We start from the raw sequence: 72089 nt of genomic DNA on the forward strand, positions 1-72089 counted from the left end.
CGATGCCGAGAAGGCATTCGACCGTGTTTCCTGGCAATTTTTGTGGAACATATTGGAGCTGAATAATATTGGGTATAAATTTATCAATGCTATAAAAGCCCTATATGTAGGTCCAAAGGCTAAACTTAACATCTCTGGTTCTGAGTCGGAGTTTATTTAGATACAAGGAGGCACAAGACAGGGCTGTCCCTGTTCCCCGATATTATTTGCCCTTTATATAAATCCCCTTCTTTTAAAATTTCTTTCCTCACCTCTTATTCAACCTGTTACGGTAGATCGGTTTTCGACAAACATTTTGGCTTATGCCGATGACGTGGCTGTAATAACAACAAACCCAACTGAGGCAATTAGCAAAATTGAATTAATTACTCATACTTTTGGTATCTACTCAGGCTACTCCCTTAACAGGGATAAAACAATGGTCCTATGTACAAATAACACCATATTCGAAAGCCCCTATAAAGTTAAACAGGCAACATATTTAGGGGTCTGTACATCCCCCAATGTGAATGAAATTAATCATCTTAACTATTCCCTCTTGATTAAGAAGATAAAAGAAGATCTTAGAAGAGTGGACAATATACATCTGTCTATCATTGGAAGGGCCAACTACTTAAAAAATGAATATCTTCCCAAAAATACTCTATTTATTTCGAACAATACCGTTGTTGGCCGGGGGGAGTTATATAAAGACTCTTGACTCCTCCATGTCTAAGTTTATCTGGAGTTTTGGGAAGATTAGAATAGCCCTACCATATCTAACTCTACCGTTAGGAAGGGGGGGTTTAGCTGTCCCTAACTTAACCTTATATTTATGGGCAACACTTATCCAATACATGGGCCCTTTGTTAAATTCATCTACTTTACTTAATAGTGAACACTATATCCCTTCCATCTATGAGCCTAGCCTGGGGACCAAATGTCAAGGGCTATTCCTGAGGCAGGTTGAACCATCCTACTTTAAAAAAATTAAGTTCAAAGTCATTACTGATGCCTGGAAGATTTGGAAATCTATATCTAAACAACTAAAGATTCCTAAATTCACAAAATACACTCCCTTGTGGAATAGCTCAACCCTTTCGGTTTGCCTTAATGATAGCACCTCTCGGAGATGGGAAAATATAGGTATTAAGACAGTAGCAGATTTTTTAAACCCAGGAGGCACCACCACCTTTGAATGGTTTCAACAGAAATATACTATTCCTGCTACTGATTTTCTTAAATACTTTCAAATATCTACATATATTGGTAATTGTGTTACCAGAATCAAATTAAACCACATTCATTTTTTTTCTATCATTGAGAAATGATCTACCAGTATAGGTAGCTTATATCAATTGTTGATGGAAAATGTCAAGGATGATCTGGAGCGGGTAGAGCAAGCTTGGGCCCTAAGGTTGACTAATCCAAATGTAGATATTGATCTCTCGTTAGCTCTATCATCCAAATTGTTTATTGCTTCTAACCTTAAAGCTCAAAATATAGAGCAATATATGACCTGTATTATACACCAGCAAAATTGTTCTCATGGGGCTTGCAGGCTGATGACAACTGCCCAAGATGTAAACAACCTCAAGCAAACTTAATCGATATGTTCGCTGAATGCCCCAAATTAGATTTATTAAAAACAATGATAAGGAGATTCTGTGCCCAGGTTTTTGGTCGGAATATAAAAGACTCTGTAACCCTTTATGTGATGGGACATGACGATTCTTTGGGTCATAGCATTGAGGAGCAAAGGACTATGTTTTTAGTAACCACAATTTTACGTATCATTCTTGCTGCTCGGTGGAAAGACCTGGAACCACCTACATTTCAGATGTGGCTTGGTCGCTTCCTGGCCACATATAAACAGGAGATTTCAATCTATGGCACTAGGGGTAAAAAAAACAGACTTGTTGGAAACCAGATTTGGGCCCCAATTTCTAATTGGTATTCTAATGTGAAGTCGCCTGCCCTGACTGCTATATCCTGATCTGATAAGATCATATTGTCTAAATTACTACATGGAAGTATATAATATTGGATATTTTGATTTTTTTCACTTCGTCTTTCTTTCCTCTTCTATCTTTTTTTTTTTTAATATCCTTTTATCCTTTATTCTTCTTATCCCCGCTATACAGTTGATTTAGGTATTAATATGTGTAATTATTCTTTTTTGAATTTTAATATTTCTGATATATGTTAAATATATCTGATAATTATGTATTATTATATTGTGTGACTGAATGTTGCTTAATAAAAAATAAAAAATAAATTAAAAAAAAGGAATGCTTGTAGGAAGGTCACAACACAGCTGTAGCCCCTAAACATGAAGTGTACATTGTGGTGAGATCCTAAATATGAGCTGCCACTTGCTATTTGCCCCAAAAGCTTTAGAGTATTTAACATTTCATGTGTGGTTCCTCTATGAGACACTGGAACCTTGTATTTGCAAATGATAAGATTTCTGGTTTTTATATGTTTAGACAATGCATTGCTGCTTGGTTCTGTTTCTTTGAGGTTTTGTAAGTCTTTCTTTAATGTTCATTTTGCCTTCTCTGTGGCCGCTGTGATCTGCTGGGGGTGACCCTTTATTTGGTGGCCAGTTGAGATGGCCTCTACTGTATACATTTTTTCATCAGAATCTTGGTCTTAACATTGTGTAGAAATGTCAGCATCTTCTTCTCCAAGAAGGGTACATGTTTTAAAAGGTCTATGATTTTTGGCTGCCCTAATCTTCCTATTGAAGTTAATTTGCACATCACTGGTGTACATTTGGAATTATAGCTGCTTCTTCATGATCATTGTCTTCCAGACACTCACTGTGAGAAAACAGGAAGTACTAGGTCCATTTAAGAGTTTTAACTATGACCCCGGGTCTCTTTTTCCAAGTGGTTCAAAATAATATTGCCACTGAGTGAGTGACCCTCAGTGATCGGTCAAGCACAAGTAAGGTTTCTGGCTTGTGTGTCTATTTTGTCAATTATATTTGTACAGCTTCTTGTTGTGTTTTTGTGGGTGTGTTTTACTATTCACAGAATTCACCAATACATTTTAGGTCCTTGTTCATATGTTTTGAAAAAAAAAAATAGAACAATTATGTGTCATGTGTTAATCATGCCATTAATGATGATTCAGAAAAAAATACCTATAATAATAAAAGACAGCAAATATTGCATTGGATCATCATCTATAATCCTTCAATTTTCCAGAGGTGAGATGATAACAAAGATATACAATTTGGTGAGGATAACTCGTCAGTGGTAAAACATTACGTTACTTCCTATTTTGCAAAGTTCTACACGTACCATATTAAACTAGCAGAAGATACCAAAGTGGGGAATGTTTCAATTCAAGGGACAAATGGATGTTGTAATACATCATTCAAAACCTACATTCATTAATCATCACAAACTCGGATGTGAGACAGGAGGGAAAAAATCTACTACTTAGCACTTCTACAACTATTTAAACCATGGATCAAGGAGGAGAACATTATAGGACCTTTTCAACCCTATGGAAAGGCTTTCCATATATGAAAGAATTAGTTTGGAGTACCTCAATTTCACAAAAATCCTGAAATGTTGGAACAAGAAATATCAGAAGGGAGTAAAATGTATGCAGAAACAGAAAAAAGTACTAACAGTTCCACTTCTAAGATGGCTGACCCACATGGACAACCAATAGTTGATAATGAAGCTATAGTTACCATGGATTAGGTTGAACTTGCAACGGACAAAGTTCAAAAGGAAATGGAAAATGCTGATTAATTAGTATCCAAATTAAATTCTGACCAACTTATGATATACAAAAAAATTAGAAGTCTGTAGATCATGGACTTCAACATGAAAATATATTGTGTCAATATAGTACGTTTAAACCTACATTACAATACGCAAGCGGCCAAGCTGGAAACGGAACAAGAAATGATGCTCTTGCCAACAGTGATTGCGCTGCTGCTCTTCTTTTAGTGTACTCCTCCATATTGGTGTGAAAACATCACAGTTGATATATTCCTCTGAACTTAGTTGTGAGTAAAATACCTGAAAGTGTGTTCACCCAATGAGATATTGGGTTCCTTTTGCCACTGTGATGACAATAAAGGTGCAAGAGAACCAGGGATCAATGTCAAAACACCAGTTGTTATCAGTAAAGATAGAATTAATGAGGAAAAAATTAAGAAATTGGAGAAACTACGCGAATCTGAAGTCTCAAAATGGTGGGAAGCCATATCCTTGCAAGATTATATTGACAAGGGTATGGTTCCCAGAGGACGATGGATTAATACTATTCCATCTTATGATAAACCTAACTCAAAAATGCTTGAGGAAATGGCAGAAAATTCGGCGACAAGCTCCCAGAAGGATGCTAGAAATTCTAGTTAAATACGCTTGGCTAGACAGAGAGGCACTCTTGCTGGATATCAAGAAGATGAGATCAAAGAGCGTAAACAATGGAAGCTTCACAGGGATTGTGAGCATTACGAACATGGCCGTATATTTACATTGAGCAGAAAGTATGTCCATATATACAAAAATTAAATGCCGGGTGCGGGACTCTCTTCAAGAACATCAGAGTTCAATATCAGAGGACCCACTGATCAGTGGCAATGAAACTGACAATTCTGCCACATCAAGCAATATTTTGCCTGAAAGAGAACAAGGCAATGAACCTGGGACTTTTTTAGACGAGTACAGGCTCCCAAGACGGGGTCACCAAACACCAAGATGGATACCAACGACGAAGCCCAAGGGACAAAGAGGTTGAAGAAGAGGCGGAACATGGAAAGACAAAAAAGAATCAGGCAGATGTGGAAAAAGAGGCAGAGGCCGGGGCTCATGGACAACAGTCGAAAGCTCTAAGGCAGCAGAATGATGGACACTGAAATGGTGAATAAAGTGATAATGAACTTATCAGAGAGACATATCAATGATGTAGAGAAAAAAAGCCTTTGCTTAGGACTCTCATTTTCCCTTCACTACCTTTTAACTATCCAGAAACCCGCATTGACCTTTTCAAATTTGTTCGTAAGTTCAAATAAAAAAACGGGCATTAACTCAGGCCCAGAGGGACTCGAGACCAACAGGATGGTGATAATAGGGATAGGAACCTGGATCTCAATATAAGTGATATTGATACCCTAGTGACTCTCCATCAAGTAGAGACAGATATTGAAGGAGCGACTAATGATACTATTATTGAAAATATACTTGATGGCTTGAATATATATTTTGAACACACAGCCAAAACACAGTTTATACCACATTCTACATTTGTTCCACCCCTTGGACATGATAACATAGACATCTTCCATGATGTCGTCAATACCAGCCTGATTTAGTTTAGACACAAGAAATGGTTTAGCGAACATCAAGCCCACAACCTTACCTTACCACAATGACATGCATTCATATCCCTGGCAGAGGACAAAAGTATAGTGATTCGTCCAGCAGATAAGGGAGAGAATGTTGTGATTCTCAGTGGAGAAAAATACGTTGCAGAGACTATACACCAACTGCCAAATGTAGGGACAGGGAGCTCTATTCCCAAAGTGGGTAAGAAACTGAAAGACATGGGGATATTAGAATAGGAGGAGTATTGTTATCTGAAAGAGGACTATCCTGTTCTCCCTGTTCTTTACCTGTTACCGCAGGTACCTAAAGACAAGAGCAATCCCCCTGGGAAGCCCATTTCTTCCTCGAAGGGAAGTGCCAAGGAGAATATCTCCAAGTACATTGACTATTTCCCACGGGATTTCGTGAGTAACCTCCCATCCCATGTTAAATACACCAAAGACTTTCTCAGTAAAGTAGAAGGTCTGCCCTGGGAAAAGGACTTCCTACTAGTCACCCTGGATGTAAATTCACTTTTCAACATTGTCAAACATGATCAGGGTATAGAGGCGTGTAGACAATTCTTGCAGACCAGACATATCACATTCAAAGCCCATACTTCTATGGTTTTGGAGGTGATCTAATTTTGTCTCACCAATAACACCTTTATTTTTGACAGGACCCTATATAAACAGATCACAGGGACCGCATCCGGGACATGCTTTGCCCCTAGTTTTGGGCCAATGGGAGAAAGAAATTTACATGGATAATCCCAACTATCCAAAGGTAGAGCAGGTCATGCTCTGGCTCCGTTACATTGACAACATCTTCATGGTGTGGAAGGGAAAGGAAGATGAGGCTAATTATTTTATAGACAATCTCAATGTTAGCAACCATAACATCTTTCTCACCAGAACATTCAATAAAAACTCAGTGGAGTTTTTAGATATCAAAGTAGAAATTATTGGTGATACTGTACAGATCAAACTGTTCCGCAAGGACACAGCTGGTAACACCTTGATTCATGCGCTCAGTAGCCACCCTGACCCTCTAAAGTGGAGTATACCGTATGGTGAACTGCTGAGGGCAAAATGCAACTGCAGTACCGACACACCCTATAAAGAAGAAATTACTACCATGACCGAAAGGTTTAAGGCGGGAGGGTACCCTCAGTAGGTACTTAACAAAGCTAATAAAAAGGTAGAACAGGTACAGAGACAAGACACACTCTTCACTAGAACAGATAGTGAAACAGACAAGAATGACCAGGAAAATAACACAAGGATCATCCTCACATACAACAGAAGTGCCAAAAACATCAGACAGATTCTCACTGAACACTCGGATATTCTCAAAAGTGACCCCAATATCGGCCACCTAGTTAACGAGAGACCCAGCATTACCTATACAAAGGGTTACAGCTTGAGAGACAAATTTGTACATAGCGACATAACACTCTATAACATCAAAAGAGATCAAGGTTTAAGTGCTTCTACACCTTTGGACACTGCAAGGTCTGTGAAAAACAGCTACATGAGAAAAGAACTCACCCCAGAGGGAGGAACCATGAAAAAGATCACTCAATTCCTTACATATGGCACACCCTTTGTTGTTTACGTATTGGAATGCCCATGCAAACTGAAATATATTGGCAGTACCATCTACCCAGCTAAGAAGCGTGTAGTAGAACACATGAGGGCGATCAATACTAGAGACCAACAATACCCAGAAGCACGTCAGTTTCAACAACACCATTACTCAAATAGTGCCCTTTTGAGTTACTTTGTGCTAGAGCATATCCTGAGTCCACCTAGGGGAGGAGATAGGAAACTCAAACTGAGACAACGTAAATCCAGCTACATCATTGTTCTCCAGACCAAAATCCCAGGTGTCTTAACTCTTGATGAAGAGTTACAAATACATTTGCATGTAGCTTGAGTTGCTCTTTGCTCCTCTCTAAACTCCTTCGCTTCTAGGGAATGTTATAATGTTTAATACATTTGTTTTACTCACCTGTTTATAATGGTACTTTCACATATATGTGCTTTTAAACCATTTTTCTTTCCCTTTTTTCACTGCAGGAGGAAAGGAAGGTACCTGCACTACTCTGGTAGTTCATCCTCACGGGTACCCTACCCTTTTCTTCAGAGGCACATGGCAACGTCAAGTCACTTCAGTCAAGAACATGTACCTTGTGGTTTGATTCAGTTTGTCTATTTTTTCCAGTCTCATATACTTTTGACCAATGTTTCCAATGGGGCACTGTCCCGATATATGACAATATTTGTGGCAATGGATACAACTTTACATTGTGTTTAGGCGTGTATACTCATAGTGATTGCTGGGAACTGGCCTCTTACTTACCTGCTACACTATGCACAGGGGTATACTTCACCTACATGTTCCCCCTGGCTTGCTGCTGAAGTTACTGTCCTTAGATACCAATATCTAGACACATAGGCACCGATAGACTTCGACAGCCTATTTTCGTGGCCAGGGTGAGAGATTGTCTCTGTTGTAACCTATCCCCATGGCCAATTTCCAGTATAGATTGGCAAGTGGGTGGTGAGATGGGGGGCAATCTAATAAAGATAGATACCCCTTGACTAGTATTTGGGATGGAGATGTTGAGCGTTTTAATTTTATTTGATATTATGGTTTCATTATTTCCTATCACTTTCGTAACAAGGTTTGCTTATACACATACCTAGACTCCTCATCATGCACTGACACATTGGAATTTTGTATCTTAGTATACCCAGTGCAATAACCATTAGTCTCAGAAATGCACAGAGATCTTGATTGACTGGGTTTTGTTGTCTATTAGGTTCTTGTACCCTGCACTGCCTAGGACAGTTTTATTCCAAAATGGCTGCTATATTCTCTCATGCGTAGTTCGGGTTCATAGATGCATGAGTATTTGACACATGTCAGAATCGTGAACAACCAACATGTAATAGAACCTTTTGAATATACATATTTAATGGTGATAATATTTCCCTGAGTTGTAAAAAACAGCATTGATTGAATTTTATTTTGCATGCATGGACTATATGCACACTACAAAATGGCAGCTGTATTTTACAATTACTTTTCATGCACAATGAGTCCTTTGTTAATTTTTGTGGTTTCTATGTGTATATCAATGGCTTCTTACGAGTGAGAAAGACTTCATTCCCAAAACTAGTAACGTACAAGCGGCTTAAACAATTCTGAGAGTGCGTTATTTTCGCTACGCGTAGCAAGTTCATGGTATATATACAGATACTTTCTGTTTCTCCAGGCCGGCAACACAGAAATAACGGACCACCAGGCAATGTAGAGCTTCTCAGGTAGGTTTATTATCCCTCCTCTCACTCGGCATATATATATATATATGTATATATCCTCCAAAATCCTGAAGACGACGATGGTGTCACAAAGAACAGGTACGGACCACTTCGAAGGTTCTTTTTAAATGCAGTGCTTTATTGAACAAGACAGCAGCATGACGCGTTTCAACCGGGGAACCCCGGTCCTAATCACATAACATGCCCAAGACCTTAAGGGTTTAAACACTGTTGAGGTTAGACACATGCTCCTCCCACTGCTACAATGACAAGTGACAAAATACTAAAGGGAACCATAGACTCAAAACTGTACGTATCATGTGGCCAGCAAAATGTATAGCTGGAAGTTAATACCGAAAATTAGGGTTAATATAATTCTACATAATAAATGTATTGAAATTATATAAATATAAATAATTAGGATTAATTATAAATCAATTCATGAAGACTAAAAAAAAAAAATGTCACTGAAAAAACCATAGGTTTCAGGTACGTTATAGTTGGAAATTAGCATTAAAAAATCTTTGAAATTCACTGAAAAAACATAGGCTTCTGGGTTGTTATAGTTAGCTGGACATGTCACTCGCACAAAACCATAGAAATACCTCTGTTATAGTTAGTTTTGGTAACTATAACTCACGCGTCCGCAATGCACTGCTGATGATATCACATATTACATCATTCATGACATGGCCAGTGACATCACTGATGGGGGGTTGTTGAAGCATACTTCCTTGATTCTCCTCTTCCGATTCAACACTGCTTAGTATTGAGCTGAGGTCAGCATCAGATGAATCTGTGTTTATAGTTGCAGAGGCTTGAGCAGCAGGTGTTTTAGGTACTTTGGATGTTAGTGCCTGGCGTTTCACATTTTCGAATTTCTTACAAAAAGTAAAAAAAAATGTCCATTTCATTAGTCAGCTTTGTCACGCGCAAATTTAAAAACTTTGCGCGTTTTAATGACTTCTTCATGCTTATCCAGGCGTTTTTTATGTCCTCTCTCGCTTTGCATATTGATTCCTGCTGCTCCATAGAATCAAGTTCCTGATTTAATGCATCTATCTGATGGACAATTTCAATCCTGTCAATTTCCGCATATTTAATCAGGATACAGACCATATTCATTGATGCCTCTAAGTTGTTAGAGGCCCATTCCTTCAACATCAGAGGGTTGGGGTTTTCAAAAGATGGCGCAATGAAAACCCTCAAGCCACGAGGCACCCTTCCAGCTTCTTTGTATTTCTCAAGGGATTTCTTCTCCCACCTTTTAGTCAGCTCTGTTCGGAGCAGTTTCTCCAAATCCTTAAGCTTTGATTTCACATTGTTTTTGTCAGTAGTGTTGCCGCTTTGCTTGCTCACTTCTTTGGCATCAGGCAAGTTTAAAAACAGGGCATCCGCCACTGCTTCACGGTCTTTCAGCATGTCTGCCGCTGTCGCCATAACGGCAATTATTTTTAGAATATGCACAAATATGTCAGATCCAGCCAACCTCATTAAAGTCTTAACGGCTCCAGATATAAATAACCTTACAATCTCCTCACCCGCTATAATCCTCAGAGTAACAGCAGCACTCACGGCTCACCTCGGTCAATGCTCAATTGGTCGCTGGGGTCCTCCGACTCTATACAATCCTTCAAGCCCTGACACTTCGATCCGCCGAGAATACAGTGCAACTGCCGACTTCTCCTTCTACCGGTTGTAGGGGGCTGGTCAATAAACCCCTTCCGGGTCAAGCACAGATCGCAGCAACGCGATATCGACTGAATTTCAACCACCCACTTGTGAAGAGAGGGTCCGTGTATACAGTGGAACAGCCAAATCGCCAAATGAATATCCTCCAAAATCCTGAAGACGACGATGGTGCCTCAAAGAACAGGTACGGACCACTTTGTTGGTTCCTTTTAAATGAAGTGCTTTATTCAACAAGACAGCAGCATGACGCATTTTGACCGGGGAACCCTGGTCTTGATCACATGACATGCCCAAGACCTTAAGTGTTTAAATACTGTTGAGGTTAGACACATGCTCCTCCCACTGCTACAATAAAAAGTGACCAAATACTATAGGGAACCATAGACTCAAAGCTATACATATCATGTGGCCAGCAAAATGTATAGCTGGAAGTTAAAACCAAAAATTAGGGTTAATATAATTCCACATAATAAATGTATTGAAATTATATGAATATACATAATTAGGATTAATTATAAATCAATTCATGAAAACTAATATATATAATTTTTCACTGAAAAAACTATAGGTTTTCAGGCTCGTACAAAACCATATAAATACCTCTGTTATAGTTAGTTTTGGTAACTATAACTCACGCATCCGCAATGCACTGCTATGATATCACATATTACATCATTCATGACATGGCCAGTGACATCACTGATGACATCACTGATGACATCTCAAATGCCATCATTGATGACATCACTGATGACATCATCCAGTAAATGTGGCTTTGTTTGAAATTTAAATATGTATTATATATATATATATATATATATTCACTGAAAAAACCATAGGTTATAGACCATATATAGTTAGGAATTCGCATTTACAAAACCTTATTTTACTCACACAAAACCATTGAAATTCCATATATAGTTAGTTGCACTAACTATATATCGCGCACCCGCAATCCACTGCTGATGATGTCACATATTACATCATTCATGACATGGTCAGTGACATCACTGATGACATCACTGATGACATCTCAAATGACATCACTGATGACATCACTGATGACAACATCCAGTGACTGTATGTTTCTGTAAAGTTAAAATATGTCTTACATATTGAAGAATGAGTGGATGTATAAGTGTCTGTATGAAGGATTTAGTAGGTGCATGACTGACTGTATGAGTGAGTGATTAAATGTGTCTCACTGAGTGCATGGGTTAGTGACTAAACTGTCTTAATTTGTGCATCATTATGTCTGTTGTTCTGTAAACTGTTGCATGTGTTGATAAGTAGCTATATGAGTAACTATATGGGTTATTGATTGGGTTATTGATTGGTTGCCCAAGTATTTGTATGGGAGACTGAGTGTGTGTGTGGGTGGCTGGGAGGTGTATGACTCTGTGCATAGATGTGTGAGCAGTTGATTCACTAGATGTATGGTTTCAAAAGTGCATGTGGAAACAGCTGTATGGTCGGTTGACTGTGTGCATGAGTGTATTGGTGAGTGAATGGATATCTCGGTGCTACATGTCAAAGTAAGTACATATGTAAAACACAGTACATGTGAGAGTTGACATATATAAATAACTGTGCATAAGAGCCAGTGAATGTGTGAGTGGCTGTATGGATCATTGTGAACTTGTATCAGGGATTGTATAAGAGAGTAAATATGTGTTAGTATATGTTTGAATAAGTAAAGTTTGTATAACTGTATAGTTGAGGAAATGGAGGTGTGATTGATTCTTTGCATGACTGACTAGGTGTGTGAGTAACTCCATGGATGAGTGACAGTCTGTGAGTGTCTGTTTACACTGATTGTATCTAAGGTTATATTAGAGTCTGAAGAGGTTCATCGTATTATCACATGAATGATATCATCAGTGATGTGATCAGTAATGTCAAATGAGATGTCATCAGTGATGTCATCAGTGATGTCATTTGAGATGTCATCAGTGATGTCATTTGAGATGTCATCAGTGATGTCATCAGTGATGTCACTGACCATGTCATGAATGATGTAATATGTGACATCATCAGCAGTGGATTGCGGGTGCGCGATATATAGTTAGTTCAACTAACTATATATGGAATTTCAATGGTTTTGTGTGAGTAAAATAAGGTTTTGTAAATGCGAATTCCTAACTATATATGGTCTATAACCTATGGTTTTTTCAGTGAATTTTCAAGGTTTTGTAAATGCTAATTCCTAACTATATATGGTCTATAACCTATGGTTTTTTCAGTGAATTTTCAAGGTTTTGTAAATGCTAATTCCTAACTATATATGGTCTATAGCCTATGGTTTTTTCAGTGAATATATATATATACATACATATATAAACATATATCATCTGTATATCTATATAAATACAAACATAAATGCATGCATACATATACTTATATGCATACAGATGCATGTTATTTACATGAAAGTTGAAAAAACACTAATAAAAGCAAAGCTAAAAAGCCACCTCATTACAAACAGAATGGCTTTAACTTAAACGAGGGCGAGATCTATTGCATTTTCAATGCTTGTTTACTTTGGTTCCATCAAGAAGGCATTCAGATGTGTCACACATTTGCCATAAATTCTGAATGTTAGCACTCTAGTTGCACATTAGATCACTGTAGTAAAGCTACTGCTCACCAGGGACGTCTGCTGCTGGTATTCAAAGTGCATGTTTCAGTCTGCATGTCAGAATTTTTTTAATGAAATAGAAGAGGATTTGAGAAGTCACTCAAAATGATCCCTAATTTTTCTTTCTGAAGCACTAATCATACTTTCTATGGCAAAATTAACCCCCTCATGTTGTTCCTTTTTAAATTGAGTGTTTTCAGACTTACCACTTCATTCCAATCAAGATGGCTTCTGGTGTGCCATACTTTTGTCATAAGTAAGACTGTTAGCGCTCTAGTCGTTCTTTAGAACACTCTGGGACATTCTGTCATTGGGCTATACTTGGGGTACATCTGGGTGATATTTGTGCTACATTTAGGCTCTTTTGTCTCTGGTGGCCATCTTGGGAGACTGTATGTCAGAATTTTTTAATGAAATTGAAGAGGGTTTGAGAAGTCACTCAAAATGTGCCCTAATTTTTCTTTCTGCAGCACTAATCATAATTCATATGGCAAAATATACCCCCTCATTTTGTTCCTTTTTAATTTAAATGTTTCAAGAGTTACCACTTTATTCCAATCAAGATGGCTTCAGGTGTGCCATACCTTTGTAATAAGTAGGACTGTTAGCGCTCTAGTTGTTCTTTAGAACACTCTGGGACATTCTGTCATTGGGCTATACTTGGGCTACATCTGGGTGATATTTGGGCTACATTTGGGCTCTTTTGTTTCTGGTGGCCATTTTGGGAGACTGCATGTCAGAATTTTTTAATGAAATAGAAGAGGATTTGAAAAGTCACTCAAAATGTGCCCTAACATTTCTTTCTGCAGCACTAATAATACCTTCTATTGCATAATATACCCCCTCATTTTGTTCCTTTTTAAATTAAATGTTTTAAGAGTTACCACTTTATTCCCATCACGATGGCTCCAGGTGTGCTATACCTTTGTAATAAGTAGGACTGTTAGCGCTCTAGTTGTTCTTTAGAACACTCTGGGACATTCTGTCATTGGGCTATACTTGGGCTACATCTGGGTGATATTTGGGCTACATTTGGGCTCTTTTGTCTCTGGTGGCCATTTTGGGAGACTGCATGTCAGAATGTTTTAATGAAATTGAAAAGGATTTGAGAAGTCACTCAAAATGTGCCCTAATTTTTCATTCTGCAGCACTAATCATACTTTCTATTGCAAAATATACCCCCTCATGTTGTTTCTTTTTAAATTAAATGTTTTAAGAGTTACCACTTTATTCCAATCAAGATGGCTTCAGGTGTGCCATACCTTTGTAATAAGTAGGACTGTTGGCGCTCTAGTTGTTCTTTAGAACACTCTGGGACATTCTGTCATTGGGCTATACTTGGGCTACATCTGGGTGATATTTGGGCTACATTTGGGCTCTTTTGTCTCTGGTGGCCATTTTGGGAGACTGCATGTCAGAATATTTTAATGAAATAGAAAAGGATTTGAGAAGTCACTCAAAATGTGCCCTAATTTTTCATTCTGCAGCACTAATCATACTTTCTATGGCAAAATATACCCCCTCATGTTGTTTCTTTTTAAATTAAATGTTTTAAGAGTTACCACTTTATTCCAATCAAGATGGCTTCAGGTGTGCCATACCTTTGTAATAAGTAGGACTGTTAGCGCTCTAGTTGTTCTTTAGAACACTCTAGGAGGCTGCAGTAGAACACAAAGGAATCAACTGACAGTCTCTGTCCTTGTTGGATGTACATGTTTTACTGAGAATGTCAGACTTCATTTTCACATGACTGAGAAAGATAATGTGAATTTACAGAAAATATGCTTTCAGTTTAGCTTATAGATCCCCTTCCAAATCACTGTGGGAAAATCATGAGATATTAGTTTTCTTTCAAACAATATTCATGATATCACAGCAGAAGGTTTTTTCACATGGTAAAATCACCTTAGAACCCACCACAATTCCTAAAACGAGTATGGTACCATCAACAAATGATTTATAATGTAACTAAAGTCCTAAAACCCTCTATTAACTACAATGCTTTTTAATGAGGTGCTATCATGTATATTGGTCCCAAGATGGCTGCCAACACTTCTTGGATGAAGTGCTGACAGCCAATCAGATCAGATGTGTGGTTAGGCTCCGCCCAGATATATACCTTTTTTTTAACCTAAATTACTCAAAATCCACTGGAGCACATATATTGAGACCTAGCAAAGGCACATCGGGCTAACAGTCCCTACAATTTTGCCAAGTTTCGTGCAAATCCATTCAGCCGTTCGAGCTAAAAGTGAGGCCAACCGCCCTATGGAAATTAACATGGGAAAAACGCGTTTTGGGACCCCCCTTTTTTCTCGGCCCCCCCTTGATGAAACCCCCCCAAATTGTCAGGGGCTGCTCAGAAACAAAATGTTCCATTTTCCTGAAATTTTCAGCCAATTCCGTCCACAAACGCCAAAGTTATTAGACATAGAATTTTCAAAAATCCCATAGAGAAAAAATCCTAACTATATATACCTACTGGCGACCGCCAGTAGGTAATATACCAATCTATATTGAAGACTGAGTGGATATATAACTGTTTGGATGGAGGATTTAGTAGCTGTCTGACTGTCTGTTTAAGTGAGTAATTAAACGTGTCACTAAATACATAGGTTAGTAACTAAACTATGTGAATGTGTGCATCACTGTCTCTGTTGTTGCATCAGTTGGTCACTAACTACATGAGTGTCAATATTAGTTATTGATCAAATCAACAATGAACAAATGGTGGATTTGCTTTGTATGATCAGCACATCATAAAGAGATGTTTCCCTTGTTAAAAGTTCATATAGTATAGGTTTGATACACTTTGTGGGAGTGCTCATCCGGTATCGTGCTCATCCACCTTGTAGCACCAATCCACGATATCACTCAAGGTGAGGCAGAGTATCATAAGCAAATTATAACAAAAATACCAGTGCACATCCCTTCTAGTTGATATTATCCAATTGGCATTCAGCCACGACAATCCAATATTTTCACTCTCCTTGCCGTCCACAAATAAACATGTACAATGTTCGTTAATGGTCAATGTTCATTTATTATTGATTTCTTTCTTTTGCCACACCGTCACAGCCGACACGCGTTTCGCCCTCCGCGGGCTTTTTCGAGGCAAGAATATAGTGTGGGAGCAGAATTTCTTCACAAGAGTCAATACTAGTCGTAGAGCCTGTTGAACATTAGTCCTTTAAGCCTTTTGCTTTGTACACCATAAAGTTGTCAGTGGTGGACGGAATTGCAGTGGATATCAGGTCAGATTTGTCCCCTGCTACAGCCAATAGACAGTGGGAATTAGAAAAACGATTGATACCCTTAAGAGAAATAGGGGCTACAGCCCAGTTGAAATTCCCTGCTTTCCTGAAAGTTATGTGGCAAAATAAGATGTATACCTTCCGCACAGTGGAAGAGGTAGACGCCTTTCTGGATAGTTCTCAGGATGGTTAAGAGTAGATTACTGACTATATATAGATAAACAGATAGAAAGAGGCACCGCCACTGCGACATCCACCGGCCTAGGCCATGGGAGTTTTGGTTGGGTTTTCCAGGGAGGGAAGGGGGGGGGATAGGGAAAGTAGGCTGTGGGGGAAGGGGAGCGGTAGGGGTGGGGGGGTAGGGAGGGGGTGGGTAAAGGGAGAAAATAAGAAAAATATTCCTCAGGAGCTACCTCACTGTCAAACAAGCAGAAGGGAAACATGGGCAAACTATTATGAGTGGGATTACTAATAAGGAGCTAAGGTTCCTTACATGGAATGTGAATGGTCTTCGGGTTAAAATGAGGAGATTATCAATATTGAAATACTTAGAAGACTCTCCTGCTCATGTGATTATTATACAAGAGACGCACTTAACTGAGAATGAAAGTAAGGAGATTTGCAGTACTCAAAAGTGGATTGCTAATGCCATTTTTACATCTCAAGATTTAGTAACAAAAGGGGTGGCTATTTTGATTAGGAAAGGAGTTGATATTGTAGTTGAAAATAAATCAGTAGATAGAAGAGGAAGATGGGTGATCGTCAAGTTAAGATTGGCAGGGGAAGCTTTCGTAATAGTTGGATATTATGGCCCGAACGTTGATGATCCAACAATATTAGACAAAATTGAGGTGGAATTAATGGAATTTTCAGGCAAAATAATTATGGCTGGAGACTTCAATACAGTTTTAGACTGTAAGTTGGATAGAACTGGGAATGACAGGGCAATAGTAAACAGCAAAATGACAGCTAAGTTAAGGATGATTATGGCACAGCAAGGTCTGTGCGATATATGGAGATTGAAAGCTGCACAACAGACAGGATTTACCTTCCACAATAAAAAATATAAGCATAGTTCACGGATAGATTTTTTCTTGGTAGATACTAGGTTGAAAGAACGGGTCACGAAAGTGGAACATATAGGGGCACATCTATCAGACCATTCAGCTGTGAGTTTAAATTTAGGATTAGTAACAGATGAAATGAGCTCTGTCTGGAGATTAGACCGAACTATTTTAGCGGATGAAGAATATCTAGAAGCCTTAAAAGATGAGTTACGAGTCTTCCTAGATGTGAATGTTGGATCAGCTAAGGAGGACACAGTTTGAGAAACTTGCAAAGCTTTATGAGAGGGAGACTGGGAGCTCAGGGGGCTAAGAAGCGGAGGCTGTATCATAGCTTGATCACTAATTTGGAGAAAGAAATTCGAGAATGCGAGAGAAGTCAAACCGCACAGGGAGGAAATATCTCGGAAGAGGGAGTTAAAAATAAACTTTTAGATCTAAAAATAGAACTTACGGCAGTACTCGCCCGAAGAGTTAAAGAAAGATGGGAAGCTAGTCAGTTGGCACATTTTTCATATGGAGAGGGATGTGGCAAGTTACTAGCGTGGAAAGCCAAGAAAGACTTCATACGTAATCAAATAAAAGAGATTAAGAAGGCGGATTCAGGAGAAGTCATAACAGAGAGGAAACAAATTGTAGAAGCATTTTATGATCATTTTGTGAATGTTTATACAGAGGACCTCTGCCCGAGTAAAGTAGAGATAGAAAGATGGCTACTCTTGGTGAAACCACTTTCAGATGATTATATGGGGGAGTTAAATAAGGAAATTACCCAAGATGAAGTGTTGAAAGTGATCAAGGAGAGTAAAAGAGGGAAAGCTCCTGGATCGGATGGCCTCCCAGGGGAGGTATATAAGGTGTTAGGAGATATAATTGCTCCCACGTTATGTCAACTATATAATAAAATCTTCAGAGGGGAGGTAACAATACCAAGTTCATGGAATGAGGCAACAATCACCCTAATACTTAAACCAGGGAAATCACCTAGGAGTTTAGATGCCTACAGACCTATCTCACTTTTAAATTGTGACTATAAATTCTTCTCAAAAATTTTAGCTGACAGACTCGGTAAAGTTATCCATAAATTGATTCACGAAGACCAAAGGGGTTTCATCAAGGCGAGGTATCTAAAAGAATTAACATATTCGTTGATAGGTATGATAGATATGGCCTCTAATTTCGAGTACCCCTTGGCAGTGATCGCATTAGACGCTGCCAAGGCTTTTGATCGAGTCAACTTTACATATTTAAAAACAATGTTGCAATACCTTACCTTAGGAGATAAATTCACGCAATCTCTCTTTGCTTTGTACTGTTCACCAACATCGCGCGTTTTGGTTAATGGAACTCTCACACATCCTATTAAAGTAATGCGGTGCACCAGACAAGGGTGTCTTTTATCACCCTTGCTTTTCAATTTGTACATAGAGCCTCTTGCCTGCAAAATTAGAGCCACAGAAGAGATACCCCCTTTTGCGGTCATGGATTGGTCAAAGAAACTTGGATTATATGCAGACGATATTATTATCTATTCTTCTAATTTGTTGCTTTCTTTGGAGAATCTAGTTAAAATAACGAAGGAATTTAGAAAGATCTCTGGCTATCAGATAAATCAAGATAAGACCGAAATAATGGCCTGGAATCTCAATACGGGGGGGGGGGGGTAAAAACTACAGCAGAAATGAGATATCTGGGGGTCAGGATTACACAAAAGATCGAAGATTTAGCAAAAACTAACTTTGATAGGGTTGAAAAAGAAGTAGCTGCTACATTAAAAGGATGGATGAATCTACCACTTTCTATATATGGACGTTCTAATCTTGTAAAAATGGTGATAGTACCGAAAATTACTTTTTTGTTTGAGACTATCCCACTTGGTTTCAAAAAGGAATGGCTGGTCAAATTACAGAGCGTGATAACATCTTTTATTTGGGCGTCAAAGGGCTCTCGGATTTCATGGAAGAAACTAAGGAGGAGAATTAATAAAGGAGGGTTGGCGGCCCCAGATATTCAAATTTATGCATGGGCTTTCTGCTTGAAAAACTGTAGGATGTTGTTGGGTACCCTACTCAAATCTCCAATTGGAGAAATGTTTGGAATTTTGCTGAAAAGGTCTGGATATCATGATTTTAGTTTTTTATATAAGTTCGCAGATCCTAAATTTTTTAAAAAGGTGAGACTTAAGATTTTGCGGGACTTGGCTGAGATATGGCATAAAATTAGAAAGGTATTAAAATTGCCTTATTTTAGTTATATGGCTCCAATATGGGAGTCTCCTGGCGCTCCATCCTGGACAAAAGATGCGTTAGCACTACACCTGAAAAAGGAACCTGCTTTGCAAAGGTGGAAAGATTTGTTTCAAGATGGCAAACTTATACCATGGGGCTTTTGCCAACAAATGTGGGGACCGGTTTTTTCAAAATATAAATATTTACAGGGCTAATGACCTGGAAACAGAGATTGGAATTGAAAATAGCCTTAGAGCTGAAGCTGGAGACAGGGATCTTTAAGAAGGAAGTGGCCTTTTGGTATTGGGCGATATTAGAAATGGAGGATGGACCATTTGTCTTGCCAGAGACCCTGTGGATGGATAGCTTGCCAAGGATCGTGACAGAAAACCCATGGCAAGTAACTATGTCTATGCTCTATAGCATCGTTAAACCTACAAACCTAAGGCAAAATCTTTTGTTTACCATCCACAGGGCATATTGGTCTCCTTATAGACTTTCCAAATTCAAAGCCGGCGGAATTGTTGGGTTTCCAAAATGTAAAGCCCCAAATGTGGATGATTTGCATATGTTTGTGTCCTGTCCAAAAATAATGCAATTCTGGATAGATGTAAGTAATTCTCTCTCCAAATCTCTGAACCAATGCATTGAGGTAAGCCCTGAATTAATTATTACGGGGAGATATGATTTAGAAAACAGATTCATGAATAACAATGTTAGACTTATTTTTTATGCTATGTTGCTAGCGCGCATAGAGATATGCAAGTTATGGGTCTCACCACTTAGTCCTAGTTTAATCGATTGGATTTTAGCTATGAGGTATATGGCTAAGCTTGATATTTTAGACCATTCTAAGAGAAATCGAGGATTTTGGATACCCTTCCTTTTATGTTTTGGTTGAACAATTTTGTTTTGAATTCCGATGATTAAGCCCGTGCCTATCTCGCTGGTATATGGTACTCCAGGACGAAAAATAGAGTTGGAGGAAGACACACTTGTTGAGTCAGGTGGCCAAGAGGGGCAGTCCAGAGAAAGGCCAGATTCAAGAATAGGTGATGTCTACGCCCCATTGCTCTTAACCAGCCTATGAGATAAAAAGCCCAGTGGTGGACTAAGATAGAAGTTATGGGTGGCGAGGTGGCAAATGAGGAAAAAGAAATATTTTAGTAAAAAAAGATGACCCATGGGATGGGCTAATCCTTGCCGTGTGCTCTAAATATATGTGAAGGATGTTAGAATTATTTGGTGATGAGCGGAAATGACAGGAGAAAACCAGTGGAATGCTTTGTAAATGTGTACTCTTGTAGTGCAGACCATGCATGGATGGGCATTGAACTAAAATTGGTGGCAAAATTCAAAAATCAAAATAACCTGTTATTGAGGTCAGGTGAGCAATATAGGTCATCAGGTCCACTCTTTGAGAAAAAGCGCCAGGCCCTGAAAGGATCCCGAAAGATCCTTTTTAAATCCAACTTGAACATCTGGGGTCTCTACATGAATTATCGCTCAAATTCAATATTAAACGTATGACAATAACTCCTACCAGGCTCACCGCTGAGATTATCTTGATTTATAAGAAGGGCCAGCAAAGCGTCCAAAAGTAACTATTGGCCGATCTGTCTACTTGACGTCTTGCAGAAGATTTTCTGCAGGCAAGTGCTAGTGCATAATTAGGAATGAACCAAGGAGAAAAACATAATTTCTGAGGTCCAGGCACAGTTCAGATGTGCCATTAGCATGGTTGATCAGATCCTCCATTTTAATTGTATCTTTTGGAAGGTAGCAACAAACAGCAGGGGTGCCATATGTTGCTCTCATTGATCTCCCTGACCCCTGTGATCTAGCACAGCTGTAGGGAGTTGTGATTCCCTATAATCTATTGGAAATTCTTGTGAGGTTACCCAAAGAAAATGATGCAAGGGTTAGGTGGGGGGAGCAGGGTCAACTCACCGACCCCATAAGGATATTGCTGGGGTAAGGCAGGGATGCATCCTGGCCCCAACCTTTTTTCATTGTATTTAAATAACATAGTGAATCGGCAGGTTAAGTAAGGTTGTGACTCCCCCAAAGACTCAGATCGGCGTGTACCTGCCCTAGTTTTTGCAAATGATACACTGCTGATTTCGAAATCAATTAACACTTTAGCCGCAGCTGTTATTTCGCGGCAGTGCAGCGGTTCAGTGGAGTGGGCGGGCCGCGTCGACCGTTGGACGTTCGAAGCACCAGCAATGTAGTGCTTGCGATGGCCAACGGCCGATGGCAGCAGTTAAAGGGTTAAAGGCTACAGTAGCTCCTGGTTGATTTGAACAATTTCTGTAGTGAGCGTGGGTTGGACCTTAATAGCGCAAAAAAACTAATTTAGGGTATTTAATCCTGCAAGAAGTAAGAACATTAAGGGCCTCATTGTGATGTCAGGTGGTCCTCATCTTGGACAGGCCATCGGTGGCAGTCCTCCCGACGGACAGCCCTTCTGTCTGATCGCCTTAATTTGATGCATGCCGTTGGACCATTAGACCGCTGCCTCCACTAGGATCTCAGATGCTGAGAGGGTGGCTATTTGAATCGTATTCCCGACAAGAGGCAGTAGTGAGGCAGGCACTGACTTTGGGATTGTGATTTCCCTTTCCAACGGTAGGAAGACCGCCATGAAAAGGTTGTCGGAAAGGGACTTTGGGGGCCCAAACAGGGCCATCGTCCTTCATAGACCACATGTAGTGCCCCCCGCACACTCATGCACAGTGTTCCATGCAGTACATGTTGCATGGCACATAGTGCATGGATGTGCACAAAGTGCTCTTTAATACTGTGGCTTGTGCTGCTGCACTTTTATTGTAGTCTCCTGACCACCGCAATAGCAGTCGGCGGTCTGACCGCCCAATATTGTAATCAGGGCCAAAGTGTACGTTGGCTGTTAACTAAAATCCTTAGAAATGGTTCACAACTTCCACTACCTGGGTCAAAGATTAATCTCAGTCTTGGATTGAATCATGCAGGTTCAAAAATACCATTGCTCTCAACTGCTCCACACCTCTAGACTATTGAATGTCTTTAAAGAAACCCACTCAAAAAGGGTCGTTCCCACCAAAGAGATTTATAATGTTAAAGCCCTGGGAGCTGTTTTATACGTCTTGAGGTCTGTCTGTAATTTATGTATTTACTGTAGCTGAAAACACATTTATTAGGTCCCTTTTTACATACAGAGCACCCCTTTGATCCCAATGTATCTTGACACAGCCTTTAGGCAGTTCTCTAGGAAAGGTGAGCTCAGCCCATTGCAATACTGGCACAGGCTTTGGACTTCCTCTGCCCTAGTTGTTTACAGGGAACCCATAAGGGTGCTTATTTCCTCCCCAGCTGTTCAAACAATTCTTTATTATTGTCTGTTAGGTCGGCACTACGGAAACTGAGGCTTGAGAGGTGATGGGCCAGCCCTGAGGAACTTAGCTGTTTGTTAGAAACTAATCTTAAGGTAATGTACTGGGAGTCCATTTCAATTGATATTATTTGAGGAAACAGAGATATTTTGACTACATAATTTAAAGCTATTCCCTGCATATAACAAGCCAGTCGATTAAATTTGGCTGCCCAAGTTTGCAAACTGTATCTGCAGATTAGGTATCAGGCTCCTCCTACTCAAGTATTTTGTGCTAAATGGGCACTAGCTCATTCCAAAAAGGGCAAATTGACCAGCCAGCAAAGTCCCCCAAAAATACATTCCCACCTCCTTTTTTTCTTCCCAGTCTATGGCCTCCAGAGGAAGAATTGGCTGTTGTCACTGTGCAGTGAATTGGGTGTCAGGTGATACTTGGTTGCAGCTAGATTCTAAGAACAAATTGCTCTAGGCTGGTGACTTTTTCAGTGGCAATTTATCTTATGTTCGCCTTTGTATGGCAATCAAGGCGAATCCTTGTAGAAAAGGAGGAGCCACAATAATTCAATAATACCACACATAAGCAATAGGTGGGCCTGGAAATGGTTGTTTTCATATGGTAGAATTATGTTGGGTACTCTTTTAATGTGTATTCCCTGTTTGCGTGATTATATTTTAAAAGCTAGGATATTTGTGCTCACTAGAATAAAATTGCAATTTATTGCTAAACTTTGCCCTGAGGGAATAAATAGGCCCAATGGTCTTGTTTAATGGAGCCGGAGTGTTGTAGTACGCAGAGACGCAGACTAAACTTCCAAGTTTCTAAGCCCACCATTCGTATTCTGTAGGGCCTTTTATGACATCATGAGGCATATGTACAAGCCCCTAGCGCCATAGGAATGACACTTTTTCTAATGTTCTTATGGGGGTAGGGGCCTTGCCATATTTACAAAGCAGAGTTAAGCCACTTAATGTGGCTTAACGCTCCCTTGCAAATAATGCACCCTTTCACGCTATATTTAGCATGAAAGAGGTGGGCATTAGGTGTTGTGGTAGGCGTTCTTCCACAATACCCATTGATTTTGATTGTGCCCCATATTAAAAGGGTAGCGTAAATATAGGGGAGCTCCAACATTAAAACCAAAAAAACCTGGTCTTAACATGGTGCAATGAGGAGAAATGCTTTATTTCTCCTCGTCTTTGCTGTTTCTGTATGTGCCTCATTGTGCAGCACACATGAAAACAGCAAAACACCATGCATGATTGTTTATGTGCAGAAAGGTGTTCCTTCTGGCACATAGACAATCATTTTAAAAATGACGAGTTGCAATTTCTATGTGTGCAGCACAAACCAGCACATATAGAAGGTACTAATTTCCATTTAAGATTGTGTATGTTTAGGAAGGGACACCTTCATGCACATAAACATTCATTCCCACAACACAAGCATACTTGCACTAAAGTGCAATGTTGCCTGCATTGGTGCTAGGCAGCTGTAATTAATGCCAGCACAGGGGAAAATGCAGGGCTGGCCGTATTGTTGCAAATAAGGTGCAGTCCTGAGATTTTCAAAGCAGCAGAGCACGACATTAAGTCAAGAAGGCCAACAATGCTCATTCACTATCATTGTAAATATATCAACATGATTCATGTTGTTATGTCATTTTAATATACTTTTATGATCTTGATGATCAAAACAAGTTACATTGACAGTTAGATGTGATAAAAAGATCTGTTTGTGTTAAAAAAAAAACAACTACAAATTCACTGAGGAAACCATGCTTTTATTTCTAAATATGTCAGTGACAGCATAAACAATTTGAACTAAAAAAACTTTAGAAATTCACAAGTTATTGTTAGCAGAGCTAACTAGAACGTGCACCCCCACCATGCTCATGACCTCACCTATGGCGTTTCTCATGACATGTTCTATGACATAATTTATGACATCAATGATGACATTTCAAATTACATCATTGATGATATCACTGATGACATCATCCAATGACTGTGTTAGTTTGATTCATAGTTACATACAGTCAGGTAACTACCATATTACAATTTTTACCTAATTTTGTAGAGCCTGTGTCCAGCTATTGGGTGTAAGTGTTTACAAAAAGCATGTGCTCCTAATACTTCATAGGTGTTAAAAGAATAGTGCACGTTATACATATTTGTATTGAAGAGCAACTCCGTGTGCAGATGACAGTTGATGACTTGTGTCTTGTATGTTCCATACACATTTTGTGGTTCCGCAGAAAAACTTTCCAAAAAGAGCAAAGATTTTATTTTAATAGATACTAAGTATTTTAAGCAATCTTGAGTTAAATGACAGAACCGACTAATCATGACAATTTCTACATAACATACTAACCTATGTATATATACTTGTTTTGCTGTAGAAGATGGACTATCTTTAACATGTGTACCACAGTATGAAGGCTACAGGTAGTATGGTCTTTATCATCTTTAGACTCTGGTTATTTTAAGCAAATAGTACCTTTTTTGACAAGATAAAAGTCATTTATACATATCATAAATAAGTAGATACATAGGTATTCAGCTTAAAAGAAATTCCATAAAGTGTTAGGATGCCATATAAATGGAAGAAAAGGAAGCATACAGCTGAAAAAGTTCAACAGACCTATTTCACCCTGGTCAGAGTCCTTATACCCCATCTGTACATCATTTCCTCACCCAAAATCTCCAAATAGTACCAAAAGCCTTATATCACCATACTTCTTGCAGACATCTTTTCCTGTTCGCTGACCTTGTTCATTTTTGCCACTAAGCGAAACAGGGTACGAGGTCGGAACTCCATCTCTGAAGAATCAGGGAGCGAGCCACCATCATGGGAATGTACAGCAACTTTTGTGATCTTATTGGTGTACCTGACATTGGACATATTTTGTGTTTGTTCGATCCTCAGAAGATTTTCTAAAAACCTAACTAAGTGGGACCCCCATCCTCCCACCACCATTCCACACCGAAAACAAAGGTTTAAGTAGTTCTGATTTAATTCATACAAAAATTGGGGGTCCTATATGCCAGCCATTTTGCAAAATATTACTTGCGAAAATTGTCCTTCGTCAAGGTTGAGGAGTTAAGGCACGCAGTTCTACTTTTTCACAGGGCTACAGCTATTGATTCCACTGACCTATCTTCCTAATATTTGAGTTTTCCACTAAATTCAGTATAAACTCCTTCTTGGTGAACATATCTTTAGGATCAATCTTACTTAACACATTGAGTACAGTAGTATGCGAGCAATGTAGCCATCCTTTCTTGTAAGTCACCAACAGCTCTATCTCACCTGTCATTCTCTAAAATGTACATATTATACTTTCCTATCAATTGGAAAGCTGAGAGAATATCAAGAACGCTTCTCTGCCCTTCTTTCAAAAGAGCGAGCAATAGCAGGATATCATCGGCATACAATTAATTTTGGCTGTAAAAGCAACCAGCATTTGAATAGTTATAGGATTCTGAAGTGCAATCTCCAAGGGCTCAATGAAAAAATCAAAGAGAAGTAGTGAGAGCAGACAGCCACACCTAGTTCCATGCTGAACCATAATGAAGCTTATCTCTGTAGAATTTAAAATTAGCTTGGCTGCTGCTGTCTAATACATCCTCCTAATACAGTCTGTAATCTGGGGAGAAAATACATTTTATTCTAATACAACAAAATTATTCTCCCAGAGCACCAGCTCATCGGCCTTTCCTGTAAAATATCACCACGGGGTGTACTAGTAAGAAACGTTTACAAGGCCACTCTTTGGTAATTTTTATTAGTGATCAATTGACTATCAGCCATTAAACCATTCTGGCCCTTATATATTAGAAAATATGCTACTTTATTAATCCAATTCGCTAATAGTTTCATTATGATTTTATAATCTGTGTTTTAAAAGGTAATCAGATGGTAAGAGCTGGGATCAGTTGGATCCTTGCCCTATGTAAGCAAATTGGCGACATTCCATTGCTTAAAAGATGAGTATAGAGGACAAGGGAGACTATATGTTGAGGGAGGAACTGTAGGATGGGAGGGATTGTGATGGCAATACATGTAGTCAGAATTTGATTGTTCATAAAGGCACTTTTCCTGTAAAATTTGGCACTACATATTGGCCTTCTGAACTATCAAGGCTCACTGTGTATGTATTGCAAATTAACCCCTTTGTCATCACACGATGTGCAAAGCTTATGTTTGTATTTTCAATAAAAATAATTTTAGCCACATCCGTGCTGCCCAGATTTATACCCGGTGCTGAGCCCCAATGTTAATGAGTGTGGTCATGACGGAACGGTTCCGTCATGAGCATCAAAGGGGTTAAGATAAAAGATGAGGGAGACAAACCACCCTTGAAAGTAAAGTTAGCAACTTTCAATAAATAAGAGAAGAAATGATCTCATAAAATTCTGCAGTGAATCCGTTGGGCCAAAAATCTTACACCTGGGGAGGCTACGTTTTACCTCTTCTAATTCGATTAGTGAAAAGGGGCTATGTATCAATCTACTATCTACATCTGGAGGAGCTGTTATGAGAAGAGAGTTTAAAAAGGAGTTCAACTCAAACAGGTTAACCTCCAGCTGAGCATTATAAATATAAACAAAATGTTCTAAAAAATGAACTTAATGTTCTTCTCCAACATGCAGTCTCACGTTCTGGGACACTTTTAATGGCATTGCATGTATCCCGTTCTCACATCTGCCAAGTCAAAAGCGTTCCTGCAAAATTACTTTCTTTGTAAACCTTTTAGCCATTGTTGGAATCTTTCACATAGTTTCTCACATAGTAGTAATCTTGAAAGAGCCCTCTTCCCTCTCTCCAGCACCTTCCAGTTAATTTCTGTGCTATCGCGCACAACCCTCTGTTCACATGATTGCCCTGATTCTCTAATCCTATCTCCTCATCTATCAAGGTTTTGTGCCATGCTATGTCCCTGGAGATAATGAAGGCATGTAGGGAAGCTTTAATGGCCTCCCAAACTATGCCAGCATAGTATACACCTTGTTTTGTTCAAAGAAGCACCCATTCTCAATTTTACAGGACCTGCCCCAGTTTTCATCCTCTAGATAACATTTATTAAACCCCTATCTCTGCTTTTCTGGACCTGACTTCTTAGTGATTGTTTCTAACGCTAGAGCTGAATGGTCAGGAAAACCATTAAGAGCATATCCAAGCTTTTAACCCCCACAGTTAATGAAATTAAAAATTACTCTAAGCAAGCTATAGTTTAATACCTAGCTGGAAAACAGGTATATTTTCTCTTAAAAAGAGTGGCCAATCTCCATGGATATATCAACCCCTAAGTTCTCTGGAGTTTTCCCAAGCTTTTTACAATTTTGAGCTTCGCTAGAGAAAGAATCACGTTCTAGCTGTTGCAGATAATTAAAATCTCCCAAAAATAAATTCTCCCTCAGCACCCACTAATGACAAAAGCAATTTAATAAATGGGCCAGGATCATCTACGATCCTGTTGTATACATTGACTCGTGTAAGTCGTGTATGATTGTGCAGTCCACCCAGCACCACTTCCAATCTGTATCCGATTGCCAACTGTGGATCCGCAGCTGAACATGTTTACATATAAAAATATTTATCCCTCTATGGGCTGCTTCTACAGAGGAGAAGCATATAAAGCTGGCCCAAGTATTAAACATATCAAACTTGGATATCCTGTTATGAGGGATATGAGTCTCCGTCAAAAAAAGCACAGTAGGTTCATAACTTTTCATTCAAATATATGCTGATTACTTCTTTCTAAAATTGTTCAGCCCATTCGCATTAAGAGAAACACCTTTATCATTCTTTCTTATTACTTACTAGCAATATGACAATAAATGTTTCCTGATTCACCTATCCCAAACAGCAAGACAACATTTCAGCACTCCTAAAAGTGCAAAAAAAGCTAAATGACATCAATGATGACATCTCAGATGACAATATTGATGTCATCCCTGATGCCATCACTGATGAACTCATACAAACTTCACTTTCCCACATATTGAGCTATGAATTACTATGGCATTGGAGACCTGATAATAAGTACAAAAGAGGTCAGGCCATCAGCCATCATTACAGCCATCACAGATTCAACTTCCTCGGGTGTTGAAAACAAGCATAATATGCAATATTGATCATATAGCGCACACTATACAGGTAGCATAGTTCACATTAACAATCAACCTCGGATATATGGCAAACCCTCATTGAGTATAGTGTTCAATCTGTACACAACTTTTAAAAGGAAACCAAAAATGTGACTGCCAGTTTCAAAACAAATGACCTACTATGGACAGCTTTTATCTGTATCAAACCCCTGGCACTCACCAAACCAACGTTGAGAAATGAAGTTGATATCAGTAAAAGAACATGGTACTGTTAACACTGTTAACTCTATGAACAGCATTTACTCTGTAACACACTGTTTTCACAATGTGAATCAGGACACTGTTCGTGGAGAGGAAATTAGTAGAAATACAATATAAAGTCTCTGGATAGAGGTATCTTTACTCCATGGGACTGAATAAGAGGTCTGTGAGGCAACTCTCATGGGAAAGACATTGTGGAAAGGCATTTGTTTGCATTGGGTAGGATCTGGAGATTCATATGGTGCTCACCACAGCCCCCATGTGAATGCTCATCAGATCTGCTGATCACGACCCCAATAAAAGAAACACACACCTACTCACAGACCCACTCACATACACTCTCACCCACCCACACAACCACTCACTTATCCACTCACATAGCCATTCACCCGTACAGTCACTCACACACCACTCATAGACCTATACTACAAAACCACTGACACACCCACTGACCCACCCATACTGCATCTCATATACCACTCAGACTAACAGCTACTTGCATACCCACTCACAAGCACGCCCATAACACACACACATCCTCTTACATACCCAGAAAACCACTCACACACCCTTACAGCCAATCAAACACCTACTCAGAAACCCAGAAAACCACTCACCTACCCCTACAGATACTCATGCACTAAGGCGCACATCCATATAGCCACTCACACACCTCCTCACACATCCATACAACTCAGAGAATTACTCACAAACCCAATCACAGAGTCACATAGGCATTCACACACCCAGTCAGAGGTGCAGAAAATCATTCACACCAATTTACATACTTATATAGTTGCTCACACACTGAGTCACACATCCATACAACCACTCATATTCCCACACAGTCACTGATACATCCACTGAAAGACACAAAGAGTGACTTGCACATCTACTCACAGATCCACACAGGCACTCACAAACCCACTGACATACCCAGTTACATACCCACACAACCACTCACACACACACCCACTTACACACCCATACAGCCAAACACACACCCATTCAGAGACCCACACACCACTCACACACCCACTTGCACCCATAAAGCCACTCTGACACTCACACATCAATATTCACACCCATACAGCCAGTCGCACACCCATTCAGACAACTGGAAAACAACTTGCACACCGATTCACATACCCATGCAGCCACTTACAAACCCAGAGTACCAGTCTCACATCTACTCACATTCCCACACAGGTATTCACACACCCATGTGCATATGTCTACAGCACACACCTATATTCACAGAACCCCAAAGCCACTTACACACCCATTCACACATACCACACACTCTCACATAACCACTCACACACCTATACAACCAGTCACACACCAAATCAGAATCCCATAAAACACACACATATCAACACAACCAGACACAAACCCATTTACAGACCCAGAGAACCACCTATGTATCCATTCATAGACCTACACATGCACTAACACACCCACTCATATACCCACCACACACTCACACAACCAATTACACATCCACACAACTGCTTACACACCCACTCACACACCCATACAGACACTTATACAGCCACAAACAGAATAGGCATGGGCGGAAAATCCGTTACGCTCGAGGATTTTGCGGATTTTCGGTAAATCCGCAATCCGCGAACTCTCGCGGATTTACCGAAAATCCGCAAATCCGCGTGCTGCAGATTTTTTGCTTGTGTTCGCACTGCTCGCGGCCCGCGTCGCGGGCAGCAACAATCTTGCACTCGCTAAATTATAAAAATTACAATTATGGAGGGGTGAAGGAAGTGGCCCAGTCTCCATCTTCCTGTTCCTGTCCAGCAAGCTCCTCCCATTGGGGTGGGGTGAAGGAAGTGCCCCAGTCTCCAACTTCCTGTTCCTGTCCAGCAAGCTCCTCCCATTGCTTAGTCTATTTCCTGGCCACTTTGAATTCGATCTTGACTGGGAAGGATTACTTTTTGTGGATGCTGCTGGATATTTGGATTTGAGGCCTTTTGGATTACTTTTGGATTCGAAATTTGATTTCACAAGTAAGTTGATAAGTTGATGTTGTTCGTTTGTGGTGATTTTTGTGTGTGTTTTTCGACTTTTTGGGGGGGTGTTGGGGGCTGGCTATGTTGGTGGGGGGCCATTTTGAGGCATGGTCCTGCAGGTCCTGGCCATGTGGATGGGGTCAAGCGGCCATTTTGAAGTCAGGCAGTGTGCTTTGTGCCATAGGCCCACCCAGTCTGCTCTGATTTCATTCATTATGCCCAGGGGGCTTAGAACTCCCGCGGATTTACCGAAAATCTGCAAGTTCGCGAGCTGCGGATTTTTTTGCTTGTGTTCGCACTGCTCGCGTCCCGCGCAGCAACAATCTCGCACTCGCGAAATTGCAAAAATTACAATTCTGGACATGAATTGAAAACCACCAGCAGGCACCATAATTAATTGCAAGGAGTCCATTTTGTGGGGGGGGGGTGGGGGGGTGAAGAAAGTGCCCCAGTCACCAAGTTCTTCCTGTTCCTGTCCAGCAAGCTCCCCCCATTGCTTTGTCCATTTTGAATTTGATCTTGACTGGGAAGGATTACTTATTGTGGATGCTGCTGGATATTTGGATTTGAGGCCTTTTTGACTTTCTTTGGATTACTTTTGGATTAGAAATTTGATTTCACATAGCAAAAGCAATGAGCAGGTGCAAAAGGTCAACCTCATGATTTGTAACGATTCCCTATAGTGCTTCCTGAGGGGGCCCTCCAGAATTCGGTTGCCTACTTGCAACTATTGTGTGACCCTGCTCTGACAGTCACAGAATAGTTACAAGTATGCCATTGCCAACAAAGAAAAAAATTTACATTGCAACACAAAGTAAAGGGAGCAGACAAGCAGGTGCCAGCCTTCAATAATGTCAGTTGGGGCAGGGCAGGTGTTGTTGTAATTTAATTTTGCAAAACTTAAAGCACTTAGCAGGTGTGCTTTGCTTTGCCACAATAATGTACGCTCACTGGTCAACCAGAGGGTGCTGTGATGACACCGAGGGTGGCATGGGTGTGCCAGCCAGAGGGTGGCATGGGTGAACCAGAGTGCCAGTGTTGACAGAGGATGGCAGTGCTTTGCTTTCCCCCAATAATGTACACTGGTGAACCAGAGGGTGCTGTGATGACACAGAGGGTGACATGGGTGAGCCAGAGGGTGGCATGGGTGAACAAAGAGAGTGCCAGTGGTGACAGAGGGTGGCAGTGATGAAGAAAGGCTTGCAAACAGGCTGGGCACGTAGAAACAACAAGTTCGCAAAACTGGCGACCCGACAAGTAAGTTCGCAATTTGCGAAATTGTACAAAACCCTCGCGAACTTGCAGAAACCCGTGCGAACACTGAAAAAAAAATCCGCAAAATCCGCGAGAATCCACGGATTTTGCGGATATTCGCAAATCCTCAAATTCGCGGATTGCGAATACGCAAAATCCGCCCATGCCTAAAACAGAACCACACAGCAAGTCACACACCCACTCACAGAACCACTTACACACCCACACAATCAATCACACGTCCATATAGCCACTTACACACACAATCACAGATACAAAAACCACTCACACACCCATGCAGGCACTAGACACCACCAACAGAGCCACTTGCACGCACAGATACACACTCAAACACCCACTAACACAGACAGTAACCTATCCATGCAGCCACTTACATACCCATATAGACACTCATACAGCCACTAACACACCCAGTCACATACCCACACAGCTACCGAAACAAACAGTGACACACCCACAAAGGCACTGATACATTCATTCACATATGCACTCATACACCCAGTCAACCATCCATATATCAACTCATATACCAATTTCTACACCCATACACCCAGACACTTACACAGTCTCTTATGCACTTACATAACCACTTACAAAGCTATCCATTTGCTTATGGTATGTAATATAATAGTATGTAATGTACAGATAAATGTATTCTGCTTTTCATGCTGCTAATTGTGTTTAAAGAGGAATTTAAGGTGTAACAGTGAGGTAAAAAAATTATACTTTTTGACAGCATCCATAAACTGTGTGACAGATGACATGTGTAGTGCAACTGGCATACGGCATTTGCCACAATGAATCACCATATATTGCAGTTATGGCGAAACAGTGGAGTTGGTAACCATCTAGTTGAATGGTAAGGGTCGCACAGACACTTTAGCTGATGATGATAATGCACCTCTTTCCCTCTTTCTCATCAGGGAAACCTGTGTTTGCTCCTGCTTGGTGGGAGCAATTTCAAAACTCCGGTCAAGGTGGAAGCAAACACCAAGTCCACTCCCAGCAGATTAGAACATAAAAATGCTCCTACACACTGGAAAATGACTTTCATCTATTTCCCTGCTCACAGTGATACAGGCATGGAAACAGATAAAAAACTGCTCCGGTCGGTAGTGATCAGTTCCTTTAGACACTTCCTATGGGCGTGTGCAATGCCAGCTCCCATTAGATGCAAGTTATAGTTACATTGGGGCATGAGTTAACTAACTAACTATAACAGTACAAAAACCCTTGTTTTTTTCGATTATGTATATATATTTGTATCTATATATATATATTACCTACTGGCGGTCGCCAGTAGGTAGTTATAGTTAGGATTTTTTTCAATGTTAAATCTCAAAATTCTATTTGGAATAACTTTGGCGCCCGCTGACGAATCTGCCTGAAAATTTCCTCAAAATGGCCTCGCGGCGCCCCGGTCCTTCCCTGAAAGTTTGGGGGGGGGATTTGTCAAGCGGGGGCCGAGATAAAAGGGGGGTCCCAAAACGTGTTTTCCCCATGTTAATTTCCATAGGGTGGTCGACCTCACTTTTAGCCCGAACGGCTGAATGGATTTACACCAAACTTGGCAAAATTGTAGGGACTGGTAGCCCGATGTGCCTTTGCTATGTCTCAAGATATGTGCTCCAGTGGATTTTGAGTAATTTAGGTTCCAAAAAATATATATATCTATGGCAGCGCCCCGGTCCGCGCACCGGGGAGCGCTCCGGGCGTGCCACGCGACTTGCGCACGGAAAGCTGATTGGCTGTCGGGTGTCTGTAAACATTCTAAACAGTCCAGAGGGGCCGCCATCTTGTGTCTCTGTAGGATCGAGACATAAGAGGGGGCCAAAACAAAGGGGGAATTGACCATAAGGGGGCAGAGTAGACCCTCCCTGACCCCCTAGGTTTGATGTGGGGGCTTTAAAAGGGCCCGCGGGGCAAAAAAAAGTACTTTTTTTTCGATTTTTGCGGGGGGAGCGCCCGGTACGCGCACCGGGGAGCGGACCGGGGAGCGTACTATGGGGAAAAAAGAATGACAGACTTTTCAAAAATTGTATGTTTATTAATTGTTCTTTTTGTAGTTTTTTTTATTTATTTTTTATTTAAGTACCAACATGTAGGTACCAATGCAGAGTCTAAAATGTAATATACACCGTCTCCTTTGTAGATATCTTGCATGTTGTTACAGAAGTTATTGTGGTATATGGAATTCATACCATAGTCTGTCAGGAAAGCAGAAACAATATGGAGGCTTGAGATGATAAAGAGATGTTAAATACACATTGGAGATAATATAGTGGGAGAAAGGAAGTAACTATGAGCAAACTTACTATGTAACACAAAAAAGTTGCAGAGTATATTTTAAGTCTCACTTTATATTATATCTATTTTGGTACTATTTCATAATTTACATATAAAAAAGAATAATGTCTCAAACAATTTTTACTTTTTAAATAAAAATGTATTGCTGTGTTTTTTCAAAATCTAAAAGAATTTCCAACATTAATTCATCTGGTATGTCTTCATTTGGATTCCATGATTCAATTTCTTCTACACAATTAACTAAGTCTTGGTCCAGAGAGTGATCCAAAAAGTCTAATTCATTAATGTCTTCTTTAGGGTTGTTTTCCATATGAATTTCAAATGAAATGTTAATTTCATTTTGTTGTCCTTCCATTTTCTTGCTGTAAATTGTATAAAAAATAAATATATCAGTAGAGATAGGGCACTGTTGGGTTTAAGTTCAGACAGGTACTTGTGAGTTTTTAACAGTGAAGTTATCTTTGGGCAGTGTATGGTTTCAGGCAGGAAGTAGAACTATTAAAAAGTGCCTGTGATGAAGCCTAAGTAAATTCATAATTATACCAGAGAAGCCTATTTCAATCCATAATTATAATAGACAAGCCTATCTCAATGTATAACTCTTACAGAGGGACAGTATATAACTATCTGAAAACGTTTTCCCAAATTAACTTAAAGTGCATAACATAGTTCTCCTTTCAAATTAACAACTTACCTTTTTCAAATTAGTTGAAGTTTTCTGTCAATTTTTTTTCCAAATGTACCTTAGGTAGTGTTAGTCAAAATGGCTGTGTTTCCCTCTCATTTTTCATATTTATTCATGTACTTAACCAATTAAATGTCAGCACATAAAAGTACAAAATGTAAGTAACATTTTAATTGGTTGAAAATTCAAACAATTTCATATGTGTTTTTGTCATGTAATTTACCTCAGGATATTTAGACAGGGCTACAGCCCAAATGGCTCAATGGAATTCCACCAAATTTAGGGAAATTGAACTTTGGTGAAAAATAGTGAAAAAAGTTTGAAAAAGAAAATCATTATGAGTGATCAGAGGTAGGGTAGCTCTGAAAAGAGCTTTTGGGTTCTGTGGCTGATTTAAGTACCTACAAGTAGGTTCCAATGCACAGTCTTAAATTCAGGAGGAATATTCTATTCCCCTCATCTGAGAAGTGCACACCATCTCCTCTGTAGATGTCTTGCATGTTGTAACACAAGTTGTTGTTGTATATTGAACCCATTCCATAGTCTCTCATGTAGGCAGAAACAGATTTATTCACATGTTTCCGTGCTTTCTCAAATTGTGGACCAAATTGGTTGGACCAGTTCCATTTCTGTCTTTGGCATATATTGGAATATACTAAGGCAGTTTGTGGAAAAAGTGTCATCAATTGATCAAAGGTGTCCTTTAAAAGCATTTCCAGACCAACCCCAGTCATAGTGCCCAAATCATTTCCACCACAGTGCACTATTAAGAGGTCAGGGTTTGGCAGATGCAAAAAGGTTTTCACCAATGGTATCAATTGGTGACATCTCAATCCTCTCTGGCCAATCCACTTGATTTCCACATTTGATAAATCAAGGTTGTGATAAGTTCTGCTTGCTGCATACCTTTGAGCCCAGTGGATGTAGCTATGTCCAATAATCCAAACAGAATACATGATTAGAGAAGGTTCTGGTGCAGTCAGATGAAGTGTGGGAATGAAATGGCAGTTGGAACAGTAGGAGTTTACAAACAAAAAATTGTGGAGTTTCCCTGCTGTTGAATCACAAGCAATGATTGGTGGATTCAGATAGTTGAAAACTGAAAGTTAGGGTGCATGGTTGTGTTGTGTGTAAGAAGCAATTTGAATGGTTAAAAAAAAGTCACTAAAAGCAATAATGCCCGGGATAAGCTGGTGTATTGAGAAGTCAAACATCCTTGCTGACTTAATTTGCAACATTGTAGAATAAACTTTTGAACCTGAGAGTTCAGGTAGGAGGGAGTTGCTATGGTAACAGATAGAAAGGTCTGAGAGGGGGAAGGGTGTTAGTTTGAAAATAGTGAGGGAAGACTTTTGATTGGTTAAAATAAGGCATATGTGTGTAGAATTAGAGATTTTCTATGCCAGTCTTGGTTTCAGTGTATTGAGTGCACACCTTTTGCTCTGCTAAAGAAAAATTGGTGTGTGTGTCTGACACTGTTCTCAATCTCCCAAAGCATTTGTAAAGGTAAGTAATGATTCATTTAATTTAGATAGAGAATATTTGGAAGCAGATAGTGAAGTTTCAGTAGTGAAATTGATTGCTTGTACATAGGACTTGTGCTGTGTTTGTAAAAAGTTATTTAATAAACCATTTTGGGGTAAAAGAATGGCTTTTATATTTTTGAGAAGTAATTAATAGTGTTTGCCTCATTAAATAAATATATTTGAACCTTTTAGAATGATGTCACCTGCATTACCTCAGATTTGGAAGCGGATTGAGATTCTTTCTGGTTGGTTTGTGTCATGTTTTTGGATAATGCTTGCTATGAACATTTGCAAGATAGGGGATTTGTATTTTGTGAAACAGTGAGGTTTCAGTAGTGACATTGAATGCTTGTACGCTGTGTTTCTTAAATTTTATTCCAAAAACGATTTTGGTGGCAAATCAATGGTATTTACATTTGGCTCTTATTTATGATTGTCTTGTGGCGCCGGTATGTCACTTTTAACATGGGAAGAAAGTGACGCACTGGTGTTGCAAGGCCTTCATAAATAAGGCCTTGAGTTTCTTTGCTGTTGGTTTGTGTCTTGATTTTTGATAATGCTTGCTATGAATATTTGCAAGATAGAGGATTCGTATTTTGTGAAATAGTGAGGGTTCAGTAGTGAAATTGAGTGCTTGTACATAGGATCTTCGCTGTGTTTCTAAAATGTTATTCAAAAAACGATTTTGGGGGCAAATCAATGGTATTTTCATTTGGCCCTTATTTATGATTGTCTTGTGCTGCCGGTGCATCACTTTAAACATGGGAAAAAAGTGACGCTCTGGTGGCGCAAGGCCTTCATAAATAAGGCCCTGAGTTTCTTTGCTGTTGGTTGTGGCTTGCTTTTTGATAATGCTTGCTATGAACAGTTACAAGATAGAGGATTTGTACTTTGGGAAACAGTGAGGTTTCAAAAGTGAAATTGAGTGCTTGTACATAGGTTCTGCGCAGTGTTTCTTAAATGTTATTCAAAAAACGATTTTGGGGGCAAATCAATGGTATTTACATTTGGGCCTTATTTATGATTGTATTATTTGTATCCTTCACTATTGCTTTATTTCTTAGTACACCTTTTTTGATTTTTACCTCTTGACCTGTTTCTTCTATTTTAAAATATATATTTTACTAATTATACCTTGTTTTTTCTTTTGTCTTTCACAGATACAAAGTGTAGTTTAAAGATGCAAGTAAGTTTTCATTAATTATATGATAAGTGTGACTACAAAATGTAGTTTGTCATCACCCTTTGCTTTAACCTCACTACTTTTCTCTCACCCTACTCACCCCTGTTTTCCTACTCTGCTTCCCTCACTTATTCTTATCCTCCATATTTACTTCTCTTTTGCTTACTTTCCTACCACATTCAACTTCTTTCAGTGCCCCTGCTCACCCACACTCCCTCTCTTTCCTTTTTTTCTGCTTCACTTACTCCCTTTCTGACACTCCTCCCTTTACTCTCTCTGTTCTTTCTTTCTGTCACTCCCCATGTCTTACCCTTATTCACTTTTATCCACCCTCTTTCACTCCTCTTTACTTACACTCACTGCTATTTTCTTTCCCTCCGTCACCACTGTTCCTTTTCCCTGGTTCCGTCACTACCTTTCATTCCTCATCCTTTACTCTCCTTCCGTTTACTCTCATCACCCATTCACATTCTCCCAGAACATCTGCTTTAGTTTTCTTCCTCTTTCTTCTCTTCTTGTGCTCCCTTATTCATTTTCCTTTTCTCAGTTACTTTCTCTTATACCTTTTCTCTGTTTTACTATCTATTACACAGTCCCTCTGTGTTTCTCCCTCTAGCTCTCTTTTTCTTTACACCACTCTCTTTGTCCCCATTCCTCATGCTCCTTCACCGGGAGCGCTCCAGAGTGAAATATAAAAAAAAAAAAGAATATACTTGAAAAAAATATATATTATATTAATATACAATATAGGATTCATTTTTTAAAAAAACATATCTTTCTAAGCTATAGATAATTGCGAAAAAATAACCTTAGAAATTCACTAAAAAACACATAGGTATGAGGCCCTATAAAAGTTAAGAATTAGCTGTTAAAAAACCTACGAAATTCACAGAAAAAACAATAGGTTTAACACCAGTTATAGTTAGGAATTAGCATTTAAAAAACCTATGAAAGTCACTGAAAAAAACATAGGTTTCACACCAGTTATAGTTAGGAATTAGCATTTAAAAATCCTATTAAATTCACTGAAAAAACCATAGGTTTCACACCAGTTATAGTTACCTGGAAATTTTACTGACATAAAACCATTGAAATTCCAACGTTATAGTTAGTTGGACTCACTATAACTTGCGCGTGTAATGCACTGCTGATGACATCACATATTACATCACTCATGACATGGTCAGTCACATCACTCATGACATCACTGATGACACCATCCAGTGAATGTGTGTCTTTCTGAAAAATAAACATGTTTAATATATGTATATGTAAAGGTCAATGGAAGAATAAATGTTTCATTAGTGTCTTAATTGATGTTTTAAAAAAAAAAAAATTGATTGGTTAACTGGCTTTCCGGGCGAGCCACGCGAGGTGCGCACGGAAAGCTGATTGGCTCTCGGGTGTCTGTAAACATTCGAAACAGTCCGGAGCGGCCGCCATCTTGTGTCTCGGTAGGATCGAGATACAAGAGGTGGAAAAAAAAAGGGGGAAATGACCATAAGGGGCAGGGATAGACCCCCCCTGACCCACTAGGTTTGATGTGGAGGCCAGAAAAGGGCCCAGCGGGGCAAACATTTTTTTTTTTTATTTGCGTGGGGGGAGCGCCCGGTACGCGCACCGGGGAGCGGACCGAGGAGCGGCCCATGGGGAAAAAAGAATGACAGAGTTTTTAAAAATGTAGCCTTTTTTTATAAATTGAAGGTAGTTCTAAAAAGAACTGTTTTTTTCTTCTTTTTGTTGTTTTATATATTTTTATAACATTTTTAACTTTTTGGGGGTTTTCTGAACAGTTTTATATTTTTTTTGTATTTTTCATGGGGAGAAACGAAAAAACAAGGAATTGAAAATGGCTCAACTGGAGCAAAAAAAAAAAGAAAGAAATAATTAGGGTTTATTGGGGCATTTGTGGTTGTCCCCAGCAAGGACGATGAGCTTTACGCTCTGTTCTCCGTAGGAGATGGTCTTCCCACAATATTTACAGGTTATACGGAAATCTGCAAACGGTGGCTGAATGCAAGGCATCGTCTCTCTTGCCTCTTGTCCCGACGGAGTACGTTGCTTTCTTTTCGAGGTGGTGCTTGTAGTTTGGGGAGGGTTTCTGGCCAGTTCCCTCATCTCTGCAGCAGAATAGTTTATTGGATGCCTGCGCTGCATGTGTCTAATCATTGTGTTGTTTCCGAATTAATATTTTTTATTCGGGTTCCCTCTAGAAAGTTCCATGCCACAGATTAGGCAAGTCACATTGGCTGCATTTACTTTTTTCTTCCCCTCTGGGATCGAAAAAAACTCCCATATAATGTGTGGTCTTGGCTGGTATGTTCTTCAAGCCATCTTCTCCTTCCCTCCTCCTCCTCCTCCTCTTCCTCCTCTTGTTGACCACCAATGTAATCCTGAGGTGGTCCTCTTGGTGGTTGTGGTGGTGGTGCAGATGCACCAGCTGCTGCTGCTACGGAAGCCATTATATAGATCAAAAAGGTACAGAGAGGTACAATCAGGTCTTCCTCAGTCAAAAAACAAAGTCAGAATAAGGAAAAAAGGTAGGGTCTTTCATCATTTGGAAAAAAAAGGCCTGAACCAATGAGAAGTGTTATTTTCAGGTCACAAGACCAGGGATTTCATCATTATGAAACTAAAACTGTTCTGCACCAATTAAAAGTGTTATTTTCAGGTCACATGACCAAGGGGCTTACGCGACGCGCCCGGGGGCGCGCCCCGGGTCGCGTCGCGTAAGCGCGTCGGATGTTTACGTTGCGCGAGCGTATTCGCTCGAGTGCTTCCGGGTGCGCTTACGCCGTGCTTATCACGCAGACGCGGCTAAGCGATACGTCACGATCATGTTTTCGTTCGCGACATTGGCGCTAACGGGACGCTTCCCGGTTCGCACACTGGGGCGCTTCAAACGACTATGCTCTCCGGGGCGCTCACCGGGGCGCGCCCCGGGAGTGCTCCAGGGTCAAAAAATAAATAAATAAATAAATAAATAAATTGTTTAAAATACAAATAAAATATAGGATTCAATCATTTTCAAAAATATTACATTTCATAGCTATAGACATTTGCTATTAACCAAATTTTGAAATTCAAAGAAAAAAACATAGGTTTGGGGCCGTATATATAGTTAGGAATTAGCATTTAAAAAAACGATGAAATTCACTGAAAAAACCATAGGTTTCACACCAGTTATAGTTAGGAATTAGCATTTAAAAAACCTATTAAATTCACAGAAAAAACCATAGGTTTCACACCAGTTATAGTTAGCTGGAAATTTTACTGACATAAAACCATTGAAATTCCCATGTTATAGTTAGTTGGACTCACTATAACGTGCGCGTGTAATGCACTGCTGATGACGTCACATATTACATCACTCATGACATGGTCAGTGACATCACTCATGACATCACTGATGACACCATCCAGTGAATGTGTGTCTTTCTGAAAAATAAATATGTTTTATATATGTATATGTAAAAGTCAATGGAAGAATAAATGTTTAAATAAGTGTTTTAATGAATGTTTAAAAAAAAATTGATTGGTTAACTGGCTTATTAAGTGTATCTTAGTGAATACATATATTAGCGAGTAATGTTTAAATATTTAAATATATGTATCAGTGTTTCACTTTGTGTATAATTGGCTGCATGGGTTGGTGAGTAGCTACGTGTGTGTATATGGGTTATTAGATGTTTTTTTAGTATCAGTATGAGTCTCTGTATGGTTTAGTGGGGGTATTACTTAGCACATAGATGCATCAATGACTGACTCACTGTTTGTATGTTTTTTGAAGACAGCATATGTGCAGGACTGTATGGGTGTATGAGTGTGTATATGTGTGTGTTAGTGAGTGAATGACTGTCTCACTAGTGTCTTTATCAGTAACGACATATGTTTTAATCTAGTATCTGTGAGTATTGATGTTTAGAAGTGAGTGTATGTGAGATTGTAAGAGTTCCTGTTTAAATAAGTATGTTTTTCTATAAGTGATTGTTTAAGAGAGTAAGTATGTGTAAGTTTTCTTAGAAGTAAGGTGGTAGTGTGTGTATAGTTGTATATGCAAATAAATGAATGTTCAATAGTTTATTTGCATGTGTGAGTATGTGTGTGAGTAACCTTTGGATGACTGTCGGTGTGTAACAAGATGTATAGGTGTATCACTACATATGATGATTACAAGTAAAATCATTGCGATATCTAGAGACCCAGTACAGCACTTGTACGGAAATCCGTACAATTACGAGCACGAGCTGCATGCTGATTGGCTGTCAACTGTGCGTCAACACTTCAAACCAGGAAGTGTTGGGAGCCATCTGGTTTGTCGCTAGAAGCGACTCAGAAGAAAACAGTAAAACAAAGTTGAGAAATAAGGAAAGGGTGCAGGGTAGAAACATCCTAGATCTCCTAGATGCGTCACGTTGTACCTTAGGGTGCATTGTTTGCGTCGCAGTTGCGTCAAATAAAGTGACGTATTTGTGGTGCAAAGAGGCGCAACGGCCTCATTAATCTGCCCTGTGGAGTTGGAATAGGTGTGACAGGGAGCGTGAGTGGATGGAGTACATAACAATGTGTAACTACTAGCCATTGACATTGGACCGGGAGGTCAGGTGGCATGCGCTGCTGGTGTACACAGGGGAGGTGGGCCCTGGCATAAGTTGGGCGGGTGTTGTGTTGAAGCTGTCATGGACAACAGCGAGCTAGCAGTAGAATAAGATGGCTAGTGAGTTGCACAGTTCCACTCAGGGAGTCATGTTTTTGTTATTGGAGCAGGAGCCTGAGAGTACCCTGATGATGCCGAAGATACCCTTGCTCCCGTGTGTGTTGTCATTCATTTAGGTTTACAAGGAGCAACCCTTGTCCAATCACAAGCGTTGGAGATGCATGTGTATGGCATCCCTGTGGTGTGCGTGGTTGAGTGGAGTGTATATGGTGACCAATAACCACTCATGTTTCGGCCATCCAACGCAGGATACACACCAGCACATTGTTGAAAGTGGCAGCTGGCCTGCTGGTGTGGGTACAACAGGGTACCTTGAGTGGCACAAGTGTGTTGTCACAGTTGTACATACACTGCCTGAGGTGGGGGCTTGCAGCGTTGGAGTTGGAGTTGTTGTGTTGCCTGTGGGTAAGGGTGGTGATCAGCTGGTCTACAGTCACTCTCCTCCAGCAGTGGTGATGTACCTGTTGTGTGCGGTGGTCTGTGGACTGTACAGTGAATGTGGGAATGGATGCAGCACGGCACAGTCCTGTGGAAACAGGTGTTGTGTACAAAAGTCACTTAGGTGCCTGTGTAGAAGGTGGTGTCCAATGTGTGACCAGCAGCATGGGTGGAAGTGTGGGTGGGTGGGTGGGTGCACAAGCCCCATCCCTGTGAAGCTCCTGTGACAAGGTGCCTGCATTCACCACACCTGCTGCACTGCTTGGTCTCTGACCCCTCATAAACAAGATGGATGTGAAGTCACATAGAAGGTCTACCTGTCTGGCAACCTCCACCACACACTAGAAGTATGAAACCTCATCTTGGCGTACACACTATAACGACCAGTACACTCAAGGGACTTTGGGGCATATTATCAAGCCTGTGCGCTAAAATTATCGCCGCTTGATCGGCCGAAAACGGCCGATAAAGCGGTGATAATGGGCTTGATAATATGCTCTGTGGAATTCCAATCGAAGCCCATGTTAGATGTCTTCACATCTAACATGTGCTTCGATTGGAATTCCACAGAGCATATTATCAAGCCCATTATCGCCGCTTCATTGGCCGTTTTCGGCCGATCAAGCGGCGATAATTTTAGCGCACAGGCTTGATAATATGCCCCTTTGTTGCATCATGGTGTGCTGGCTAAGTGACAGGCACATGTAGGCACAAATTTGGTCATATTGCTACCAAATGCACAAGTACGCCAGCAACGTAGCAAAACTGTGGACTGTCATGCCAGTCAGTGCAAAATAGCAGAACGCCAAATAGCTGGGGGCAGAGTACCAAGCAATAGCGAACATAATTGCTGAGCACTGAGGAGTGATTACCGATGAGATACCGTGATACTATCAAGGTTCATCTCTGAAGCCGTAAAGAGTCCAGCTAAATGCATGAATATGGCTGAGAAACCTGCGACATACATGCATAATTGTGACAATGCTCATAGCCATGTTATCCACCTTCCATTGGATTACATTGGCAGGAACAGCTATTAGCAGGCGTAAGCTGTTGTAGATATTTGGCCTTAGCGCAAATATTACAAAAATTAAATAATATGAGTCAGAGATGCTAGCAACTGTTTACAGTCGCTAACATGTTGGCACACCCACTTAGCATGTCATTAGCAAAATAATCGCACACATGCAAAGTGGGCCCCTAAATGCCTGCTATCGCCTACAAGCTGTTGCCAACTGGTGTCAGCGACAGCTTGGTAATAGGGTGACAAAGTTTTTGCTGCATGAGCGGGAAAAAGTACACCTAATGTGGGGACAATTCCCTTGGTAATATGCCCCCAGATGTTGCACATACACAATAAATTCAATGTCAGCTGTCAACCATGCAAGTCAACAGATACCACACCTAAAGTGTAGTGAACACTATACACGCATCCCAGTAACAGGTTGCATCCAAAGTCACACATACAGAGATCACACCACTGATGACCTCAGAAGCATAGCATGTGTGAAGACCCACACTCTGCAACCTAACTGACACCAATGCAAGTATCAAACAATGCAAAAGTATTTATTGTATAGAATTTACCTATCTAAAACTACACTAAACACTAAAACTAACACTATATCTAAAATCCCTACACACATAATCAACTAAACTACACATGTAATGCTAACTAAACCCTACTACACAAACTACAAAAGGACATAAACCCCCCACCCAAAGAGAAACAAAACTTAGCCCCAACACTATCTTAACCTAACAATATCACACTACACTAAACTAACTATACCTAATCTAAAACTATTCTATATCTAAATCCGAAAATACAACTATATACAAACAAAATAAAGATAACAAGGAGGGAAGGCAGAAGAGGAGTGTGGGCCAGAAGAAGTCCAGTACTACGGTACCCCAAGTTTGACGGCAATGTCATTCAGCCGCCGGTTCATCGTGACAAGTTCATTTCGCACGTCCAGGAGCAAGCTGTTGTTCCTGGCCAGCTCTATTAGAATGTCTTGTTGTCTGTCAGACCTTGCCGGCGTTGGGGTGGGTGCCCCCGGATCCTGCCCTGGTGCGTTCTGGGCAGCTCCCTGGCTGGGTGCAGCTTGAGTTGGCCCCTGGCTGCTGGTACCTGGAATGGCTGATGTGCCTGGTACCGGAACAGGTGAGACCACTGTGTCTGCATGTTTTCCACCGCCAGCCTTGCCACCAGCCTTGGATTTGGCAGATGAGTCACTATGTCCCACCGCCTCTGGCATCGCACGCCAGGTCCCATCCCGCCGAGCAGCAGCATATATCTGTGCCATGGACCGGAACCCTCTCTTGACCCTGCGGCAGTGAAGCCACCGTTCCTTGGCCACATTGAATGCATGGCTCTCCTCTGCATTCATGTTGTCTGAAAAAAATGGGAAACGTCAATCCCAAACCAATTACACTGGTTCATTTGCTTGTCATCATATCATATGGCACAAATCACATACCACATGGGAGGCAACACACATGTCACATCCTGTAACGTCTCAAACTGACCTGCCCACATAATTGACAAGCCCTACTTTCCACTATACAGGCCCTGGAACGTGACATCACAGTACATGGCAGGTGTGATGTACAGACAAATCAGACACCAAATGAGAGAGTCATAACATGTCACCTTTGTGCATCCTGAGAGTGTTTGCCAGTGTGGCCATATGAATATGTCAATGGCAACACTATGTAAGCGCAGCCTATATGCATGGGAATTAGACCGGGACACCCCTACCAACAGCAGGTGTCAAGAATATCAAGGAAGTTCTCCTCAATATTGCTGCGTACATGGGCAGGAAACAGCATCAAAACACGCCATAAAGGCCTACACAATATGCACCTCAGGAATCCCATAGCTGTCCTGGTCATGGGGCAAGGATGTATCCTAAGTCCAATGCTTTCCAATCTATACTTTCGTCTGCTGGCCAACGTCGGGAAATAGTACGGCTCATCTAAGTGTATTGTATGCCGACAATAATCAGTAACTGAGTACGTGTGGGACGAACTACACTGACACACGTCTCTGTTGTACAAGCTGCATGTTGAACATGCGTAACTAGAAGAGCGTCAACAAATAGTAACTAAACTGCAGCAAAACAGACCGCATTCCGTTTGGCAGCCCTGAGGTATCTTGGTCACATGATAGGTGGCAGCTGGAACTGTGCTCCTCTCCCCCTTGCAAACATGTGATGTAAGACCTACCACAAACAAAATAACATGCCCTGTCCTGTCCAAAGGCCGTCAGCCAGGTTATTTCACCTGCTATGGGTACATGTGTAAAATATGGAAGAACTCAAAATGCCATCCTATTGAAGCAAGGAACCCTTTGCTGCAGGGCCTGGCCATCAGCCACACCGATGACAGCAATCCTCTGATATCATGACTACATGTAAAAATTAGTGACAAACAGCAGACCCTGCAGAATCTGCCAGCCACACTGACTCACGACCAGTCGCCTAGAACCCCTTCCATGGCTACATAGTAAAAACACCACAGGCACATCATGTGGCAGAAAAGGCGCTACGGGGCATAATACCAAGGGCATTAACGCAGCATTAGCGGGACTTTTTCCCGCTAAAGCAGCGATAATTGTATTGCCCTAGTACCAAGCTGTCGCCAACGCCAGTTACCGACAGCTTGTTGCCAATAGCGGGCATTTAGGGGCACACTTTGCATGTGAGCGATAATCATCGCTAATTACATGCAAAGTGGGCCTGCCAACATATGACCGACTGAAAACAGTTGCTAACATCTCCAACTCCCATTGACAACTCTTGTACATATTTACGCTAAGCGCAAATATTGGCAAAAGGTCACGCCTGCTAAAAGCAGTCCTCAGCCATGTCATCCAATGGAAGGTGGATAACATGGCTAAGAAGAGCATTGTCACGATAATGTGTGAATATTGCTGATGTTACTGCGATATTCATGGTTTGCGCAGGGATCTCACCGCTTTTGAGAATAACCTTGATAATATCAAGGTATCTCAGCGGTAATAAACCTTGATGCTGGGCAAAATTTCCCCCCACCCTAACCAACCAATAGCGATAATTATCGCTATCACTTGGTAATATGCCTCTATAAGATTCTGAGTTGCATGCATGAGACCCAATCTAGCCCAGAACCTAAAGGCCTCATAAAGTAGAATTCCTGGAACGGCCAAAATAGACCACTCGGATCATGTGACAAAACATTCATGACCCAGTCTTGTGTCAGTCCCTCTCAACATGGCTACGCTAGGTCATTTCTCCTGCCCCTTGGCGGTGTAATGAACTGCCCCCTCACCCATTATCCATCTATCAACACACACTCTCCTGTGAACGTTGGTAAACTTGCCTGTTCCCAATATGTGGTGCAATATTGCCTTGAACCTCTATGGCACAGTTTCATATGAATGAGACAGCAAAAGGACCTTCAAACCTTGTGTGGATGAGATGTGTTCTATTCATACCTTACACATGACATTGACTTAACAGGGCATGATATGGGTGTGTTACAGGGCATATAAGTAAATCTCAATGTCCGCTTCAGAGGCAGTGTACTGCAGATGAAGCATGTATAAATGTTTGTGCTGGTCGTGATAATATGTAGCCATGTGTGAGACTCCTGTAGCGTAATGCCTGCATGATCCCTGAATCATTGCCTATTTTGCTATAATCTGTGCTGGATGTCATGCACAGGGAATCAGAGCAGTTGCATCGTCCATTCATGGTCAATGTCACAATTTACATAGATATGCGTCTGACCACACTCTCATACATATTGTCTGAATATTGACGCAACAATACTCAGAACCTTGTGGCCCAGTGACATGCGGAACACACCAGCATTGCCAAACTACCGTGTGTTGGGTTTCTCAATGACATCCATTACATCACACATGCCAATGTACTTCACAATTACTCACCAGTGGCTCTTGGGTCCTTGAAACGGTCCACGTCACCCTGCGTGATGGGTTGCCGACCATCTGTGAGTGAACCAAATTAAATATGTGTCATTGTATGGCATCCAGACACGTCACAGAAACATGATGAACATGATTAAAAACTTTTCAGTCACAAGAAATGCTACTTCACTTAGTAGGGGATTCGCACATAGTACTGATGACTTTGTGCACAATGATTGGCATGCACACATGGGCTTGCTAATGCAGTGGTGGCCAAACATAACATAACCACAGTCACACATGCACATGAAAGTTGGGGCATGCAATTCCTAAGCACCTTGGGCCTCATTTATGAAAAGTGACGCATCGCTGCGTGAAAACATCGATGCGTCACTTTTCACTGCGCACTCCTTGCGACACCAATGATGCGTCATATTTAATGTATGATGCATCATGTCGCAAGGACTTACAGATACGTCAGTATTTCTGACGTATCTGTAAGCGCAAAAGTGACGCATTGCAGGAGTGTGTCACAAAAGTGACGCAACGCCAGCAATGCATCCTTTCACATGGGGAAAGCCCCATGTGAAAGGACTTGCGTCAGTCTTACGCCTGCTGTGAGGCAGGCGCAAGATTTTTACGCAACAGCATCCTAAAAGTGACGCTGTGAAATCTCATAGGTTTCACTGCGTCACTATTACGAGGCTTTTTGCGGGGGAACGCCCCCTCTGCATACATTATACCTGACGCAGGTATAATGTGGCGCAGGGGTTTAAAAAGGGACGCATCTACCTAGATGCGTCCCTTTTTAAATATGGCGCAACAAGGCGCATATTTGACGCCGCTGGTGCGTCACAAAAAGTGATGCACCGGCGGCGCAAAAGTGACGCAAGGCGGCGCAAAAGTGACGCAAGGCCTCATAAATAAGGGCCCATGTCCACACAGGCAACATGTGTACGTTGTACTCCGTATGATGGTAAGTATGCATTTAGTAAGAGGCTGACACACAATCCTTTGGGAGGTAAAACACTCTTGAGCTGTAAAACACAAAAGTGAATGACTGTAACCTGAAACTTTTAACTATGTCACTTCATAGAGGTGTTCCTGTGTATGAATGTCCTCCACTGCGGCACAATGCACCCTAAAGGTGCATAACTGTAGGAAGTCAGGATTTTCCAATAATAGTGATATTCTACCTACCCTGCACCATGGTGCTACTTTTGCGTTGCTACACAGTCACATAAGTAATGCTACAGCGCTGCCAAATTACCCCAAGAGTCATGTCAATCTGCTAAAATGTGCCGGGAAGTGGGAGTCCAAATCAATCTTAACTTAAGCAAATCATGTGCAAATTACATAGGGACAGATGTATAAACATTCCATTTAGCGATTAGTAAATTGCGATCATTTAGGAATCGCAAAATAGAAATAGCAAAATTGTAAGTATGTCGGAAATCGCTTATTGCTTGCGTACCATCAACATTCCCAAATACCGATTAGGAATTTGCAGATCACAATCTTCCCCTTCATTTCTGTGTGCCAGGAGGCGCTTTGGAATGAATGGGGAAGTTTGCAATTACCAAATTGCTAATTGCAAATAGACATTGTTTGAAATGGTGCAGGGGTGTCACATGAACACCCTGCAGTACCCATGAAAAATGACATGTGTGCACATAAGGCGCACAGACATGCTGCAAGAGCATGTATGAGCGTCACATGGCAGCTATTGATGATTTTAACACAAACAGAGCACATTAAGAAAATAGCGCTACTTACCACCAACTAGCAGAAGGTGGTAATTTGCCAATCACAAATGGTGAATTTGTATGTAAATGGCCCTGATACATAGCATGTAAGGTATTACTAAAGTAGGTATTCCTCAAATGTAATAGCAAATTAAGCACATGCAAATTTTGCCATTCCTAACTTTGCACAAATAATGTCACATAAATGCCATTTACCAAATGAAGGGTTTGCTGACGCCGCTAATCAGCTAATGTCTGCGTTACAAAACTATTTTTGCCATGATACATATGGCCCATAGGGACATGACATTGTCATCAAGACCTTGTCACAGTATCACAGTAACGAGTCAGCATGTACATCCCATACACACATGTCACACACGTCACGCACTTATATAACATTTGAACATTAAAGTGAAACTATGGGTGTAGGACTTACCACCCTGTAAGCCTGGCAGCACTCCAGTGTAATCCAGGAGGTCAGCCTCCCGCGCAGTCATGTCCTGCCAGCGGTGTTTCCACTGGTGCACAGAGCGTGCTATTTTGAAGTAGTGCTCCATGTGGAGCCTCACACGCTCCCAGCGCATATTGCGTCCCATAACAGCATACCCCAGCAGGATCCGCCCCCCTGCCTCCAACATATTTGGAAGGTAAAATTTTACCAACCACAAAAACCCCCCCAATGCCTCCTCACTCATCCTCCCCGACCTCCCAACAGCAGGCATCTCCCTGACCCCCTTAACCCTATAAAAGACTAATAAATAATAACCCACTTAACAAACTCTCAATAAATATATACAAACTAACCCCTGAATTAACTCTAACAAACTGAGGACAGTAGACACACAAACAGTATAAAACACAACAAAAAGTACAAACACACACTTTAGACAAGACAGAGCACGCAGCAACACTCTCCAAATCCAACTTTCAACACACCAACCACCATAAACCTCCTTCCCTCAGCCCATGCACCAGCAATTGCAGAAAAGAGAAAGTGAAAGTAGAAACCACACCCAAGTGACAGGAAGCAGTAATACATAACTTCCTGTGTTTGCTGCTAAAAGGTCCGACTTAGCGACAAAATAATCGGTGTTAGCGACGAAATATTAGGTGTTAGCGACAAAATAATAGGTGTTAGCGATGGTACGCATATACAAAATCGATCGAAATGCGACCCGTTTTTTGTATTTGCGACGAAAATTTACTCGCTAACCAATGCTAAGCGACATAATTAATAATAATCATACATACATGAATTACATCATGGATTTCTCTACATGAATTGAAAAAAATACCAGAAATTTCACTAAATATGTCGGGGCAGATTTATGAAGGGCTTGCGCCACGTTTATGCCGCCGTTGCGTGACGCTACGGCGCGGAAACGTGGCGCATCCCTGCGCCCTATTTACAACGTGACGCATCTAGGAGATGCGTCACGTTGTACAGCATTGCGCCATGAGGAGGCGTTCCTGCGCAGGGGGGGGGTGTTCCTGCGCAGGAACGCCTCCTGAAAGTGGCTGAGTGAAATCTATGAGATTTCACTCAGTCACTTTCAGGGCAATGCTGCGTCATAACCCTGCGCCTGCTTGAAGCAGGCGTAAGGCTTGAGGCAGCATTGAAAGAATAGGCCTCCCCAGAGCATTTCTGGAGCTGCGTTGCGCTTGCGACGCAACTCCAGCAATGCGTCACTTTTACGGCACAGATGCGTGACGCATCTGTGCCGTTGCCCCATGGTGCGCCGCATCATAAATGCGGCGCACCATGGGTGGCGTAGCTGTGGCGCACTGTGGCGCATGTTAACTGGCGCATCCCTCGGGATGCGCCAGTTAACATAAATCTGCCCCTATGAGTATATTTTTCATCCCACTAAATCTTCTAATTATTTGGATATAGAGGTGTGAACACAAATTACAAGTTGATCTTACCATGCAATTAGGTCAACACAAGAGACAGGGGTGATGGAACGTGATCATGCACCCATTACCTACTGGAATAATATCTACTATCAATGGTACAATGCTGTTTCATCATGGTTCTGTAGCAAAGTATGGAAGGACCTCCAAATGGACACTTCGTAATGCATTTACATAGACGTTACTGGTCAAAGTCTTTGTTATGCCTCTACATCTCATGCATAGGGTGGAAATGTGACATTACATCATGCAGACGTAGAAGGCAACACACAATAGGAGGGATCAAAACACCACATACCATACATCATGGAGCAGATTATCAAGTTCCTTGCACCCCTGATTGTCAGCATTAGCGTTACATTATATGCGCCTGCGGTTGCACAATCCATGTGCAGCATATGTTGTGCAAAGGATGCCCAATGCTGTGGCATATCCCCAAGGTCTTGCCACGTGAAGAGAGGTGTACCGGCAACAAGGGCTGCCACCGGGTGTGGCACAAATGCACAGGAGGTAGTGTACTGGCGTTGCTACGCGTCATACCATTGGCTGATGTAATTCTGAATGATACCAGCAACTCACTCCTGGACCAATGCTGCATCCTATCCCTGCACTTGCTTTCAGCATGCGTGAAGCTTCATGCAGGGCGGTAGTGGGGTCACATGGAGCGTTCATAGATATCCGTGCGCAAATGTACATGTCTTGTGCCTCTGGTGGCGCAGGCTGGCACAGGTCTTGTGTGTGATAGCAGCCTATGCCTTATGTATATCCCATGGTTGCTTCGTTTGCCCTGGCCTCTTACTGCCTTTTTACCTCCTGAGGATGTTGATGTTCCGGTCACACTGTGTCATGGTGGTGTGTAAGGTCACATGTGTGCGTTGCCACCAATTGCACACGATTTGTGGATCCGGCTGCAGGTCCAACGGGCTTGGGCCTCCCATATGGGGAGGCATGTCAAGTCAAGTCAAGTCAGATAATTTATATAGCGCACTACATACCCAGAGGGTCTCAAGGCGCTTAAGGAGGGGTGGGGAATTACTTGTCAAATATCCATGTTTTAAGTTGCTTTCTGAATGCTAGGTGGTTCTGGGTAAGGCGAAGGTAAGTGGGAAGTGAGGTCCAGGTTTTAGCTGCCAGGTAGGAGAAGGATCTACCTCCCATGGTGGTTTTGTTGATGCGAGGTACAGTGGCAAGGGCTTGGTTGGAAGATTGAAGCTGGCGGGAGGGGGTGTCGAAGGACAGTCGTGTGTTGAGGCATTCTGGTCCGATTTCGTAGAGTGCTTTGTGTGCGTGGGTTAGGAGCCGGAAAGTGATCCTCTTATTGACGGTAAGCCAGTGGAGGTTTTTCAGGTGACCAGAGATATGTTCTTTACGCGGGATGTTTAATATAAGCCTGGCTGAGGCGTTTTGGATTCGTTGGAGTTTTTTCTGGAGTTTAGCGGTAGTCCCGGCGTAGAGGGTGTTTCCATAGTCCAGTCGGCTCGTGACCAGAGCGTGGGTGACCGTTTTCCTAGTTTCGGTGGGGATCCAACGAAATGTTTTTTTGAGCATGCGAAGAATGTTGACGCAGGATGAGGAGACGGCGTTGACTTGTCTGTTCATTGAAAGTGAGGAATCCAGGATGACGCCCAGGTTCCGTGCGTGGTCTGTCGGGATGGGTGCTTTTCCAAGGGCTTCTGGCCACCAAGAGTCGTCCCATGCGGAGGGGGAGGTACCTAAGATGAGGACTTCTGTTTTATCTGAGTTCAGTTTCAGACGGCTGTGTTTCATCCATTCGGCTACTTCTTTCATTCCTTCGTGTAGGTTAGTTTTGGCGGTGCTAGGGTCATTGGTGAGTGATAGAATCAGTTGAGTGTCATCCGCGTAGGAGATGATGTTGAGGTTGTGTTGGCGGGCGATGGCCGCCAGGGGGCTCATGTATACGTTGAAAAGGGTGGGGCTGAGTGAAGGTCCTTGTGGTACGCCGCAGATGACTTCAGTGGCCTCTGACTTGAATGGTGGAAGGCGGACTCTCTGGGTTCTTCCGGTGAGGAACAAGGTGATCCAATCTAGTGCTTTTCCTTGGATTCCGATGTTTCTGAGGCGCTGTAGAAGGGTGCTATGGCAGACTGTGTGGAAGGCTGCGGAGAGGTCGAGGAGGATGAGGGCGACTGTGTCTCCATTGTCCAGTAGAGTTCGAATGTCGTCTGTTGCTGCGATGAGGGCGGTCTCAGTGCTGTGTTTTGCTCGGAAGCCGGACTGTGAGGAGTCGAGGGATTTGTTGGCTTCGAGGAAGGCGGCAAGCTGGTTGTTGACAGCTTTCTCGATGACTTTGGCCGGGAATGGAAGGAGCGAGATGGGCCGGTCATTTCTGAGTTTGGTGGGGTCCGCTGTGGGTTTTTTCAGAAGGGCGCTGAGTTCAGCGTGTTTCCAGCTTTCCGGGAAGGTGGCGTATTTGAAGGAGCAGTTGATGACGTCTCGGAGGTGCGGTGCTATGATGGAGTCCGCTTTGTTGAAGATGTGGTGAGGGCATGGGGCTGTGGGGGATACTGAGTGGATGGAGTTCATCAGGCGGATGGTGTCCTCAGTGGAGATTGGGTTCCAGTCATTAAGGATGTTCGAGGGGGGAGAAGGTCCAGCAGATGGTTGGGTGGTTTGGTCTCCGGGTTGGTTGTCGAAGCTGTTGTGGATGTCTGCAATTTTGTTGTGGAAGAATGAGGCTAGGGAGTTGCAGAGGGCTTGAGAGGGGGTGATGTCGTTAGAGTTGGCCAAGGGATTGGTAAATTCCTTGACGATGTTGAAAAGTTCCTTGCTGTTGTGGGCGTTGTTATCTAGTCGGTCCTTGAAGGCGGTTTTCTTGGCCTTTCGGATCAGTTGGTGGTGTATGCGGGTGGCGTTTTTGAAGGCGTCCTTGGTGCTGGTGGTTGGGTCTTTTTTCCAGGCCTTCTCAAGGGAGCGGCAGAGTTTCTTGGATTTCTTAAGGTCATCGTTGAACCATGAGGCCTTCTTGCTGCCAAGTTTGCTTTGTCGTTTTTTCAGTGGTGCTAGGATGTCGGCGCTGTTGGATAACCATAGGGTGAGGTTGATGGCGGCTCAGTCGGGGTTTGAGGAGTGGGCTGGGGGGTTTAGAAGAAGCGATGGAGTTTGGTCGGGGTGGGTCTGACTCACTACATTGTGTTTGGCAGTGGGGCCTTGCTGCCAGGCCTGGACTGACCATTGCGGGCCCTGTACAATCCCCCAGTGCGCTGCAAGGGTAGGTTCAGGCTTTTGGGCCCTTGGGGTCCCTTTTACCTACAGGGCTCTTTGTGCAGCATAGCTGCAACCTCCTCCCTGTAACCAAGTCGGACGGAAACCGGACCTGGCAAGGAGCTCTGTTGCACACCCACCCTCCCCACGGGGGACAGCCAAGCACTTTGAGGGGGCGGGTTTTTGTTCCCTGTCCGGCCCTGCTTGCTGTAGCTTGCTGGAGATCCCTTGTTGTTTCACTTCAGTGGTGGGGTGTCAGATCTGCTTGTGGGGTGGCTGTGGTGTGTGTGGACCACCTTGCATTGGCCTGTCCTCCTACTATGGGTGACTTTGTACATGGGTATGGTTTCCCTTGGACCCTCTGGTTCCATGCCAGTCATGTGGACATTTTACCTGGAGTGCTGTCCAACACGGGGTGTGTCCGCATTGGTATCCGGGGTGTGTTTAGGATTACGTGGTGTTTTGCTTCAACTAGGGTCGGGCCCTGTCCACCCTGCAAGCTTTGTGTGTGGCCGGATGGGCCTTTGGCGGTTTGTGGCTTGAGCATGTGAGCCCCTTTTTGGCCAGATGGATCTTGAGTTTAATCTTCCTGGGTCAGGTATTTTAATTCCTTTGCACATAGTCACAGTATTTGTTTCTAATCTAGTTGTGTAGTGTACCTCTTACTGATGTATATGTGCAGGTGCTCAGTTTAGCGTTTGTGCACAGTCTGGAGGTGTGCCTCCTTCATGCTGTGCCTTTGTTGTAAGGTGGTTATCCCTTTTGGTTCCCTTTGGCCTGGCTGGTCATTATCTGTGGTCTTCTGTGCCTACTCTCCATCAGTGGCTGTGTTGGCTGTAGGGCCTGTGTTTGGCCTTGTGGTGTGTGTCATGGGCCGTTAGGAGGTTGCTTGCGTTGGGTGTGGCAGATCATAGCACTTGCTTCTGGAGGACATCCGTGGCCATGTTGTGCATGGATGGCGTTGGGTGTTCTCACCACACTCCAATGTCATGTGGACATAGGGTGATGTGTGGGACAGTGTTTTCTGCCTCTGGGTACGCAGTGTTGTGTAATACTTGGGTTACTTGCTGCTTCTGCTGCTTCAGTCTGTTTTGCTACCGTGTGAATCCAAATCTTGTTTACCAATCTGCACAATAGTTAGCCCTGGTACTTGGAGGGCTATGACTCTGAGTGATGTTCATTTCCATAGAGTCACCCGTCAATAATACTCCCCCCATGCATATGTAAACACCCTGCACATACTAGCACTTGCACCTGCACATGGCTGACTTGCACTTGCATGGACACTCCAGCAATGCCACACATTTACGGCATAGATTGCTCTCACAGATACTGTCATTTTAGTGCCCAGGCGTCACAACACATAATACGCATCACATCCATGCTGGGTGTGGCGTTCTGCACTGTTACTGTGGCATCCCTGCGGACATGCATGGAGACAACAGGTATTGGAATACTGCACCTTTTTGTCTGACACTGAGGTCCATTGGAGACATGTAGCACGCCATAACTTAATGCTGGCAACCCTGGCATGGCCATTGTGGCTAGCTGGACACATAGCTACTCCCCATTGGACTACAGATTTGAGAATGGGTGGTAGTTTTGCTGTAAATCTTTATTACACCAGGACATGTATGTGCCTTTCATTACTCAGTCCACACTAAGGATGTGGCTGGTGCGTCCAGATAGGTATATTTCATCCAAATGCCAAACAGCCTGAACCGAAAGCAGGACTGAGATGAGCCACACACTAAGGGGGAGGTGATGTCAGTCACAGTGATGTGTGGAATGTTGTGCATATGAGATGAGGTCACACAAGGGCTGCCAGATAGCCAGTGTCAATATGCATTACAGTGCCAATAGTCTCACATAGTGTCAAGATACACTCCATTTTCATTAGGCTATTTCCTAGTGCTAAGGCAGAGCCATTTTGGTATGTCCCATTGAAGAAAGGGCACAGTGAGACGACCAAGTACCACTGCTACACCTCACCTGTCTTCTCCTCAGATGAATCCCATTTGTCAAACAGAGGTCCTTTCCTGTAAACAAGTATGATCAGACAATGTCATGCTGTATCAGGGTGTTATGTTCAAATGCATGATTGGTTGTGACAAACAGTGATGTAATTCATATCCCTTGTCACATTGCAGAGGCCGAGACAGCACCTCCGGCACCTCCTGAAGAGCAACCTGGACAGGCACTCACTGTTGACCCGGATGTCTACGCTACACTCAACATTGAGGACATCGAACTCCTACTCAATGACTTTGCCTCCCCAGCCTCCCGTGCAGGGCAACCCAGTAACCCTCGGCAGAGCCCTCCCCCTGCTCACACCAACGAGCAGCAGGCATCCACCACCCCAGCCACTTCCCAGGGCCCAGATCCAACGGCACGTGCATTCCAACAGCGGATCATAGGGCTCCAGGAACGGTTGGGGGATAGGGTGGACGAGGGCTTCAAGCTCGTGGCAGCCGAGCTCGCAGGCATCCGTGGGTGCCTTAGTGACACCCAGGGCCCTTTCCATGCTCTCCACCAGTCCATGGCTGACATTGCTGGAGTCATGATACAGCGGCAACATGCTTTGTCTGCTCAGGATAGCTCCAGCAATGTCGCCAAGGGACTTGAGAACATCAGGATGATCATGGAGAGCATGGAGCGGATGCAGGCCCAACATCTGGCTGCCAGGGCGGAGCACATGCGCCAGGTTACTGGGATTTTCACCGCCCTGCACCTTCTTGTCACCTCCTTGCTGCCACAGGGTTTGGTGCAGATGGATGCTGCTGCAGCCTCCACATCCTCAGCTCCAACACCAGGAGTGTCAGTGCCTCACATGGCTGCTGCCACAACACCCACTGACACCTGTGAGGCACATGACACCGATGATGATGGAGATGAGGATGACTGCGAAATTGTGCTGAGGAGGAAGCGTTAGTATCCCTCTGTACCAATGCCCCAGTTTCTTTTGGTTTGCTGGACTCTGATTCGTGCCACCCATGAACTTCTTACACTCACTTTCACTGTCCCCCGGAACAACCTTGGACCCCCCATGGACTGCCATATGAACCCATTCCTTGCCACCTCAACCAGCCTGTTGAGTGAACTATGCCTCTTCCCTTGGACCTGTTGACATCTATTGTCTCTGTCTGGCCATCCAACGGGCACCCTCTGCACTAGCCCTATATGCTCACCTGTTGTATATAGTGTAAATAAATTATTATTTTCCCTTTGATATGTGTATTGGTCTACTGTTGCTAAGGTAATTACTTACTTTTTAGGGTCCGGCCACTGATACCTTAGGGATGTACGACAATGTGAATACGAGCATTGTACATGTTGATACTGATCCAGAGATGGTGTAGAATAATGAAGATATGTGCAAACATGTGGTCCCACCATTGCACCAATGCAATGCTATGACATTGTCACAATGTGAATGGTCCATCAGGCAAGGTCTTCAATTGGTACATGCAAGGGAGCATTGATGTGCAAAATGTGATAGTAGAAGGCCCCCTGGTCCATGTTTGGTTGCAGCAGGGCAGGCACTACTGTCCTCATGTCTAGTAGGCCATGCACTGTTACATACCTCTGGTTGACCTCTATATTGGCATCATACGTTCAATAGGGTACACACAGTCTTAAAAAATATTAGTGGCACTACTGCATTCACTGTGTATTCCCTGCACTCACACTGTTATGTGTGTAGTATGTGAATCATGAGTCTCTGGCCCTGAGGTGCAATGAGCATGCCTTTCATCAACATCAGATTTGGCGGAGGGCTGCAGCAGGTGTGTAGTTGGACCACAACTTACCAACATGGCCAGCAGCTCTGCATCCTACATGTGTAGGTACAAGTTGGAAGGTAGCTCCGGGCAGCCCGTAGCACGTCTGTACTATTGGTACACTTAGCCACCACACATGCCTCGTCATGTTGGCATTTGTCCACAAGTGGTCCATGAGTGATGATAGCCTCCTCTTACATGTGCTACTCCCCCATGGTGGACACGTGACATTGGCCCATCACTTTCTGTAGACTTCACCGTGTGTGCACCTGCATGTGTCATGTGAGATGTAGATGTTACGATGTCACGTCATTGTTGAATAGGTATGAGGTATGTGTCCAGGTGGTATCTATGAATGACCCAGGGGTGAGTGTGTATCCACATTTACTTGTCTGTCCAGCTGTAGGAGGTGTCTTCACCCAGCCATGTAAAATATTATTGATGTTGGTGTTATGCATGTCTTGGTGATGGTAATGGTCCATGCGTTCAACAAAGTCTCTGCTCAGCATAGTGATGTTTGGCCTTGTGGATCTGTAGGTGGGAGTAGTTTCCAGGCTGATGTCTTGTGACAGACATACTGATGTTGTAGCCACATTAGACGGCACATCAACTTGTTACTCTAATTTGGCCCTTTCCTTTTCAGGTGGTCTAAATGATAGGCCCTTTCCCCGATCCAAATGGCGGCACTTGTCACCGCCCATAGCAATATTTGGTGCCATTACATGCCCTATTTGCTCCTCTAATCACATTCCACACATACATCTTTGAGGCATTGTTCTGGAGCCTCTTTGCCATTATGGCCATCTGTGCACATATGTACTTGACATTATACGTCAACAATGGGCTTGGAAATATACAGGATATGTATCTCATACGGGCCGGGGTTATTTATACGCAACATCTTGTGCATGCTTCTATGGAAATGTACATTGGCTGGTAATCAGGAACATTGTACACATCTTAAGGGTCAGTTTACTGCTGCTACGACTGACATGGTCTGGAGATGTGTCTGGATGATTGGCACCAATGTGTATTGGGATGTTGCTATGACTATTGGCATCATGCACACCATTTCACACTCTCCCGATTTGTGTGATTCACACAACATGCCCAATCCATGATACATGGATTGTGGAAATTGAGTCAGTATAGGAATGTCATCCTCATCACAATCAGCACCCTACTCAGCTAGTATTTGCACCATGTGACACAACCATTTGACATGGTGTAGCCTACATAGTACCTTGCCAAGTAGAGTCTCATACATTTGACATGGTGCAGGGCATTACTGTACTGCGTACACATTCCCACCCTCCATTGATAATGGCCTCATCTGACCACTCATTGTGACACGTAACTGTTTGATGGGTACAGTGCCCATGGCAGACAGTAACACATTGAGACGTTATTTCTGTGACAATTTTATTTCTAAGACAACACGTGACTGACTCAAGCAAAATAATTGTTAATGATGCGGTTCCTCCGTGCAAGTCCAGCAGCATTTGGTGTGGGGTGTACTGCACCAGCCTCATCTTCGTCCTCATCTTCATCAGGTGGTTCGGGCACTTGGATCCATGGTGCTTTGGTACGGACACATATGTTGTGCAACACACAACATGCCAAGATCATTTTGTTCACCATTTCGGGACTGTACAGCAGGCTGCCACCTGTGATATCCAAGCACCGGAACCTGGACCTCAAGACACCAAATGTCCGCTCTACAATGGACCTTGTGCGTATCTGTGCCACATTGTACTGTCTCTGGGCAGGGGTGGTGGGGTGACGTACTGGTGTCATCATCCATGGTCCCAGTGCATATCATTGGTCCCCTGTGACATACAAGGGAAAGCAGAATTAGTAATTGGTTGTGCTGGATGTGTTGTTGATGAGCATGGATTAGTGTGTTGGCATGGATGTCATGTTGTATTTCAAGGTGACCATGTGTGTAAGCAGAAGGCTGTAGTGCATGTTAGCATGTGAATCAGGCTGACTGCTGTGACTCCATCCAACATCATTTTATTGTGCTGAGGAGTTGCATGTGTGGCTCTTTTCCCATCTTCCACAGACAGTGATCCAACTACTGCACTGTAATGTACTTTTTCTATATAGGTGGCATGAGTACACACTACACACACTTGACCTACTGTACACCAGCATTCAGCAATCCTGCTGCAGAACACAACGCATGCTTCTCATGGTCATGGTGTGACACACATCACCAGTGAGCTACCTGTTACATGCCTGGACCATTGGGGCCTTGTTAGGTTCAACAAGGACATCAACTCCAGCATGTGGAACACCATCCCCTACCTGTACTGTGTGCTCCTACCAGTCCTGGCCTCATGACTATTTGACATGAGTGCTCAGCGGTCATGATGAATGTAGCAATATCACATATCTTAAGTTGGAAATGTTTTTGTAATGAGACTTTTAGATTTTCGTGACTACATACTACACATGACAAAGGGGCCTAAATGAATTCAGCCAATCAACTGTACAAGTTAAGACTGGACAAGTATGCAATCAGTATTACAGGCATATTTACCACCCTCAGTTTGGATGCTATCATGGCCAGCCCATCAATGAACCACAATCAAGCATGTATGATGGTACATGATTCTTACACAACGCCCCATCGTTGGGCATGCACATTGACCATCAACTCCCATCCCCCAAGCCCCGCCGCTGGTGCAGTAGTGTGACATCTATGTGTTGCTACATCACTACTGATGTGTGTCATGTACCAATGAGTCAGCGTACGCTCTATAGTGTAGTTCTCTATTTCCTCCTATGTTGCGGGTGCCTCTCACTGTGCTAGTCCCTCTCTATCCAAATGGAGCTACTCATGCATGTCCCACCCCCACTGAGGACTCAGACCTGCTATCCTCCTCCCTGTCTATTATCCTGAGTCCCCCCACCAGGGCCTCCCATGCATGTGTAGCTTCAGGCACTTTTTCTTATTGGGAGCTATGTGGCAGTTGCATTCTGTTGCTACTCTCACTCCCCGCCCATTTGAGTTATGATGCCTTCCACCTGACAAAGCTGGGGCCAGGGGTACTTTCAACGTGATGCATTTGGGAGATGCAGCACGTTGTAATGGGCTGCACCACATGTAGGCGTTCCTGTGCAGGGGGGGCCTTCCGCCACTGGGACACCTCCTAGAAGTAGCTGAGTTACATGTTCAACTTTTCACTCTGTCACTTTTAGGCCCATGCTGCATGACACGCCTACACCTGCCTGTAGCAGGCATGAGGATTGACTCAGCATTAACTAGTTAGGGCCCCCAGAGCATTGCTGGATCTGCGTTGGACTTGTAACGCAGTTCCAGCTATGCGTCACTTTTCCGACACAGATGCATCACGCATCTGTGCCGTTTTGGCCCCATGGTGCACCGCATTGTAAATGGCACCCATCCAAGATGGTGGAGCTGTGGCACACTATGTCTTGCATATCCTTGCTGCTTAGCAGGTATGCACCAGTTATTGCACATGTGCCCCCTTGTATGTGATACAGTGACATTGATGTGGATAGATTTCTGTTTTCCATGTACGTGCTGTAGATGCAAGTGATATGTTGGATTACTACTTACCAACTAGGACTGCATTCCCATATCTTCCATCCTGGAAGCGCTGGTTGATGACTGACTGCTGGAAAATATAGGAATCATGCACACTCCCTGGGAACTTAGCGATGACATTTGTGAACATTCCACGGTGGTCCACTATTGCCTGCACATTCATTGAGTGCGTGTGCTTTCTGTTCCTATATATGTGTGCCCTGTCCGCTGGTGGCACAAATCGGATGTGTGTGCAGTCTATTGCACCCAGTACTTGTGGGATTCCAGCTATGGCGTAGAAACCCTGCTTGACCAGGAGCTGTTCACGCACTGTATTGGGGAAGTGTAGTTCCTGGGGTATCAGGCTGATGATGCCATCCAACACATTTGGGAGGAATCTTGAAAAGGCTGCCTGTGAGACACCACCCACTCTGGATGTTGTGGGTTGAAAAGTCCCGGAGGCCAGGAAATGAAGCACAGCCAGTAGCTTTGTTTGTGGTGGGATATTGGTAATGCGCTGGGTTGGTGGTGTGAGCCGTTGGGCTATGTGGTTCAGTATGTAGTCAATGGATGTCCGTTTGAGCCTGTAGTGGGCTATGATTTCCTGTGGTTGTAGGTCTCCAAGGACAAGTCGGTTGCGCATTGTCCGCCGTCGTCTTTGGTGCTGCCTTGCTGGTGGTCCGGGAGGCGGTGGGGGCGGTGGCGGTGGTGGCGGTGGGGGCTGTGGCCACTGTGGGACTCCGAGCTGTATGACTACTACCTCCATGCCGTCTGCAGATCCTCAGCTTTGTGGTGGGGCTGGGCTGGGCTAGTTCTCCTTTTCTATGGTCTTTTTATCTCCTGTTTTGCATTTTTAGTACTGCTTTTAGCAGTTCTTATTTATCTCCCGCTAAGGGGCATTAGCGGGAATTTTTTAGTCGCTAAGCATGTATGGGCGATAGTTGATAATAGTGCGCTAGCGTGTTAGCGACTTTTTTGATGGAATTTAGCGAGGGTACGCCTACCACGCATATCATTAGCGATATTTATCGCTTCCGCGTGTCGCGATGATTTTTTTCGTTGCTAACGCATGGAAACTGTCGCTAACAGTAGTTAGCGGCAGCTTGATACTAGTGCGTTAATCTTATCGCCGTTTTAGCTGGGATTTTCCCCGCTAAAACGGCGATAGAGCCCTTGATAATATGCCCCTCAATGTGCAAATTCCAAGTACCGTTATTACAAAATAATAACCGCAAATATGAAAATGTAGGAGCTCTACTTATCGGAATTCCGCACACGTGGTGCTGTCTACACTTTTGTCTCTTTCCCCCACATGACATTACAAAAGTTTTTATTAAATTCAACTGTTGGTCTATATTTGTCATGCATTGGGAGAAGTGTTCTATTAAGCACTGTAAGCCATTTGCAGTTCTAGACATAAGGACAGCGTCATTTGCATATAATAACACAGGGGTGGGAGGTGTTCAAACATTTGGGGCATCTGCAGCCAGTACTTGTAAAAACAGATCCACATTGTTTATTTATAAAGAAAATAAGAGGGGGGCCAAAACATATTCCTGTCTAATGCCACGCTTTACTGCAAAGTCGTGCGTGCATTCCCCGGATTTCCCATACCGTACCCTTGTTTTTATATGAGTGTAGATTTGGGATAAAAAAATTATTATTTCTAGGGGAGCACCAAGCCCTCTTAAAGTTTGCCATAATGTTTGGTGATTAACTAAATCGAAGGCGCTGGTCAAATCTACAAAACATAGATGAAGAGTACCTTCCTTGGCTAACGTGCACTTCCCTATTAACAAATCTAAATTTAAAAATTGCTCCACTGTCCCAATTCACCTTCTGAAGCCATACTGTGCCACTGTTAAGATGTCGTTTTCACTGGCCCAGTCTTCTAGCCTCTCTAACATGATTCGACCCATGATCTTAGAGGAGGAATCAAGAAGGGATATTGGGCGGTAGCAATTTGCCTTTTCCCTGTCCCCTTCTTTAAATATGGGTACGATTATGCTTTCAACCCATGTAGTTGGCAATGCTCGGCCCAGGGCGGCATTAAAAACTATCACTAGTATTGGTGGCCAAAAGTCTAGATCATGCTTAAAAACATCTATTGGCACACCGTCGGGGCCTGCTGCTTTCCCACTTGCACTTTTCTGGAGAGCGAGTTTCACTACCTCTGATGTAACTAACGGGGTATTAACTGGGTTGACCTTGATGCATTTTGTATTTTTTCGTTCTAGGAAGTTTATATCATCTGGGTTAAAAAATGCTCTTAAAATGTGTCAATCCTAACTACCTTATTGTCTTTGAAATATGGGTTATGAACTATCTTCCAAAAGAGAGTTGGGTCTTTCAGCTCTGCTGCCCGGTTTAAACTTTCACAGGCCTTATCGCGGATTTCCCTTTTCCTTATTTCCAGCATCTTTTTATAGTCTCTCCTGGCGGCACTTATTTTTTGTAGATCTCTAAGTATTTGTTTAAGTGCCAGTTTAAATTCCCCATTTGTTCTTGTACACTCATGGTTAAACCATCTTTGTATTGGACTACGTGGTTTTTTCATTCTTTTAGTCTTTAAATCAACTGCTATTAAGTGATGTTAGAAAAAGCGTCGATAACTGCAGTATTTATAGATGAGCCGTCCAAACAGATTTCTAATTCTTTTTGTATTTTCCCTTTAGGGGTTTCCATAAATATGGAGGGAAACACCTGTTCATTTTATGGAGACCTTGGGTGTCAATATCAATGTTTCCATCCCTACCCCTTTTTTTAGATGGCAAATTTATTTTTAAAATCAAGTTTAGGCAATGATGGTTACTAAACAAACTAATGTTTAACACAACTTCCTGGACCAGTTTTCCGCCATTAGAGGATATTATAATATGATCTATATTTGAAGATGACCTTGTTCCCACATAGGTATGCAGGTTTATTTCACCCTCTAAGTTAGTTGACTCTAAAATTGATAGATCATATTTATGTATTACGTTATTAATGGCTTCCCCGTATCTATCATGTGTAAAGTGTGCGATCTTTTCACCAGTGTGGTCACAATACCCACATACCTCACCAGTGACATGATTAAAAATCCCCAGCCCAAATTAAAACATAAAGCCCTACAATTTAAATTGCCAAGCCTCCCTTCGCCCTTCCCTTTCTAGATGGTATTGCACTTGTAAAAATGCTTTGATACCCATTTATTCAAAAAATTTCGGTGCACCAAGTTTCTTGTAGCAAGACTAGTCCCTCCAGCGTGTTTTCCCAATTGGCATCATTTAACTTATTTTTAATTCCAGCTATATTCCATGTCGTGGTTTTTAGGATGTACTCAAGCATAGTTCATGGTCTGCTGTCGCGGGGTTAACAGATCGGGCGCTGTAATCTTGATCAGGTGCGTCCTCTCTCTCTTTTCCGCTATAATCAAGCTCAGATTCTTCCTCTATCTCTCTTTCACAGGTATCTATGAAAACAGCCTTTCTCCCTTTTAATTTAGGATTGCCATTACCCATGTTGGTATTTCAGAAACAGGATCAACGCCCTACTGCCCCCATCTGTAGCACTAATATAAGATTTATCAGACATTGGATTTTTTGCTTCTGGATGTATCTTTGTACAACTTGCGCCTTGCTTGGAAGCTATAGTTCTTGCACTTAGATCACTTTGTGTGATGGTTTTTGGAAGAGTAAAGACCCCCAAATTATGGCTGTTATAATTTAGGATCAGCTCTCCCTTGTCCCCTGTGACTAAGTGTGCGAGAGTAAGATGTCTGGGTTCCAGGCCCAGTCAGTCATTCTGCTCCAGTGTACTCAGTGCCTCATATATATTACGAATAGGAACTTCGCTGATATTAGGGCCCAACGACTAATCCTGGTTCCTTTGTGTTCCTTTGTGTTCCTTCTTTACGTAATACATTAGCTTGGTAAAAGAACCCCAGGGGGAGGACATTAATGACATCATTCCATATTGAAAAGGGAGCTGCCCTTTCCAATATACATCTAACCAAGTTTGGTGACCTAAAACTTAGAACCACATTGTCCCCAGCCAAACCTTTTTCGGAGTTACCTACCCAGGCAACCCTTCTGACCATCATGAAGTTGTTAAATAAATGATTTCCAAGTCCAGTTTTTATGTTTAAGTAATGAAGGGCCTTGTTTTTGAATGACGACCAATGTTCCTCCTCTTGAGGTTTCAGTCTCGGGACATTGACCAATATTATAGTGTGCGGTGTAGCATCTGGTGGGAGATCAAGGAAAACCCCATTCAGTCTGTCCCCTTCACTTCTTCTCACCGGGCCATTTGATGCTTGCTTACATGTATACAGAGCATTGGGCACTGATATTGCTGGTGCAGGCTCGATCAGTGGACGCACTAGGGTGGGGGATGATGGATGCATGTGTATTTCTGCCTGATGTTGTGGCCTGGGGGTATTTTCTTCCCTATTGGGCTCCCTTATTATAGTTGGGCATGTCCTGATGCGAATTGCTGAGTCAATCGCCAAAAGATCCTCTATCTTGGCTAATCTCTGATCTATCGCCTTTAGTCTTGACATAAGGGGATCAATTAAAGCCATGAATTTTACTTCAATCTGATTAAGGATCACATCATTGACCTCCAAGTTCTCCGAATTTCACACACCAGTCTGATCTCTATCAGGATCCTCTAAACCCACCCTATCGTGTTTCTTCTCAATTGGTGTGACTGAAGTCCGTCCCCTCTCTATGGCCACGCTTTTGTTCTTGGCTACTTTTGCAGCCTGTAAACTGTTTTTTGGGGCCCATGCTTTCCTTTTCTTGGTCTGACCACTATTTCCAGGAGCAACTGTTGTTTTTTCTGTCTAGTACAAACATTTATAGTATTAACAACAGGGTTGGAGGATTTACTAGCTTCATTATCCACGTCTGAGGCACCTGACTGGGGACTATCTATAATGATTTGGGATGAAACTAAAGGTATAGTTGGGCCAGTATGGCTGTTTATAGGGGCGCTTAGTCCTATGAGTGGATTAAGAGGATCCAAGGGAGTCGCCTTTCCGTTAACTCTATTTTTTGCATAAGCACGGATTTGGCTCAACTGAGAAAGGCATCTAGAGTACCAGCCACTCCCGTCCCCCCTTTGCGTGTGTTTTTACTCATATCCAATCAGAAGTTATTACAATACAGTATAGGGTAGCTATTTATGCCAAGTATCAGTATTCTTTAGCAAGTTACACAAATTAACGCACCCCCCTCAGTCCAGACAAGATTTGGTAGTTGCTTCCTCAGAGTCCCGGGCTAGATGTTAGAGGGGGGGCCCAGCCCTGCCTCTTCCTGGCATGGACGGGAGCGGGACGGGCCCGCCCTTGGCCCGGGATTTGCCCGGGCAGCGAAAGGGCATGCCCGTGTGGGTCCCGCACCGCGGGAGCCCTGCTCGAATTTTAACACGCCTCCTGGCGCTGAGAGATGACGCTCAAACCAGGCGCCACTCAGGGGCTCTGGGTATTGTGGTCCCCCACTGTTGAGCAATCGATGCTGCCCCCAAGGGCTGTTCAGGAGCGAAGGAAGAGTCAGTGCAGCCCCCATGGGATATTCAGGAGTGAGGAAAGAGTCAGTACAGCCCAACGGGCTGTATATGGTAAGAGGAGATCGCGTGATGCCGAGGGCAAACCTGGACTTTTGAGGAGTCTGCGCCACGGGAGCCCTGCTCGAATTTTAACACGCCTCCTGATGCTGGGAGATGACGCTCAAACCAGGCGCCACTCAGGGGCTCTGGGTATTGTAGTCCCCCACTGTTGAGCAATCGATGCTGCCCCCAAGGGCTGTTCAGGAGCGAAGGAAGAGTCAGTGCAGCCCCCATGGGCTATTCAGGAGTGAGGAAAGAGTCAGTACAGCCCAACGGGCTGTATATGGTAAGAGGAGATCGCGTGATGCCGAGGGCAAACCAGGACTTTTGAGGAGTCTGCGCCACGGGAGCCCTGCTCGAATTTTAACACACCTCCTGGTGCTGGAAGATGATGCCCAAACCAGGCGCCACTCAGGGACTCTGGGTATTGTAGTCCCCCACTGTTGGGCAATCGATGCAGCCCCCACTGGCTTTTCAGGAGCGAATGAAGAGTCGGTGCAGCCCCCACGGGCTATTCAGGAGCAAGGAAAGAGTCAGTACAGCCCCCACGGGCTGTATATGGTAAGAGGAGATCGTGTGATGCCAAGGGCAAACCAGGACTGTTGAGGGACCCGCTCCATGGGAGCCCTGCTCGAATTGTAACACGCCTCCTGGCGCTGGGAGATGACGTTCAAACCAGGCATCACTCAGGGCCTCTGGGTATTGTAGTTCCCCACTGTTGAGCAATCGATGCAGCCCTCACTGGCTGTTCAGGAGCGAAGGAAGAGTCGAGCCAGCCCCCACGGGCTATTCAGGAGTGAGGAAAGAGTCAGTACAGCCCCCACGGGCTGTATATAGTAAGAGGAGATCGCGTGATGCCGAGGGCAAACCAGGACTGGTTGGGGACCCCATTTTATTCATTAGGTCCCGGGGGGGCAAATTTCGGGGGCAATTTTTTTCATAGTGGGGGGCTTGTAAAGTGCCCTGAGCATCGGGGAACACCACCCCTCTGTGGTTTTATTTTGAAGTATGTGGGGGTTACAGTCCTCTTCCCCTCAGTCTCGGGGACCGTCACCCTGACAAGGCTTTTTAAAAAAAAAAAATGTAAAGTGTGTTTTCAGCTCTCCCTCTCTCTCTCCCTGTACACGTTGCGGGGACCGCCACCTTCCTGGGCAGAAATATGTAAAATTACCTTCCAACCCCAGGTACCTGCACTCCCCGGGGTTTTTTAATGTTGGGAGGGGGTCGCGCTGCCCCCCTACTGGAACCCTTGGTGGCCCTGGGGTCCACCATCTCCCAGTGTCGGTTCTTGCAGTGTCTCGGGATGCGTACTTTCGGGACACTGCTGTTTGGTATGGTAGATGCAAAAACAGCAGTTGATGGAAAGAATGCAGAACAATGTCATACATTCACCCCAGTACAAAGATCTGGGCCTAAATCCATCATTTTTTTGCACTCCACTCCACCCCAGTTCAGACATGGCCATATGCAAATCAGCCTTGACCCTGTGCCTCATGGGAACAGTCCAGCCTGAACTGCCAAGCCATGTCTTTCCTGGACCGGAATCAAGCATCCTAGGACCGGTTTCTGGCTATCAGCCGTCATCAGCCAGGATAGCTTGACTCCAGTGGTGTGGAGAGCATGGGACTCACGTCTGAGCATACCCATTCCACTCGGGGTGACAAATGCAAAAACAACAGTTGACATGGCTTGGCAGTTGGACTGTTCCCATGAGGCACAGGGTCAAGACTGATTTGCATATGGCCATGTCTGAACTAGGGTGGCTTGGTGAGCAAAATAACGATGGATTAAACCCAGATCTGTGACTGGGGGTGAATGTTTTGCCATTGTGCAACAGTCCATCCATCATCTTGTTTGTTTTGACGTTCACCCTATGTGGGAAGGGGATGCCCAGACGTGGTTCCCTTGCTCACTAAGCCACTGGAGTCAAGCTATCCTGGCTGAAGATGACTGATAGCCAGAAACGGGTCCTAGGATCCTTGATTCCGATCCAGGAAAGACATGGCTTGGCAGTTCGGGCTGGACTGTTCCCATGAGGCAAGGGTCAATACTGAGTTGCATATGGCCATGTCTGAACTGGGGTGGCTTGGTGAGCAAAATTCCGATGGATTAAACCCAGATCTGTGACTGAGGGTGAATGTTTTGCCATTGTGCAACATTCCGTCCATTATCTTGTGTGATTTGCTGTTCACCCTATGTGGGAAGGATATGCCCAGACGTGGGTCCCTTGCTCACAAAGCCACTGGAGTCAAGCTATCCTGGCTGAAGACGGCTGATAGACGGAAATCGGTCCTAGGATGCTTGATTCCGGTCCAGGAAAGACATGGCATGGCAGTTTGGGCTGGACTGTTCCCATGAGGCACAGGGTCAAGACTGATTTGCATATGGCCATGTCTGAACTGGGGTGGCTTGGTGAGCAAAATAACGATGGATTAAACCCAGATCTGTGACTGGGGGTGAATGTTTTGCCATGGTGTAACATTCCGTCCATCATCTTGTGGGTTTTGCTGTTTGGTATGGTAGGGCGCTACCGTCGCCGCTTTCACTATTTGAAAAAGCGAGCAAGTTAATCTGTTCTCTCTTTCAAGAAAGCAGATTGTTTTTCAAAAGAGAGAGCAGCATATAAGGTGATGTCTCTGATAAAGCAATGCGGGCTCACGGAGGACGTAGGGAGCCGTCTGCAATCGTGGGGGCATTGGGGCAAAAAAAAAAGTTATTTTTAAGAACTAACTTTACTGGTCAAAAAAAGAGCTATATTTCTATGATAGTATGTAAAACTTTCAATTTTTTTTTGTGTACCAGTTGTACTCTCTACGCATGCGCAGCCTCATTTCCAAGCCCACGTTTTTTTATTTTTCTTCAAGTTCGCCAAGGAAACCTCTTCTCATTTTAGGTATTAAATTTGCTGCTTTCTTTTCCCAGGCCGTGTGTGTCATCCGCTGCTATACTTTTGTAATATATTAATAAACAGTCGTCGAGGCACCAATAGTTGATTCATACTCCGTCCACCGCTATTTTAGTACTTTTTCTCCGTTATTTTTATTATACCTGTTACTTTCATTTTACTCTGCACTTATCTTCTCTAAGATCCATGAGATTTCCTGGCACAGACACCACGGTGTTTGTCCTTGGCCTCCGATCTCATGACTTGGTCACACGTATACCTAAAAACTGATTTGAAGGACGTAAGCTAGAGCCATTACAACGCGTGTTCGTCAACACAAAGATGTTATTAAGATTATGCGTTTATCATGCGTGGTAAATGTTTACTAGTTTCAAAAGCATGCGTGGTAAAGGCATGCGGGGTAAAGCCATATGCGTGCTAACGGCTTCGTGGTGATGATCACGCGTGGTTATGACCGCGTTGTAATAGCTGTTTCCCCCCAGGACACTGCAGGAACCGGGTCTGGGCGTGGTGGTCTCCAGGGCACCAGGCGGAGGGCACGCAGTCCCTCTCATACAATGTAGACATTTTTGTGGGGTGATTGTTTCTGTGGATTGAGTGGCGTCATTGAGGCCCACACTTAATTTTGTAGTGTGGTAGGTTTGCATGGGAAAATCTCGCAAGAGGTTTGTAAATGTGGTGCACATTGTTTCGTATTAGTTTGATTTCTTTACCATGTTGTAGTGTATACAGAGAAAATATAAGTCAGTACTTTTCAATCTTACTCTTGAACATATCCCGACATCGCCATAGCCATCCCGGACGGATACAAGATCACCCGGAAGGACCGCGTCAACCAGACGGGAGGAGGCATCGCCATCGTACACAAGAACACCATTCGCATCTCAACTAACTCCGACGAAATCTTCACCGCCGCCGAACACCTGCACTTCCAGATACACACCGACCCCAAGAACACCCTCCGCGGCACCCTCATCTACAGACCACCGGGACCACGCACACAATTCAGCGAAGACATCGCAGACTTCATCAGCC

The sequence above is a fragment of the Lissotriton vulgaris genome, chromosome 2_1, assembly GCF_964263255.1.
Source record: "Lissotriton vulgaris chromosome 2_1, aLisVul1.2, whole genome shotgun sequence".
Taxonomy (NCBI): Eukaryota; Metazoa; Chordata; class Amphibia; order Caudata; family Salamandridae; genus Lissotriton; species Lissotriton vulgaris.